The sequence below is a fragment of the Lathyrus oleraceus genome, chromosome 5, assembly GCF_024323335.1.
Source record: "Lathyrus oleraceus cultivar Zhongwan6 chromosome 5, CAAS_Psat_ZW6_1.0, whole genome shotgun sequence".
NCBI classification, from domain to species: Eukaryota; Viridiplantae; Streptophyta; class Magnoliopsida; order Fabales; family Fabaceae; genus Lathyrus; species Lathyrus oleraceus.
This window is the reverse complement of record NC_066583.1, coordinates 393,423,191-393,495,279: the sequence shown is the minus strand read 5'-3', so window position 1 is coordinate 393,495,279 and position 72,089 is coordinate 393,423,191. Positions and strand designations below refer to the sequence as shown.

Below are 72,089 nucleotides of genomic sequence, written 5' to 3'. Positions count from 1 at the left end.
CTAACCAGAGCGCTAATGGAAGCAAATGATGGAAGTGTTAATGATAATGAAGGAATAGCTTCATTCAACGAACTTGTTAAAGAGATGGTCTTAAAACAAGACCTCAAAGCTTTTGCTTTCAAGACCAAAGCAATGGTATATAAAAAATTTAATTTTGGTAGCTACTCTATATAATGATAATAATGTATATACATTTTTTTGTGACTCTATAGTCCTGTAATAAGTCATGCCATTTCTTTTGTAAATTTTCAGTTATTACAGATGGAGCACAAGGTGCAAAGAGCAAAACAGCAGGAGTCAGTTTATTGGCATCTTGCTTCACATGGTGTTCCCCAAAGTCTGCATTGTCTTTGTCTTAAGTTGGCTGAAGAATATGCCGTAAATGCCATCGCTCGATCTAGCCTACCTCCTCCTGAATTCGCTTCTCGCCTTTCTGACCCAACTCTGCATCACCTAGTTCTCCTAACTGATAATGTCCTTGCTGCCTCTGTTGTTGTAACTTCTACAGTTGAAAATTCAGCCAACCCTGAAAAATTAGTTTTTCATGTTGTTACCGACAAAAAGACCTACGCTTCAATGCATGCTTGGTTTGCTACCAATTCTATTCAGTCAGCTATTGTGGAAGTTAGGGGATTACACCAATATGATTGGTCTGAAGAAATGAATTCTGGTGTTAAAGAGATGCTGGAAACTAATCACTTAATTTGGAAGCACTACTACGATAAGGAAAAGAACATCGATTATAGTAATTTGAACGCTCTACGGCCCAGCAGCCTTTCCTTGATGAATCAACTTCGCATTTATATCCCCGAGGTAATTAGTTATTTTTGACAGATTTCTGATTGAGCAATAACACCTAATAAAAAGTCTGAATGCTTGGTAGTTGTTAACGATTGTTTCATGATGATATGATTTTTTGTGGACCATAACAGCTCTTTCCGGATCTTAAAAAGATAGTGTTCTTGGATGATGATGTTGTTGTACAGCATGACATATCTTCTTTATGGGACTTAGATCTTAACGGTAAAGTCAGTGGTTCCGTATTCAAGTCATGGTGTGAAGACGACTGCTGCCCTGGAAGTAAATACATGAACTACTTGAACTTTTCAGATCCTCTCATATCATCTAATTTTGATAATGAACAGTGTGGATGGCTTTACGGCATGAATGTATTTGATCTTGATGCTTGGCGAAGAACAAACATAACCGAGACCTACCGAAAATGGTTGAAACTTGTAAGTATATGTGTGATGGTACTGTTGTATTCAATATTAATTGCCATGATACATTAACAGTATGTAATGTATTATCTGATTTCACAGAACCTCGAGTCAGGGACAGCATTGTGGAATCCAGGAGTGCTTTCACCTGCATTGATTGCATTTGACGGTCAAGTGCATCCAATAGATCCATCAATGATTGTGACAGATTTAGGTTATCGTTATCGATCAGAAGAAATTAGCAAAGAGAGTCTAGAAGCTGCTTCTGTTATCCATTTCAGTGGTCCTGCAAAGCCATGGCTTGAAATTGGTTTCCCAGAATATAGAAGATTATGGAGTAGATATGTAAATTCCTCTAATAAGTTTATAAGGAGATGTAGAATTATAAGGTGAAGGAACAAAGTTCTCCCACCGCACCGCAAATATTTATTAAGATTGCATGATTGACACCGTGTTGGATTAGAGGGAAGAAGCTTCTGCCTTCAGTCTCCGATTCATACGTTCTGTATGATATTGATTATGCTATGTTGTTCATAATCATCATATACATATATGAAGCTGCCAAGAAATATCCTACTGGAAGCAGTATCTGCAGTTAAGAAAGATATAATGCATCGTTGATCTAGCCGTCATCTGACAATACTGTAAATTTGTTCTTGAAATGGAGAAATTGATTCGTATGTTTTGAAGTTTCATCGAGACGGTTCTGAAGTCTTGTTGCATAAAATCTAGATAATAACTTACAGGCAGGTTTAGATTTCATCATTTTGGTCTTGTAAGTACCATTGTTGGATTAGAGCCATCAAATTTAGTTTATATATCATTGTTGCTTTACTTACATTTGTTATTTTGCTATTTTTGTGTATTTGCTAAGAACACAAGAAACAGTGAAAAAGTAACATGTATACAGATGTAACTGATATAAAATCAAAAGTGATATTAATTGTATTTATTTTGGGAAGCTATCTCACGTTTGTTCTCCCTTAGTATTGATTCATTGAATCAATATAGAAATACTAGATTCTTTGCAAGAGCAATGACCAACTTATGACTGACTTGTAAAACAATAAACAATTACAAAGAAGAAACCATTGATGATGTGCATTCAAGAAAAGAAAATGGAATTCATTGTAATGGTTTCTTGTGAAAGGCTAAGGGGATCCAACGATATTGGGTTCACATTCAAGCTTGCAAAAGACCATTCCAACGGGATAATTTATATGTGGGACTTAGATAGGTTTGAGTCGTATATAATACTTTTTTATGGGGAAGTCATTTGTTGGTGTGGATGGTCTTTAGGGTCATCTGTAGGAGAAATTTCGGATGTTCTTGGATACTCAGTAGGAATAGGACGTGGTGTATGGCGTTCACTCTCTCGTCTTAGTTCGATTTTAGAAAATTTTATTTGATACCCCTTCAGTTCTGTATCCTATATTTTTTTAAAATATCAATTTTATCCTTATTTATTTTTAACTAATTTACCATTTCACTTTTAATCATTCAATTGAGATTTCCGAAAATTGTATTATTCACTCTCGTATCGGAATTCATTGGAAAAGATTTTTGGTATGTTCTTTTTCAAACCGGAAGACTTTGTGAAAGACATCTGATTTACTGCATAATGTATTCCGGAAGAGTTACTTGAAGAATTCCAGTTCAGTTTTGAAAAAAGAACGTTCAGGAACTATCATATGTGTTTTGATTAACAGAGTAACATATACCGGAAGTTTTTCCCAAAGACTTCCGATGTGTTATTTGTATGATTGGGAACTCTTTCTTGCAGTCTTTCGATTTGCATTTTAAAATTTTTCTTTTTACTTTTTTTTGCATATTTTTACTGTGCAGGCATGGAAATTCTTCCCCAAATATGTGTAGATACTTCTGATGTTTTTTTAACTATTCAAAGATTTGATACACAAGAAGAGGTGATCAGATGGATTAAAGAGGTTGGAATCCATAATAAAGTAACTGTTATTATCATCGTTCAGATACTGAAACAGGCAAGAGAGGGAGAAGTAACAAATTAATATTTGGTTGTGATGAAGGTGAGAAATACAAGGATACTGATATTGGAAGTGCGTCCAAAAAATGTGGATGCCCATTTAAAATCAGGTCGACTCCGGAGAAAGATGGGTCTGTTTGGAAGATTGATGTAAAATATGGGATCCATAATCATGGTTTACCACGAATGAGAAGCAACATGTCCCTGATTTGACAAAGAGACATGTACCACTTAGACACATATTGTTTTCCTTACAAGACTGAGATCCAGAGATGTCACTCGGATTATGCAAATATACAAGCATAAGAGTATGATAGAAAAAGATATAAGAGGTCCTAGAAGTGAGATGCAACATTTGTTTAAGCTTATTGAGGATGCAGACTATGTGTATTGGAGTAGAAAAAGGGATGACTCGGAAGTTGTGAGAAATATATTTTGAACTCATCCCGAGTCAGTTAAGTTGTTGAATATGTTTTCCTCTTGTGTTAGTTATGGATAGCACATACAAGACAAATAAATATAGACAACCTTTGTTTGAAATTGTTGGCATGACATCAACCGAGTTGACTTTTGCTGTCGCATTTGCGTATATGGAGTCTGAGCAGACATATAATTTTTGTTGGGTATTGAAGAAATTTAAAGAGTTATTTGTGAAGAAAGATTTGTGTCTGCAAGTGATTTTGACAGATAGAAATCTTGCTTGGGTGAAAGCAATTGAAATTGTGTTTCCTAGGTCGATTAATTTGCTATGTAGATTTCAAATTAACAAAAACGTAGGTGCAAAATGCAAGCAATATGTGGTGAATGACATGCAAAAGACGATAAACACATTATGGATGGAAGTTGTTTGGACTAGTGATGAGGTTGAGTATGATCAACGATTGCATCAACTTGAGCAGTCATGTGTTGATTATAGTGAATTTATTAATTATGTGAAAAACATATGGTTGACTCCATATAGATAGAGATTAAAAACCAAAGGAGGAGTGAAGAAGAAAGAAAAAAACCCAACAAGATATGATGTTTATAGGGACCCTTCGTATCATGAGTATGTTGATAAGGCATCTCAATCTTCACATAGGCAATCTCAACTGTCACAGACTTCAAAGAAGTTGAAATTATCAAAAAAGCAACCACAATCAAAGAAATATTTCACTCTTCAATTTCCTAATCATATTAGGCCATACATTGAAGATGTAGTTAATGTTGTATCAGATGGTAATTATGGATTTAGAGTCATTGCATCATTGCATGGATATGGTGAGGATGGTTGGTCAATAGTTTGCCGAGACTTGAAGTTAGAAATAATAGACAAGGAAATATCAAGTTTGTATGACAAGTTATTTTGTAATCAGTTATCAAAAGTGAAAGAATCTTTGATGATAGAATCCTTTGGTTCACATCCACCATAAAAATGGTTGACTCTACCAGATATGGGTTACTTGATAGAAAATTGCTATAATGTTGTACTTGTCTATTTAGGTCATATGTGCATGACTTTCTTTCCTATGACAAGTTCATATTCACCAAAAATCATTGGATTCAGGTACGTATTTTATTTTATATAACTTACTGTTTTAATTATTTTACTTAGTTAACTTTATTAAATATATATTTTAATTATTGTTATCATGTAAACATGAAAGAGGAGTTTCCGTTGCCACCGGTCAAATTAGATTGGAAGAAGTTTCGTTGTCCAGCAACAACATCTTAGATGTTAGGATTTGCAGGACGTCTACAATATTGACAATTACTTACGCCTATATTAGCATGAATATGTAATCAAAACATGAATATTATATTATGTCAGTTTTAATACATTCAGTTCTAAAAGTTAATACATAAATCAATGTGAACGAAAAATATGCAAAACTTCAACTAAATCAGCAAATTGCGGGTCTTCCTCTTCGACATTAACTTGTCTCAGATAACAATGAATCAATGTATAAGCAAAAGCCCAATTAGGATCATATGGGCATACTTCATAAACAAGATCTAGCACCTCTTTTGGTTCATCACGATGGGATGGGACAAACGAGGATAAGAAACACAATAATACCACTTCAGGTATCCATCTTCTATATCAGATGGAGTAGTGGCCAATGTTGTCGAACGGATCACAACAACAACACTCTGATGGTAACAAATCCAATCAACATCAATATCATTATCTATCATACAATCAGGAGGTGGGGATGAAACATATTGTTTGTACCCAAATTGACGTATACATTTGTCAGGCAAGTATGGAACAATTGTGTCACCCCACTTCATACACCTCATGTACAGGCATAACTCATCAAACTGACGCCATCCTCTATGATCCTCAAATGGATGCCATATGACGTCGGCAGGTGTCAGCTCGTCCAAAATAGGTCGCAAGTCATCCACCTTCAGGACTCCTTGCTTATAGAACCATCTCATCGCTCGAGGAAGACCAAAATTATCAGCTGGTTTCCAATTCTTTCCTCTTTTTCCAATAGTTGGAAAATACTCGTGAATCCAACATTATTACAATATAAAAACATAATAAATAAAATAAATTAAATTAACATACTTTATAAAATTAATTAACACATAATAAACAAAATTAAATTAAATACTTGTTGGAGAGTAGGATATCCACTGAGTTGCTTTCAACTGAACATGGACGTATCTCCAAGGTGTATATAATAACCAATGCAGCTGCTCCCCAACTGTATCCTGAACATCTGTCTAAGTCCGTAAACAGTAAGAGATATCGTGTCTCAACAAGCGTAAAGGTCTTGTCGATAAAGAATGTGGAACCCACCAACATCAACAAATATGCTCTAGTCGCATATGCCCGGCTAGAAGGAGCTTTATGTTGTACGAATAAATCGTATAACCACTCCAATTTATAATAAGAACCCATGCAGCTACGAACACGTGCATGTGCCTCACTCTGTGACACTCCTATGTAATCAACATAAAGTTCAACAACAACCTCTTCAGTGACATCTTGAGGACTCCAGAACACACCCCTGATGGGCAAGTGAAGCAGACAAGAGACGTCATCCAAAGTAATGCTCATCTCACCAAATGAAATGTGAAATGAAGATACGTCTAGATGTATCGTACGACCCTCCTAAATAGCCAGTTAGATCTGTTGTAGATATAGATGCGTCTTGTCCTAAACTACGGTTTGCAATCCTACCGCCAGCACCTCGTCTTCGAACCACTAAAAAAAATTATCAAAAAAAAATGCACTGAAACACTTCTAAAAAGAGTTCCGGTGTGATGAAAATTGAGTTTGACTTTCGGAACACTTTCCATAAGACTTCCGGTTAATTGAATGAAAACCAGAAGTCTTTTATGAAGAGTTCCGGTAAACAATTTTCAAAACCAGAAGTCTTTTAAGAAGACTTCCGGTAAACAGTCTAAAAACCGAAAGTATTTGGAGATGTTTGATTGGCTGCATTTTGTGTTAAAACACTAATTGTACTCTGATGTCTTGACTGATGTCATGACATGCTTTGTAGATGTTTGATTGGCTGTATTTTATGTTAAAACACTAACTGTACTCTGATGTCTTGATTGATGTCATGACATACTTGAGTAGTATGCTGCAGGTTTAGCTAATACAGGAGTTACTGAATGTCAAACTAGATGTTATGACATTCTTCCATGACAGCAAATACTGAACTATAGAATAGTTGGTTTTTCTGTTATAGCTCAGTATTGAGTTCAGTCTGTTTTTTCAGGAGAGTAGCAGACCTGGCACATAGCCTACTGTCTGAATGTCAAACTGAATGTTATGACATTCATCATTGACAGCATATACTGAATAATAGGCAGGTTGGTTTTCTGCTACAAGTCAGTATTTATTTCAGTCTGTTTTTCAGGAGAATAACAGACCTGGCATATGGCCCATTGTCTAAATGTCAAACTGGATGTTATGACATTTATCTCTGACAGCTGATACTGAAGTATAGACTGGTTGGTCTTTTACAGTTCAGCATTTAGTACAGTCTGTTTTCAGGAAAATAACAGACCTAGCATATGTTCTATGTTCTGGACGACAAACTGAATGTTATGACATTCATTCCTGACAGCATATGCTAAAGTGTAGGATGGTTAGTTTTTCTGTTTCAGTATTTTTCTCAGGCTATTTTTCAGGAATCCAATACCTGAGCTAAAATCCAGGAAACTAATAACTAAGCTACAATTAATGGACCTAACAAATAGCCTATTTGTTAGCACCCTAATATGTGGAAATTAGGTTAACTTGCTTAACCTTATTTTTAGGAAATACAAGTACAAGGCCCAAGTTCTGCAATATAAAAGGATGGTAATCCTGATTTCAGAAGTTAGGGGTTTTAAGCGTGAAGCATTCATTGTACCATCATACTTCACTGTTGTATTTTTATGTGTGTCTTGTATTAAGTGTAACTTGTGAGCCAAGCAATTATCACCTAGATGATTGCATTGGACTAGGGTGTTCATTGAGTTGTAAGTGTTGTGTCACTCTAAGCTTTTAAGCGTGAGTGTCGTGTTTCTTGATTAAAGCTGTTAAGCATAATCAAGAGTTGTTTGAAGTATTACTTCACCATTGACTTTAAACTTAATTAAAGGTTGTAATCATTGAGGTGATTGAGGGGGGGGGGGGTGAGTAGGAACTCTGGTCTTAGTTTAAGATTGAAATTGCATTGGGTAGGTATTAAGTGATAGGGTTAAACAGGTGGTTTAAGGCCTGAATTAATACTGCTAATAGTGGATTTCCTCCCTGGCTTGGTAGCCCCCAGACGTAGGTGTGTGTGACACCGAACTGGGTAAACAATTCCTTGTGTTATTTACTGCTCTTTACTTTTAAGTTCTGCATCATTCCTGTCTGCGCAAAATCAGATGTCATAACATCCTATGTGACATCGATAGTCTGTTAACTAGAATTTGAATTGGCATCAGAGCAGGCACCCTGCCTGTTAATTTCTGGGTGAGATCTAGGGACATTACTTTCTAGTACCATGGACAAGGATGTAGGATACTCAAATAGACCACCCATGCTGGATGGTTCTAACTATGATGACTGGAAACCTCGTATGATAGCCTTCTTGAGCTCTCTAGATAGCAAGGTCTGGAGAGCTGTCAACAAAGGATGGGAACATCCAACGAAGACAGGTAAAGATGGAATCATTTTGCAAATTCCTGAAGAAGAGTGGGACAAGGAGCAAGAGGCACTAGCCCTTGGAAACTCTAAGGCCTTGAATGCACTGTTCAATGGAATAAATAAGAACATTTTCAGACTGGTACATCACTGTGAACTGGATAAAGAGGTTTGGGATACTCTCAAAACAACTCATGAAGGTACCTCCAAGGTGAGGATGTCTAAACTTCAGATGCTGACCACTAAGTTTGAAAATCTGAGGATGAAAGAGGATGAGACTATTCATGACTTCCACATGAATATTCTTGAAATTGCCAACACTTCTGGTGGCTTAGGAGAGAATATGGCTGAAGAAAAACTTGTAAGAAAGATTCTTAGATCATTGCCAAAGAGATTTGCCATGAAGGTCACCGCTATAGAAGAGGCTCAAGATATCTGCAATATGAAGGTTGATGAGCTTATTGGTTCTCTCCAAACTTTTGAAATGGGCTTGTGTGAGAATGTTGAAAAGAAGAACAAAAGCATAGCTTTTGTATCAAATACTGAAGAGGATTCAGAAGAAGGAAGTACTGGAGGTGATGAAAGCATATCAGAAGCCATAGCCATGCTTGGGAGACAGTTCAACAAGTTCATAAAGAAGATTGATCAAAAAGGTAGACCAAATGTCAAGAACATTTCGTCTGACATCAGGAAAAGACCAACATCTGAAGAAAAGTTCAACCAAGGCAAGGGAATCCAGTGTCATGGATGTGAAGGTTTTGGACACGTTAGAGTTAAATGTCCTACTTACCTCAAGATGCAAAAGAAGGGACTATCTGTCACCTGGTCTGAAGGAGACTCTGAGAGTGAATCAGAAGGAGAATCTGCTAAACATGTCACTGCACTAACAAGTGTCTGTGCCTCTGATGATGAGTCAAGTGGAGATGATCTTACCTTTGATGAACTTGCTGCTTCATATAAAGAGTTATGTGTCAAAAGTGCAGAAGTGTGTATCCAAGGAGAAAAGCAGAAGAAACTCATCAAGGAGCTGGAAGCTGAGAAACAGAAGCATCTGACGGTCATAGATGGTCTAAATGGTGAGATATCATTGCTGACATCTAAGCTAGAACAAATGACTAAATCCATCAGAATGCTGAACAAAGGAACTGACACCTTGGAAGAGATTCTAAAGGTGGGACAGAAGTCAGGAACCATGTCTGGTTTAGGCTTTGTTAAGAAATCCTCAGCTGAACTCAAACGCTCAAAGGCTGAAGTTCAGAAACTCAAGAAGAAGTCACAACCAATGTCTCAACATCAGGGAACCAAAATGAGTAACCATCAGAAGAAGAAATTTCAGAGATGGAGATGTCACTACTATGGTAGATTTGGTCATATAAAAGCCTTCTGCTACAGGTTGCATGGTTATCCTAACCAAACCCCTCATGTCAGACCTAAGCATAAGGCATCTAAGCATAATGCCCCCATCAAGAAACGAAAATGGGTTGCTAGGTTAGCTCACACAGCTCTAAGGGCGTCTACCAGAGAAGACTGGTACTTTGATAGTGGCTGCTCAAGACATGTGACTGGTATGGAGAATTTATTGGTGGATATACAACCTCACACTACCAGTTATGTGACCTTTGGTGATGGTGCTAAAGGAAAAATCAAAGGTGTTGGTAAGCTGGACAACTCTGGAGTTCCAGAACTGAATAATGTGTTGTTAGTAAAAGGGCTAACTGCTAATCTCATCAGCATAAGCCAGTTGTGTGTCAAGGTTTTTATGTTCAGTTCACTAAGGAATTATGTGTTGTGACGGATGGAGATAATCAGGAAGTTATGAGAGGATCCAGATCCAAAGATAACTGCTATCTAGGGGAACCTAGAGTCTCAAACTACTCCTCAATTTGCTCCTCAGCCAAGGAAGAACAAGAGGTGAAGTTGTGGCATAGACGTCTTGGTCATCTTCATTTAAAGGGAATGAAAAAGATCATATCCAAGGAAGCAGTTAAAGGAATCCCAAAGCTGATTATTGATGAAGGAAGAGTCTGTGGAGAATTCCAGGTTGGCAAGCAAACCAAGATGTCACATCCTAAGCTGGGACATCCTACAACATCCAAAACTCTGGAACTTTTGCACATGGACTTAATGGGACCTATGCAGGTTGAAAGTCTGGGTGGAAAGAGATATGCCTATGTGGTTGTTGATGATCATTCCAGATACACATGGATAAGCTTCATTAGAGAAAAATCAGATGCATTTGATGTCTTCAAAGATCTGTGCATCAGACTTCAAAAGGAAAAGGATAGTTGTGTTGTCCGAATTAGGAGTGACCATGGGACGGAGTTTAAAATTTCCAAGTTTGATGAGTTTTGCTCATCTGAAGGGATAAGTCATGAGTTTTCCTCACCTATTACTCCTCAGCAAAATGGGATAGTTGAAAGGAAAAACATAACTATTCAAGAATCTACCAGAGCTATGATTCATGCAAAGAAGCTTCCTATGCACTTTTGGGCTGAAGCTATGAATACAGCTTGCTATGTTCACAATAGAGTTACCTTGAGAAAAGGAACTTCTTCCACTCTGTATGAAATATGGAAAGGCAGAAAACCCATTGTGAAGTACTTTCATATCTTTGGAAGCAAATGTTACATTCTTACAGATCGTGAACAGAGAAGGAAAATGGACCCCAAAAGTGATGAGGGTATATTCCTAGGATACTCAACTAACAGCAGAGCCTACAGAGTGTTCAACTCCAGAACCAATGTCTTGATGGAATCCATAAATGTGATTGTGGATGATAAAGAGGAATGAGCTAATGCCCTAGAGGATGTTGGAACATTCCTTGAGACTTCAACAGACATACCAGTCAAGACTGAAGAGGTATAGGAAACTCCTCCTGAATGTGAGGTAGATGCATCCAACAAGGTGCCTTCTATCAGAGTTCAGAAAGACCACCCTAAGGATCTTATCATAGGGGATCCCAATAGTGGTGTGACTACCAGATCAAGGGAGAATAGCTCAAATTCCTGTTTTGTATCCAAGGTTGAACCAAAAAATGTGAAAGAAGCCCTGACTGATGAATATTGGATCAATGCCATGCAAGATGAACTGGAGCAGTTTAAAAGGAATGAAGTTTGGGAGTTAGTTCCACAACCTGAAGGGACTAACATCATTGGTACCAAGTGGATCTACAAGAACAAGTCTGATGAGAAAGGAGTAATCACTAGAAATAAAGCAAGACTAGTGGCACAAGGATATACTCAAGTTGAAGGGGTTGATTTTGATGAGACTTTTGCACCAGTTGCAAGGCTTGAATCAATAAGATTGCTGTTAGGTGTTGCCTGCATTCTGAAGTTCAAATTGTTCCAAATGGATGTGAAGAGTGCCTTTTTAAATTGCTACTTGAATGAAGAAGTCTATGTGGAACAACCTAAAGGGTTCTGTGATCCTAACCTGCCAAAACATGTGTACAAGTTGAGGAAAGCTTTGTATGGGTTGAAGCAAGCTCCTAGAGCTTGGTATGAAAGGTTGACTGAATTTCTGACCTCTAATGGGTACAGAAAAGGAGGGATAGATAAGACCTTGTTTGTGAAGGATGAAGATGGAAAAATCATGATTGCCCAAATTTATGTGGATGATATTGTCTTTGGTGGAATGTCAGAGAAAATGGTGAAACATTTTGTTCACCAGATGCAATCTGAGTTTGAAATGAGTCTGGTTGGGGAATTTACTTATTTTCTTGGACTGCAAGTTAACCAAATGGAGGATTTTATGTTTCTCTCCCAAAGCAAATATGCCAAGAACATAGTTAAGAAGTTTGGTATGGATAATGCTAGTCACAAAAGAACTCCTGCACCTACTCATTTAAAATTAACCAAAGATGAAGGAGGTCCCAATGTTGATCAATACTTGTATAGAAGCATGATTGGTAGTCTACTATATCTAACTGCCAGTAGACCTGATATTGCCTATGCAGTTGGTGTGTGTGCTAGATACCAAGCAGAACCCAAAGTGAGTCACTTAAATCAAGTCAAGAGAATTCTCAAGTATATCAATGGGACTTGTGACTATGGTATGCTATACTCTCATGGCTCTGAGCCGGTCTTATCTGGGTATTGTGATGCTGATTGGGCTGAGAGTGCTGATGATAGAAAAAGCACATCAGGAGGATGTTTCTTTTTGGGAAACAATCTCATATCATGGTTCAGCAAGAAACAGAACTGTGTATCACTGTCCACTGCAGAGGCTGAATACATAGCAGCTGGAAGCAGTTGTTCCCAACTGGTATGGATGAAACAGATGCTGACTGAGTACAATGTCTCTCAAAATGTCATGACATTATTCTGTGACAATCTCAGTGCCATCAATATTTCAAAGAATCCCATCCAGCACAGCAGAACCAAACATATTGACATTAGACATCACTTCATCAGAGATCTGGTGGAAGACAAAGTGATTACCTTGGAACATGTAGCTACTGAACTACAACTTGCTGACATATTCACAAAGGCTTTGGATGCTACTCAGTTTGAAAATTTAAGGGGCAACTTGGGAATATTCCTTTCTGAGGATTTATAGCAACCAAGGATGTTATTAAACAATTGAAAGTATGCTCTGATTGGTCAACAGATCATAGCTATTTCACTTGCAGCAAGTGTGTTAACAAGATGTTAAGGGGATATCCTAACATGAGACAGCCTATGTACCTGCTGAAGGTCAAGAACATGTTCATTGATTGGCTATGTACCTGCTGAAACACTTCTAAAAAGAGTTCCGGTGTGATGAAAATTGAGTTTGACTTTCGGAACACTTTCCATAAGACTTCCGGTTAATTGAATGAAAACCAGAAGTCTTTTATGAAGAGTTCCGGTAAACAATTTTCAAAACCAGAAGTCTTTTAAGAAGACTTCCGGTAAACAATCTAAAAACCGAAAGTATTTGTAGATGTTTGATTGGCTGCATTTTGTGTTAAAACACTAACTATACTCTGATGTCTTGACTGATGTCATGACATACTTGAGTAGTATGCTGCAAGTTTAGCTAATACAGGAGTTACTGAATGTCAAACTAGATGTTATGACATTCTTCCATGACAACAAATACTGAACTATAGAATAGTTGGTTTTTCTGTTATAGCTCAGTATTGAGTTCATTCTATTTTTTCAGGAGAGTAGCAGACCTGGCACATAGCCTACTGTCTGAATGTCAAACTGAATGTTATGACATTCATCATTGACAGCATATACTGAATAATAGGCAGGTTGGTTTTCTGCTACAGTTCAGTATTTATTTCAGTCTATTTTTCAGGAGAATAACAGACCTGACATATGGCCCATTGTCTAAATGTCAAACTGGATGTTATGACATTTATCTCTGACAGCTGATACTGAAGTATAGACTGGTTGGTCTTTTACAGTTCAACATTTAGTACATTTAAAGTGTAGGATGGTTAGTTTTTCTGTTTCAGTATTTTTCTCAGGCTATTTTTCAGGAATCCAACAACTGAGCTAAAATTCAGGAAACTAACAACTAAGCTACAATTAATGGACCTAACAAATAGCCTATTTGTTAGCACCCTAATATGTGGAAATTAGGTTAACTTGCTTAACCTTATTTTTAGGAAATACAAGTACAAGGCCCAAGTGCTGCAATATAAAAGGATGGCAATCCTGATTTAAGAAGTTAGGGGTTTTAAGCATGAAGCATTCATTGTACCATCATACTTCACTGCTGTATTTTTATGTGTGTCTTGTATTAAGTGTAACTTGTGAGCCAAGCAATTATCACCTAGATGATTGCATTGGACTAGGGTGTTCATTGAGTTGTAAGTGTTGTGTCACTCTAAGCTTTTAAGCGTGAGTGTTGTGTTTCTTGATTAAAGCTGTTAAGCACAATCAAGAGTTGTTTGAAGTATTACTTCACCATTGACTTTAAACTTAATTAAAGGTTGTAATCACTGAGGTGATTGAGGGGGAGTGAGTAGGAACTCTGCTCTTAGTTTAAGATTGAAATTGCATTGGGTAGGTATTAAGTGATAGGGTTAAACAGGTGGTTTAAGGCCTGAATTAATACTGCTAATAGTGGATTTCCTCCCTGGCTTGGTAGCCCCCAGACGTAGGTGTGCGTGACACCGAACTGGGTAAACACTTCCTTGTGTTATTTACTGCTCTTTACTTTTAAGTTCTGCATCATTCCTGTCTGCTCAGAATCGGATGTCATAACATCCTGTGTGACATCGATAGTCTGTTAACTAGAATTTCAGTATTTTTAAAAGTGTTCTGATTCAACATCTCAAATCTGGAGCGAACCGGAAGTCTTGTACAAAGAGTTTCGGTATGTTGTTTGTGAACCGAAAGACTTACTCTGTGAGTTTCGGTTTACAATGGCAAAAATGCTGTTTCGGAATTCTTGAAGCGAAAATGAAGTAAAAACAATTTTTTTTTCAGAAATATAACCTATTTATATGAGGGAATTTTGGTCCAAAAAATTCTATCGTAGGGGTATGAGTATAATTGGTGGGGTATGAGGTAAAATTTTCTCGATTTTATGGGGGAGCAGGAGTTGGTTTCGGTGTTGGATCTTGTTATAGGACGTGGGGGACTCACATTTGTGGGGAGAATTTTGGGTTCAAGTGTGAGTGGTTAAAGTGCCACATTGCTTATGAATTGGTGGAACGTTAAATTTATAAGAGATAAGACCTACTTACCTAACACCTTAAGGTTTTGGATTGAGATGTGGTATCTCCCTCTCTTGTGGTCTTAGAGTATTGGTCCCATTGATGATTTAGATTCTCCCAAACTCCCCAACCCATGATAGGATATTTCAACTAAGTCAGAAATGAGTAGGAATGAAAAGGATTAGGTTCATACCATTGTAATAGTGAAACGAAGTTGTTTGTTACATTCATTTGTGGTAGTCGGCCTACCATTAATTTGTAGGAGGGTCACATCTTATAGATAAGTAGGCTCGTCAATGAGTTGATTGGATATGATATTAATTTTGGGGTTACTCTTCATTACAATAAGAAAGTGTCTCACACCTTTGAAAACTCGAAAATACGTTAGTGTGTATGGAGATATATCTCCAGGCGCACTTAAAATCACTCCAACAAAGACGTTGCAAGTGAAACACTCTATATTTTATCCAAAAAAATTGTTTGAAAATGCATCTCCGAATTCCGATTTATCTATAAAATGTTGTCACTTTTACAAATCTGCAATAATTTACGGAAGTGCATAAATCCACTGTTGATTTTAAGTGTTGGCAACAATTTTGCTAAAACAAAGAGTGTTCACAAGATGTTATGTGTGATGTCTTAACATGAGATATCCTATGTACCTGCTGGAGCTTAAGAAACATAATCATGCAGGATTGTTTCAGAATGTCATACACAAGGTCATGGCATCTGATATGTGTGTACCTGCTGGAGTTTAAATGAAAGACATGTTCATGCAGGATTGTTTCAAGATGTCATACACAAGGTCATGGCATCTGATATGGTTGTACCTGCTGGAAGCTATAAAAGGAAATATGGAATTATGCAGGATTTTTCCAGGATGTCAGACCCGATGTCATGACATCCTGTACACAAAACTATCAGTGTGAATGTCTGGTGTTTTGTGATTGCACAATTAATGGCAATCTATGTATGATGGAAGATCTGATTTGCAGGCGCATTCAATCATGGATTACAACCTGATTTACTTATTTTCCAAAGAGATCTAACCAGCTGTCATAAAAAGATTTAATTGGAAAATAGATTTAGGGTTTCCAAGATGTCCAAGCCCAGCTAAAAGCTTCTATAAAAAGGGACTTAGAAAACCTGTTTTATAACACAACCAATACTGAACGAAATAGAGAGAGGGAGCTAGGGTTTGTGTCTGTTTAGTCGTGAGACTTGTAAGCCATTCAAGTCATCTTTTGATGATTGAATTGGACTGATTTGTGGTTGTAATTTGTCACTCTAAAGTTGTTAAGCAAGAGTGTGTGTCTACTTGATCAAAGTTGTGAAGCAAGATCAAGAGTGTGTCTTCTTGATTGAAACTGTGAAGTAAAATCAAGAGTGTGTTATTGAAAAGTGTTTTCTTTTCTCAAGGGATTGTTGTTTAAGATCACAGGTGTGATTGTAGGGAAGTGAGTGGGTTCTCATATCTAAGAGTGCTTATGTAGAAATTGCACTGGTAGAGATTAGGTGAGAAAGACTGTAACTTGTTGAAGTGTACGGAGAGTCTTTGAACTGATTCTATTTTAGTGAATTTCCTTCCTGGCTTGGTAGCCCCCAAATGTAGGTGAGTTAGACCGAACTGGGTTAACAATTGCTTGTGTATCTTGCATTACTATTCTCTATCTTTACTGTGTTTGCATTACTCAGATATTAGTGTCGTGATATTACCTTCGACATCTCATATCTGATACCAGAATTTCAATTGGTATCAGAGCAGGCATCCTGCTCTGGTTCTGGGTGAGATCTAGGGGCAATACTTTCTGGTACAATGGAGAGAGATGGAGGATCTGTTCACAGGCCACCAATTTTGGATGGTTCTAACTACGGCTATTGGAAACCTCGAATGGTAGCCTTTCTAAAATCTCTTGATAACAAGGCTTGGAAGGCTGTGTTGACAGGCTGGGTGCACCCATTAGTTACTAAAGAAGGAGAAGCCACTGCTGAGAAAAAGCCTGAAGAACAATGGTCCAAGGAGGAGGATGACCTAGCCCTTGGAAATTCTAAAGCATTGAATGCCATCTTCAATGGAGTAGACAAGAACATCTTCAGATTAGTAAACAACTGTGAAGTAGCTAAAGATGCTTGGGACATTCTCAGAACCACTCATGAAGGCACCTCTAGAGTGAAAATGTCTAGACTACAGCTGCTCACCACCAAGTTTGAAAACTTAAGGATGAAAGAAGATGAGAATATTCATGAATTTTACATGAGTATGCTTGAAATTGCCAATGCCTTTGGAGCTTTGGGAGAGAAGATGTCAGATGAAAAATTAGTAAGAAAAATACTCAGATCACTCCCCAAGAGATTTGCTATGAAAGTGACAGCCATAGAAGAATCTCAAGACATCTCAAATATGAGAGTTGATGAGCTAATTGGATCCCTCCAAACATTTGAGATGGGAATATATGATGGAGCTGAGAAGAAAGCCAAGAGCATAGCATTCATGTCAAACACTGAAGAGGAAGATGAGGAAGGTGGTCAAGATATTGATGAAGATCTGGCAAATGAGATAGCAATGTTGGGAAGACAATTCAACAGACTGATGAAAATGGTAGATGTGAGAGCAAAGGGCAATGTCAAGAACATCGCATCTGACATCAGTAAATCCAACAGCTTTGGTAAGAAAACAAAGTCTGAAGAAAAGCCCAAAGAAGTTCAGTGCTATGAGTGTAATGGGTATGGTCATATTAAAACTGAATGTGGGACCTACCTCAAGAAACAAAAGAGGAGTCTTGTTGCCTCTTGGTCTGATGGAAGTGAAACAGAAGAAGCTACAAACCATGTGACTGCATTGACAGAAAGATGAGGGTCTGAGGAAGAGTCAATTGATGATGAAAGAACCTTTGAAGAGCTGGCCACTACCTACAAAGAGTTGTGCCACAAAATGTTGGTGTAAGCCCTAGAGGCCAATACTTTTGGTACTTATATCGAATTATTTATTAATAATAAAAGGCATTTTCTTTATTATGGTTGATTAATAAAGTCCCTGGAATAGATAGTCTGTTTAATGTATTAAGTGTGACTTAATCATGAGAACACATTAAACATAAGGACACTATTCTTAAAGTATCTGTAGTCGAGCTTTAGTGTGAAGTGGGATAACATTAAAGCATTAAGACTATTATATTTGTAGATTGATGATCACATCTCATGGATCATGGATAAAGAGTTATCAAGTCTTAAACATAGGTAAGAATATTAGGAGTAATATTTAATACCGGATTGACCCGCTTTGAGAATACTATATAGAAAGTTATGCAAAGTGTCATAAGTTATTCTCATGGTGATAATAGTGTATACCACTCTTCGACCTGAAACCACTATGGATCCTAGATGTAGAGTCGAGTGCTTTATTGTTGATCCAACGTTGTCCGTAACTGGATAACCATAAAGACAGTTGATGGGTACTCCACGAAGCATGCTGAGGGACATGAGTGTCCTAGATGGAATTTGTCAATCCTGCGTAACAGGATAAATGTCTATGGGCCCAATATTGAACTGGACAAGGGTGACACGGTCTATACCTTGTGTTCAATATAGACATAAGGGCAAAGGGGTAATTATACACATAATTATTATCACAGGAGGTTTTGTCAGATCACATGACATTTTCGTGACTTGGGTAGCAGTGATGTGTTACTAGATACCGCTCACTGTTTATTATGTTAAATGCGTGATTTAATATAATTGCCAACGTCGCGAAAACCTATAGGGTCACACACAAAGGACGGATTGATGAGAGATAGAGTAACTAAGGAACACCGTAAGGTACGGCGCACTTAAGTGGGAGACGAAATATGGTAAGGTACCAAATACTTAAGTGATTTTGGGCATATTATAAGATATGGGCCAAAATACACTTAAGTGGGCTTTTTGGTTTGAAGCCCACACAAGTGGTTCTATAAATAGAACCCCTTGGGTAGAAGCATTGTCACTCCAATCCACTCAGACAGAAATTCAAGTAGAGACTTGGAATTTTGTTTCCCTCTTTCTCTCACTCAAAGCCTTCATTCATAACAGCTAGCACTGCGATTGAAGGAATCCGTTCGTGTGGACTGAGTAGAGACGTTGTCATCGTTCAACGTTCGTGATCGCCCCGTGGATCTATATCAAAGGTTTTGATCATTATCAGAGATCTGCACCAAAGGTTTGAATCGCCACAAGAGGTAACGATTCTATCACTGATCATGCCCATTTGTAAGGATCACTAAATGGAGAAATTTTTAAATTCCGCTGCGCCTTGGATGGCTATTCTCCTTCAGTGGTATCAGAGCCACTTATGAAACCATGAATCTGATAACTGTTTTTGTTCTGTAATAATATGATTAAAGACAGAATGAATCAAAGGTTAAATTGAGATCGATCAAGTTAAATATATGTGATATATGTAATCCTGATGCAAAATACATTATATATGATATAGTGTTCTTGTTTCGTTCATTCAAACCCTCAATGATTGTTTTCCTTTGAGCGATCAATGGTCGTTTGCTTCTTGATCCGACATTAGTATGGTGAAGCAATGACGTGTTGATCAATCATACTGAATTAACAACCGAGATGTGTTTGACGGTCTGAAATTGGTGCATCAGGGTTAGTGACGGCACAAGGGTTGTGTTGTTAGAGAGTTATGCGATTGGGGTTTGGCTGCACAAGAGTTGTGCTTTCTAAACACTTTTTGGAACAGTGTTAACCGGTTAACGCATATGGTTAACCGGTTAACGCAATGCAAAATTAAATTTTTTTAAGTTTTCAAACAGTGTTAACCGGTTAACGCATATGGTTAACCGGTTAACGCAACGCGGAAAACAGTTTTCCAAGACATTTTCAAACAGTGTTAACCGGTTAACGCATTTGGTTAACCGGTTAACGCAAGGCAGAAAACTTTTTTTTTTAGATTTCAAACAGTGTTAACCGGTTAACGCATATGGTTAACCGGTTAACGCAAGGAAATTTTCACTCGTTCAGCTAACTCAGTGCTTTAAAAGTGTCAAGTGTTGATACGAAAAGAGACATCGATTTTAAATGAATTGTTCATTAAAATGTGATGATCGGTCGTCGAAATTTAATTTGATTTTAATTAATTAAAGGAATTAATAATAATAATAATAAAGTGTTTATTATTGTCTTGTGGTGATCGGTTATGGCCTTAGTTTTTCCTTTGTTTTGTTTTGGGTTTTTTAAAATACGACCTGCGTGTCGTGCCTCTCTCTTAATCTCCCAAATGTAACTTCTTTTCTCATCTCACTCCCTCGTATGTAAAACGAGTTTCTTTCATGTAATGTAATGATATGAAGAAAGCAAAGAAGTCAGTGCCAAAGGAGGACAACCTTGAAGATCTTGCTTGGAGAAGCTTAGATCGTCGTAGGTTAGCTTAGGTTCTCTCATTGGCTTGGGAGAACAATTGCGCTAGGGGCCATAACTGTTTCATTTTGTATGTTGATGCATGTGAATGTATGTTGATGCATGTGAGAGACGGTTTATATGATAAACAAGCCGGTGAGATCAGAAAAATTACAATTCCCTCAAAATAAATATTAAGTTTATGCTTTCCAAGTTTTAACACTCATCAAGACTAGTAATGGATAATGTAGGTTTCGCCTACGCGAGGTGCATGATCTATATATTAGTAAGGTGCGATGGGATAATTGTAATATCCAACTGTTAAAACAATGGGTCAAACTTAACTAAACAAATTATAATAAGATTATATATATGTTTAGAAGCAAGAGTTGGGAATAATCCATATGATGGATTAGAATAAGGAGTTATTCACCCAACTGAAATTTTCGAGAGTTGTATGAGATACAATTGGAAGGAGTTCCTACCTAAAATAACCTAGTTTTGTGTAATCCGCCTACGCGGACTTAGAACGAAGTGAAATATGGATCTCGACCCACTAGAAAATCTTCCAACGGGATTTTCCGAATCAAATGATGAGGGTCATTTGTTTTGAATGAAATAGTGGGAGCATGTTTAATTAAAGGCCTAATTAAATATGTCAATGATACTTATATTTTCATTAATCCTAGTGTAGATTACCATGACAACAAACACCTCTAACAACATATTGCGATCAAACCTTGACAAGGAAAAATTGTCTAGGACAAATTTTCTGGATTGGTACCGAGACGTGAGGATTGTCCTCAAACATGATAAAGGGAAAGGCAAGGAAGTTGCCAAACCCAAACCCACTAGTGCTGCTTTGAAGCCTAGTGGAAGCATAGAAAAGGAAGGCACCTGCTTCCATTGCGGTAAGACCGCACACTGGAAGAGGAACTGCCCAAAGTACCTGGAAGATAGGAAGAATGGAGTAGAGACTCCAACTTCAGGTATTTTTGTTATTGAAATTAATTTATCTACTTCTGCATCATGGGTATTAGATACTGGATGCGGTTCTCACATTTGTACAAATGTGCAAGAGCTAAAAAGGAGTAGAAAATTGGCAAAAGGTGAAGTCGACCTACGAGTTGGTAATGGAGCAAAGGTTGCTGCCTTAGCCGTAGGAACTTATGAATTGACTTTACCCAGTGGTTTAATAATTCAGTTAGAGAACTGTTATTATGTACCAGCAATTAGCAAGAATATTATTTCCGTTTCTTGTTTGGACAAGTTCGGTTTTTCATTCATAATAAAGAACAATTGTTGTTCAATTTATTTGAATGATATATTCTATGCAACTGCACAAATGAACAATGGACTATATGTCATTGATCTTGAAATGCCTATTTATAACATTAATACTAAAAGGATGAAACCTAATGAGTTAAATCCAACTTACCTTTGGCATTGTCGATTAGGCCACATAAATGAGAAACGCATTTCCAAACTCCATAAAGATGGACTGTTGGACTCTTTTGATTATGAATCATATGAGACATGCAGATCTTGTTTAATTGGAAAGATGACAAAGTCTCCATTCACAGGAAAAGGTGAAAGAGCTAATGATCTTTTGGCCCTCATACATACTGATGTATGTGGTCCACTGAACATATCAGCCAGAGGAGGTTTTCAGTACTTCATCACATTCACTGATGATTTCAGTAGATATGGTTATGTGTATTTAATGAAACACAAATCAGAGTCCTTTGAAAAGTTTAAAGAATTCAAGAATGAAGTACAAAACCAACTAGGTAAGAATATTAACGCTCTTCAATCAGATCGAGGTGGTGAATATTTAAGCCTAGAGTTTGATGACCATCTGAAAGAGTGTGGGATCCTATCCCAACTCACTCCTCCTGGAACACCCCAATGGAATGGTGTGTCTGAGAGAAGAAATCGAACCCTGTTGGACATGGTCCGATCCATGATGAGTCAAGCCGATCTTCCAAACTCCTTTTGGGGACATGCGCTGTTGACCGCAACTTACACACTTAACCGTGTTCCATCCAAAAAGGTTGATAAGACACCATATGAGATATGGAGTGGTAAGAGACCACATATGTCTTACATGAAGATTTGGGGTTGCGAAGTTTATGTGAAACGACAAATTTCAACTAAGCTTGAGCCCAAATCTGACCAATGCTTATTTGTGGGATATCCTAAAGAAACAAGAGGATATTACTTCTACAATCCTTCTGAGGGCAAAGTGTTTGTCGCTCGAACTGGAGTTTTCCTAGAAAAGGATTTTATTTCCAAAGGAACCAGTGGGAGGAAAGTAGAGCTTGAAGAAGTTCAAGAATCACAAAGCATCGATACACCTATAAAGGAATTGGAGCAGGAAACACAAATGGTTGTGCAAGAGCAACCTGCTCAAGTAGAACAAAACCAGTGTAGGTCAGGCAGGATACGTCACCTACCTGAGAGATATGGATATCTCATAACAGATCAAGGTGATGTATTACTCATGGATCAAGATGAGCCTGTGACCTACCAAGAGGCCATAACTGGTCCCGAGTCTGAGAAGTGGCTAGAGGCCATGAAATCCGAAATAGATTCCATGTACATGAACCAAGTTTGGAACTTGGTAGAGCCTCCTGTAGGAGTTAATCCTATAGGATGCAAGTGGGTCTTCAAAAAGAAGACTGACATGGATGGTAAGGTACATACCTATAAGGCAAGACTGGTTGCAAAAGGATATAAAAAAATTCATGGTGTTGACTATGATGAAACCTTTTCACCAGTTGTAATGCTTAAATCTGTTCGGATTTTACTTGCTATCGCTGCATATCATGATTATGAAATATGGCAGATGGATGTCAAAACTGCTTTCCTTAATGGGAATCTTCTTGAGGATGTGTACATGACACAGCCTGAAGGATTTGACATACCAGAAGAAGCCCATAAGATATGTAAGCTACAAAGATCAATCTATGGATTGAAGCAAGCTTCCAGAAGCTGGAATCTTCGTTTTGACGAAACGGTAAAACAATATGGATTCATCAAGAACGAAGATGAGCCTTGTGTCTACAAGAAGGTTAGTGGGAGCATGATCGTGTTCCTGGTGTTATATGTAGATGACATATTACACATTGGAAACGATGTCCCTACCCTGCAACAAGTAAAGACTTGGTTGGGGAAATGTTTTTCTATGAAGGACCTAGGTGAAGCAGCCTATATATTAGGAATCAAAATCTATAGAGATAGATCACAAAAACTGCTTGGCCTAAGTCAGAGTACATACATAGACAAAGTGCTGAGACGCTTTAATATGCATGATTCCAAGAAAGGATTCATACCTATGCAACATGGCCCGTGTCTATCAAAAACACAATCCCCTTCAACTAAGGAAGAAAGGGAACGCATGAATAAGATTCCATATGCATCTACAATAGGATCTATCATGTATGCCATGTTATGTACTCGACCAGATGTCTCGTATGCTTTAAGTGCAACGAGTAGGTACTAATCTGATCCTGGTGATGCCCATTGGGTAGCTGTTAAGAATATCCTTAAGTACTTGAAAGGACTAAGGAATCATTCTTCATATATGGAGGTCAGGAAGAGTTGGCTGTAATTGGTTACACTGATGCTAGCTTCCAGACAGATAAGGATGACTTTAGATTGCAATCTGGTTATGTGTTTTGCTTGAACGGTGGCGCTGTGAGCTGGAAAAGTTCGAAGCAAGATACAGTTGCTGATTCTACAACTGAGGCCGAGTATATTGCTGCCTCAAGTGCAGCAAAGGAAGTTGTTTGGATCAGGAAGTTCATTAGTGAACTTGGCATAGTCCCTAGCGTTGTAGATCCCATTGGTCTCTATTGTGATAAGAATGGTGCTATCGCACAAGCTAAGGAGCCTAGATCTCACCAACGATCCAAACACATACTTAGGCGTTATCATCTCATTCGAGAGATAATAGATAGAGGAGATGTGAAAATATGTAAAGTACCTACACTTGACAATATAGCTGACCCACTGACAAAGCCTCTTGCGCAGCAGAAGCATGATGGCCATACTAGATCAATGGGCATACGGGGTATGCCTGATTGGCTCTAGTGCTAGTGGGAGATTGTTGGTGTAAGCCCTAGAGGCCAATACTTTTGGTACTTGTATCGAATTATTTATTAATAATAAAAGGCATTTTCTTTATTATGGTTGATTAATAAAGTCCCTGGAATAGATAGTCCGTTTAATGTATTAAGTGTGACTTAATCATGAGAACACATTAAACATAAGGACACTATTCTTAAAGTATCCGTAGTCGAGCTTTAGTGTGAAGTGGGATAACATTAAAGCATTAAGACTACTATGTTTGTAGATTGATGATCACATCTCATGGATCATGGATAAAGAGTTATCAAGTCTTAAACATAGGTATGAATATTAGGAGTAATATTTATACCGGATTGACCCGCTATGAGAATACTATATAGAAAGTTATGCAAAGTGTCATAAGTTATTCCCATGGTGATAATAGTGTATACCACTCTTCGACCTGAAACCACTATGGATCCTAGATGTAGAGTCGAGTGCTTTATTGCTGATCCAACGTTGTCCGTAACTGGATAACCATAAAGACAGTTGATGGGTACTCCACGAAGCATGCTGAGGGACATGAGTGTCCTAGATGGAATTTGTCAATCCTGCGTAACAGGATAAATGTCTATGGGCCCAATATTGAACTGGACAAGGGTGACACGGTCTATACCTTGTGTTCAATATAGACATAAGGGCAAAGGGGTAATTATACACATAATTATTATCACAGGAGGTTTTGTCAGATCACATGACATTTTCGTGACTTGGGTAGCAGTGATGTGTTGCTAGATACCGCTCACTGTTTATTATGTTAAATGCGTGATTTAATATAATTGCCAACGCCGCGAAAACCTATAGGGTCACACGCAAAGGACGGATTGATGAGAGATAGAGTAACTAAGGAACACCGTAAGGTACGGTGCACTTAAGTGGGAGACGAAATATGGTAAGGTACCAAATACTTAAGTGATTTTGGGCATATTATAAGATATGGGCCAAAATACACTTAAGTGGGCTTTTTGGCTTGAAGCCCACACAAGTGGTTCTATAAATAGAACCCCTTGGGTAGAAGCATTGTCACTCCAATCCACTCAGACAGAAATTCAAGTAGAGACTTGGAATTTTGTTTCCCTCTTTCTCTCACTCAAAGCCTTCATTCATAGCAGCTAGCACTGCGATTGAAGGAATTCGTTCGTGTGGACTGAGTAGAGACGTTGTCATCGTTCAACGTTCGTGATCGCCCCGTGGATCTATATCAAAGGTTTTGATCATTATCAGAGATCTGCACCAAAGGTTTGAATCGCCACAAGAGGTAACGATTCTATCACTGATCATGCCCATTCGTAAGGATCACTAAATGGAGAAATTTTTAAATTCCGCTGCGCCTTGGATGGCTATTCTCCTTCACAAAAGTGCAGGAGTGTGCAGACAAGTTGAAAGCCAGAAGAAAGTGATAGCTCAGCTGGAAAATGAAAAGGATGAGTATGTGGAAACCATCTCAAAATTGAAGACTGGAACTGTATTCTTGAATTCCAAACTAGATGAGATGACTAAGTATGTAAGAATGCTTAACAATGGATCTTCCATCTTAGATAAGATTCTCTAGACTGGCTAAATAACAGGAAACAAATCTGGCATTGGATTCAAGGCTGAGTGCAGTTACACTGGTTGCAAACCAAAATCCAAACCTAAGTGCAGCCATGTTAAAAGCAAACCTGAGATGTCACATCAGATGTCACAACAGCAGAAAGGGAAACATCAAAGATGGATATGCCAATACTGTGGAAAATTTGGCCACCTGAAGCCCTTCTGCTATAAGCTCTATGGTTATCCTGGCCTTGTTCAGTCTCAATATCAATCAAGATCCAAGCATCACAGGACTGTCAACAAAAAGCAATGGGTTCCTAAGACAAAGGTTACAAGTCTAATAGCTCAGACTTCCCTCAGAGTCTCAGCCAAAGAAGACTGGTATTTTGACAGCGGTTGCTCCAGACATATGACTGGGAACAAAAATCTGCTAACTGAACTTCACCCTCATGCCATGAGTTATGTTACCTTTGGTGATAGTGCAAAGGGCGAAATCAAGGGAATGGGTAGGTTGGATTGCCCTGGAGTTCCTGACCTTGACGATGTCCTACTTGTTAAGCGATTAACTGCTAATCTTATAAGCATCAGTCAACTGTGTGATCAAGGTCTGAATGTAAACTTCACCAGAACTGAATGTCTGATTACCAACAAGGAAAATGAAGTAATCATGAAGGGAGTTAGGTCCAAAGACAACTGCTACATGTGGAGCTCTCAAGAAACTGGATACTCCTCAATGTGTACCTTAGCCAAAGAGGAAGAAGTAAAGATATGGCATCAAAGATTGGGCCACCTGCACCTTAAAGGTATGAAGAGGATCATATCAGTTGAAGCTGTTAGAGGAATTCCCAACTTAAAGATTGATGAGGGAAAAATCTGTGGAGAATGTCAGATTGGAAAACAAACAAGGATGTCGCACTAGAAGCTCAGACATGACACCACTACCAAAGTCTTGGAACTCCTTCATATGGACTTGATGGGACCCATGCAAGTAGAAAGCCTTGGTGGGAAGAAGTATGCATATATGGTGGTGGATGATTTCTCCAGATACACCTGGATCAATTTTATAAGAGAAAAATCTGATGTATTTGAAGTCTTTAAGGAGCTTTGTCTGAAACTTCAAAGAGAAAAAGAAAGTCCTGTTATCAAAATTAGAAGTGATCATGGGAAGGAGTTTGAGAACAACAAATTTGCTGAATTCTACTCTTCAGAAGGAATTCATCATGAGTTCTCATCTCCCATCACTCCCCAGCAAAATGGTGTGGTAGAAAGAAAAAATAGGACTCTTCAAGAATCAGCCAGAGCTATGATTCATGCTAAGAAATTGCCCTACCATTTTTGGGCTGAAGCCATGAACACAGCCTGCTATGTTCACAACAGAGTGACATTAAAGAAAGGGACTCCCACAACCCTATATGAAGTCTGGAAAGGAAGAAAACCTACAGTAAAATACTTCCATGTATTTGGTAGCAAATGTTATATCTTGGCTGATCGTGAGCAAAGAAGGAAGATGGATCCCAAAAGTGATAAGGGAATATTTCTGGGCTATTCAACAAACAGCAGAGCTTACAGGGTCTTTAATTCCAGAACTAATGTATTGATGGAATCCATTAATGTTGTGGTGGATGACCAACAGACTGATGTCACAGACGATGTCGAGACATCTCTGAATGATTCTCCAGCTGACGTCTCAGACAAAAATAAGGAAGGAGAACCTCCTCAAGCTGAACCTGAAGATGACAAAATCAACAAGGGACCCTCTATCAGAATTCAGAAGGATCATCCCAAAGATCTTATCATAGGAGATCTAGATAAAGGAGTCACTACTAGATCAAGGGAAGTGATCTCACATGGCTGTTTTGTGTCAAAGATTGAACCCAGAAATGTCAAGGAAGCCTCGACTGATGAGTTATGGATCAATGCCATGCAAGAGGAGTTTGGCCAATTCAAGAGGAATGAAGTATGGGAATTAGTTCCTAGACCTGAAGGAATAAATGTCATAGGTACAAAGTGGGTATATAAGAATAAATCTGATGAACAAGGGGTTGTTACTAAAAACAAAGCTAGATTAGTAGCTCAAGGATATACTCAAGTTGAAGGAGTAGACTTTGATGAAACATTTGCTCATGTAGCTCTCCTTGAGTCCATTAGATTATTGCTTGGGGTGGCATGTATTCTGAAATTCAAACTGTTTCAAATGGATGTAAAAAGTGTCTTCCTGAATGGCTACTTAAATGAAGAAGTATATGTTGAACAGCCTAAAGGATTCACAAATCCAAATCTTCCACAACATGTGTACAGATTGAAGAAATCCCTCTATGGGTTGAAGCAAGCTCCCAGGGCTTGGTATGAGAGACTCACAGTGTTCCTCACTGACAATGGATACAGGAAATGAGGTATTGACAAAACTATGTTTGTGAAGAATGAAGGAGGGAAGCTCATGGTGGCACAAATATATGTAGATGACATTGTATTTGGTGGGATGTCAAAGCAGATGGTTGAACATTTTGTTAGGAAAATGCAATCTGAGTTTGAGATGAGCCTTGTTGGAGAGCTGACCTACTTTCTTGGACTACAAGTCAAACAGATGGAAGACTCTATCTTTCTATCTCAAAGCAAGTATGCCAAGAACATTGTGAAGAAGTTTGGCATGGAAAATGCAAGCCATAAAAGGACACCTGCTCCTACTCATGTTAAAATCTCCAAATATGAAAATGGCGTCAGTGTAGATCAGAGTCTATACAGAAGCATGATAGGTAGTCTGCTATATCTCACAGCAAGCAGGCCTGACATTGCATTTGCTGTAGGTGTTTATGCTAGGTATCAAGCTGAACCAAAAGTCAGTCACATAAACCAAGTGAAGAGAATATTGAAATATGTCAATGGCACCAATGACTATGGGATGTTGTATACTCATGGATCTGGATCCATGCTGACTGGTTACTGTGATGCTGACTGGGCTGGAAGTGCTGATGATAGGAAAAGCACATCTGGAGGATGCTTCTTTTTGGGGAACAATCTGATTTCATGGTTCAGCAAGAAACAAAACTGTGTATCTCTATCCACGGCTGAAGCTGAATACATAGCAGCTGGGAGTAGCTGTTCTCAACTGGTCTGGATGAAGCAAATGTTGTCTGAATACAATGTCACACAAGAAGTCATGACATTATACTGTGATAACCTAAGTGCTATAAATATTTCCAAAAATCCTATTCAACATAGTAGGACAAAGCACATTGACATTCGTCATCACTTCATTAGAGAACTGGTGGAAGAAAAAATCATAACTCTGGAGCATGTTACTACTGAAAAGCAATTAGCAGACATTTTCACTAAAGCTTTGGATGCCAATCAATTTGAATGTTTAAGGGGGAAGTTGGGGATCTGTGTTCATGAGAACCTATAGCAAGCAAAGGAGAGGATAGTTCTGACTTGGTGAAGTGTGATGTGGCGAAGACTGGTCTAGTGTGGCTGAAGATGCGTTGCTGATATTTGGATGCTGAAGTTTTTACTGCTTTTTGTGGCAGTCCTCATTGATGCCTGTTTGTAATATTTTGGGCTCTTAATGAGTTCCATGGATTTGTTCATTATCTCATTTATCACAGTTGTGTATGATGATGGTTTGTATCTCCTGAACAATTATGTTTTAACATTTTTAATGTTATAACATCTGTGCTGACATTCTCTGTTAGGCTAATTGACATTTGTTTTGTCTAATTGGTCACCTTTGGTCAATTTTGACTAAAAAGGGGGAGAAGTGTTTATGTGGAGCTGGAGCTGTGAGGAGATGTATGAGGCTGAACAGCTATTATTGGAGGAAGTGCACAGGTATTAAAACAGAATGTGGGATGACTGATATGGTGCACAGGTGTTGATGTTGAAGCAGATGTCAGAATGACATTCTGATTGTTACAGGTGTTATGGTTACAGGTGCAGAATGCACAGATTTAGGGGGAGAAGTAGTACCCTTGTGCGTTTGTGTGTCTTACTAGTTGCATCCATAACTAGTAATTCTGTTTTTGTTGCATAGACTTAGGGGGAGGAGAAGTACCCTTGTGCATGTGTGTATTACTAGTATCTATTTCTAGTAATTATGTTTGCTTCTGCTGCTGTTTAAACGGTTGTTTAACTGCTGATAGTTTTCTTGTGAACAAAAAGGACAGATATATGTTTTAGCCAAAATTTGCCAAAGGGGGAGTTTGTTGATTCTAAGTGTTGGCAGCAATCTTGGTAAAACAAAGAGTGTTCACAAGATGTTATGTGTGATGTCTTAACATGAGATATCCTATGTACCTGCTGGAGCTTAAGAAACATAATCATGCAGGATTGTTTCAGAATGTCATACACAAGGTCATGGCATCTAATATGTGTGTACCTGCTGGAGTTTAAATGAAAGACATGTTCATGCAAGATTGTTTCAAGATGTCATACACAAGGTCATGGCATCTGATATGGTTGTACCTGCTGGAAGCTATAAAATGAATTATGGAATTATGCAGGATTTTTCCAGGATGTCAGACCCGATGTCATGACATCCTGTACACAGAACATTTAGTGTGAATGTATGGTGTTTTGTGATGGCACAATTAATGGCAATCTATGTATGATTGAAGATCTAATTTTCAGGCGCATTCAATCATGGATTACAACCTGATTTACTTATTTTCCAAAGAGATCTAACCAGCTGTCATAAAAAGATTTAATTGGAAAATAGATTTAGGGTTTTCAAGATGTCCAAGCCCAGCTGAAAGCTTATATAAAAAGGGACTTAGAAAACCTATTTTATAACACAACCAATACTGAGCGAAATAGAGAGAGAGAGAGCTAGGGTTTGTGTCTGTTTAGTCGTGAGACTTGTAAGCCATTCAAGTCATCTTTTGATGATTGAATTGGACTGATTTGTGGTTGTAATTTGTCACTCTAAAGCTGTTAAGCAAGAGTGTGTGTCTACTTGATCAAAGCTGTGAAGCAAGATCAAGAGTGTGTCTTCTTGATTGAAACTGTGAAGTAAAATCAAGAGTGTGTTATAGAAAAGTGTTTTCTTTTCTCAAGGGATTGTTGTTTAAGATCACAGGTGTGATTGTAGGGAAGTGAGTGGGTTCTCATATCCAAGAGTGCTTAGGTAGAAATTGCACGGATAGAGATTAGGTGAGAAAGACTGTAACTTGTTGAACTGTACGGAGAGTCTTTGAACTGTTTCTATTTTAGTGAATTTCCTTCCTGGCTTAGTAGCCCCCAGATGTAGGTGAGTTGGACCGAACTGGGTTAACAATTGCTTGTGTATCTTACATTACTATTCTCTATCTTTACTGTGTTTGCATTACTCAGATATTAGTGTCGTGACATTACCTTTGACATCTCATATCTGATACCAGAATTTCATCCACTTTGATTTTTCTCTTACAATTTTAAATACACGAAATGCAGAATTCAAATAAAAACATGATTAAGGAGTGTTAATTTGTATAGTGTTTATAAAAAAAACTAACTATAATTTAAGTTTAGGAGATAAATAATATTGTAGAAGCAAAAAGTCAATAAATCCAAAAGGAACTAAGGTTAAAAGTGATCAATGTCAAAGATCAAACTCAGCAAAACTAACATATGTAATGAAAAAATCTAATGCATTGAAAGTTGAAACCATTTGATTTGATTAGATTTAAACATCGCAAAAACAAATAGAAAATAAACATTAACACTTAAAGGAAGTATATTTTCGAATTCTGAAGATACATTTTCGAACATTTTTTATAGATAAAATATGGGTGTCTCATTTAGGAAGTGTTAAAATATGTGTATAAAAGATGTGAAATTCTGGTATCAGATATGAGATGTCGAAAGTAATGTCACGACACTAATATCTGAGTAATGCAAACAAGATAAAGATAGAGAATAGTAATGCAAGAGACACAAGCAATTGTTAACCCAGCTCGGTCTAACTCACCTACATCTGGGGGCTACCAAGCCAGAAAGGAAATTCACTAAAATAGAATCAGTTCAAAGACTCTCCGTACACTTCAACAAGTTACAGTCTTTCTCACCTAATCTCTACCTGTGAAATTTCTACCTAAGCACTCTTAGATATGAGAACCCACTCACTTCCCTACAATCACACCTGTGATTTTAAACAACAATCCCTTGTGAAAAGAAAACACTTTTCAATAACACACACTTGATTTTACTTCACAGTTTCAATCAAGTAGACACACTCTTGATCTTCCTTAACAACTTTGATCAAGAAGACACACACTTGATCTTGCTTAAGAGCTTTGATCAAGTAGACACACACTCTTGCTTAAAAGCTTTGAGTGACAAATTACAACCACAAATCAGACCAGTTCAATCATTTATGGATGACTTGAATGGCTTACAAGTCTCACGACTAAACAAGACACAAACCCTTATATTCTCTCAATATTTCACTAAGTATTGGTTGTGTGTTGAATCAGGTTTTCCAAGTTCCTTTTTATAGAAGCTTTCAGCTGGGCTTGGACATCTTGAAAACCCTAAATCTATTTTCCAATTAAATCTTCTCATGACAGCTGGTTAGATCTCCTTGGAAAATAAATAAATCAGGTTGTAATCAACGATTGAATGCGCCTGCAAATCAGATCTTCAATCTTACATAGATTGCCATTAAATGCGCAATCACAAAACACCAGACATTCATACTGAATGTTCTGTGTACAGGATGTCATGACATCGGGTCTGACATCCTAGAACAATCATGCATAATTCCATAATTCCATTTCTAATTTCCAGCAGGTACAAACATATCAGATGCCATGACATTGTGTATGACATCCTGAAACAATCCTGCATAATTATGTTTTCCATTTAAACTCCAGCAGGTACACAATATCAGATGCCATGACATGGTGTATGACATACTGAAACAATCCTGCATAATTATGTTTTCCATTTAAACTCCAGCATGTACACAGGATATCTTATGTTAAGACATCACACACAACATCTTGTGAACGCTCTTTGTTTTACCAAAATTGTTGCCAACACTTAGAACCAACAAACTCCCCCTTTGGCAAATTTTGGCAAAAACATATATATGTCCTTTTTGTTCACAAGAAAACTATCAGCAGTTAAACAGCAGTTTAAGCAGCAACAGAAGCAGACACAATGACTAGCTATAGCTACTACTAATACACGCAAGCACAAGGGTACTTCTTCTCCCTCTAAATCTGTGCTACACATACAGAATTACTAGTTATATATGCAACTAGTAAGACATACAAATGCACAAGGGTACTTCTTCTCCCCCTAAATCTGTGCATCACAAACATCTCCTTTGGTAATAACAACACCTGTAACAATCAGAATCATTCTGACATCTGCTTCAACATCACCTGTGCACCACATCAGACATCCCCTTTGACATCTATAAACTGAACAACATTCTGTCTTATAACAAACACATCTCCCTCAATAATAGTTGTTCATCTGTTCAGCTACACCAGCACATACATCTCCACACAGCTCCAGCTTCACATAAAGCTCCACATAACACTTCTCCCCCTTTTTAGTCAAAATTGACCAAAGGTGACCAATTAGACAAAATAAATGTCAATCAGCCTAGCAGAGAATGTCAGATCAGATGTTATAACATTAAAAATGTTAAAACATAATTGTCAAGAGATACAAACCATCATCATACACAGCTATGATAGCTGAGATAATGAACAAATCCATGGAACTCATTAAGAGCCCAAAATATTACATAAAAGCATCAGTAAGGACTGCCACAAATTACACACATTTCAAAAAAACAATAAATATTTCAGCATCCAAACACAGCAGGGGGACCAGCTTCCATAACAACACACATAACAGCCACACCAGAATAGTCTTCATCATAGCACACACCACACACAGTCTTCAACACAGGAAAAACTTCACTTAATCTGAGGAAGAGGCATCATCTTCACTTTCAGAATCAGAGTTGCCACTAGATTGAGTATTGGACCTCTGACTTGAGGTATTGGCATCTGAATTCTTGTTCTCACCAGCCTTCTCCATTTCTTCCTTCTCTAAGCTACCAATAAGAACCTCCAAAGCCTCTTTTCTTGCCTTGGCAACCCTTATACCCACTACGCCAAAAACTGGAATAGACAGCGCACCTTAGAGGGCGCTTTATTACAAAAGCGCACTCTAAAGTGAAGCGAAAAAATAAGGAGCGAACAACTGGAATAGACAGCGCACTTTAGAGGGTGCTTTTGTAATAAAGCGCCCTCTAAGGTGAAGCGAAAAAATAAGGAGGAGATAGAAAAAGCGCCCTCTAAGGTTACCCTTAGAGGGCGCTTTTAAAAAAGCGCTCTATAAGTCCATGTGCATTTCCAGTTTATAAAGCGCTTTTGGAAAGCCTTAGAGAGCGCTTTCATAAGCGCCCTCTTAGGCCCCCTTTAGAGGGCGCTTTTTTTCCACAAGCGCCCTCTAAGGTCCCCTTTAGTAAACATTAAAATTATAACATACTGCGCATTTTGTTATTTCACTCTCTGTTATTTTTGTTCTTTTTCACGTTAGGGTTCTCACTGCTACGATTTTCGCTACTTCTAAGGCGTTCTCCTTTCACCTCTGTTAGATCTACGACGTTTCCTCCTTCTATTAATTCGTTGTTAGCTGTTCGATTTTGACACCATAGGTATTTTTCTAATCTTCATATTACTTGGTTTCTCTTCTGACGTTCGCTATTGTTCATTTTTGGTTTCATTTTTCTTGGTTCATACATTTATTGAGTATTCTCAACAATAATTATTGTGTCGCAATGCTAGCAATGGAGACTAGGCATTATGGGTTAAATTTCACCAACTGTTCCATTTGTTTCTCGATATAGAAAAAGGAGGCAGCAATATCTAAAACACCTTCTACCAATCAAAGGTACACTATGCAGCTTATGAGTGTATTTATTCTAGCATACATAGCGTAGCTAGTAACTTAAGAAGTTTAGGTATGGATGTTATTTGATAGAGTAAATTAGAGTCGACTATTCTTCTGTTAGCTTTCAGTTAGACCATTATACAATTCTACATATATATTTTCTAGTCAATGTTTATCTTTTGTAAAAACTATATGATGAATTTTCAGTTAGACCATACAATTCTACATATATATTCTCTATTTACATTTTTCGTATCTATTTACTTTTGAACCACAGTTATTGTTCTAACAGTAACTAACTTTACATCGGCCCTGTTCAGCTTCGAGCAATTTTGTATCAATTTGACAAATGAGAAGTTACAACAGCATTTCAACCAGGTTTGATTTTTCTACTATCTCCTGGTAAACAATTTCTATAGACTCAAATAACACTTCATTATTTCATTATGCAGCATGTCTTCAAAATGGAGCAAGAGGAATATACAAAGGAAGAAATTGATTGGAGTTATATAGAGTTCGTTGATAATCAAGATGTTCTCGATCTTATTGAGAAGGTGCAACTCACCCTTGCATTTTTGTCATTTTAGAAAAGTTCTATCAGTTTGTCATCTCATTCTTGTTTATAACTTCAGAAACCTGGCGGCGTTATTGCTCTTCTGGACGAGGCCTGGTATGTATTAAATGACAATAGTTCAAATATTTGTATTATAGTTAATGGTTTGTTTATGTCATTTTACATAATGTAAAGTGGCGTTAGCGCATACAAATATATATACTTTGAGCAATAACTATGTTTTATAGTCATTCTTTTATATATTGTCCTACTTATTCTTTGTAGTATGTTTCCAAGATCAACGCACGAAACATTTGCTGAAAAGCTATATCAAACACTTAAGGACAATAAGTGATTCAGCAAACCGAAGTTGTCACGAACTGACTTCACCATCAATCACTATGCTGGTGATGTGAGTAAAATAAATTTTGGTCTACGCAGTTATATCAACCATGAAATAAAAAGTTAAAAGCTTAGTATATATGTCGAACTTTGATTTCAGGTCACGTATCAAACTGATCTTTTCCTTGATAAAAACAAAGACTACGTTGTTCCGGAACACGCTGCGCTGCTCTGTGCTTCCAAGTGCTCCTTTGTTTCAGGACTTTTCCCACCTTTACACGAGGAAAGTACTAAATCAACAAAGTTTTCTTCTATAGCCACTCAGTTTAAGGTCGGTTTTCTTTAAACATGCATATGCTTGAAAATTATAAGTCTTTTGTATATAACTATTGATCATTGTTATTCTTATTGCTTATGGAATGAAGCAACAACTGCAATCTTTGCTTGAAACATTGAGTGCGACTGAGCCACACTACATTCATTGTGTAAAGCCAAATAATCTTCTTAAGCCGGGGATATTTGAGAACAACGATGTGTTACAGCAGCTTCGATATGGGGTGAGTTCAACCCCCATATTAGCCTTGTTCTTTATTATGACATGAATATTTTTGTTTCAAGTTACTTCAAACTCTGTGGATGCCTTTTACAGGGTGTAATGGAGGCAATTAGGATAAGTTGCGCTGGATATCCAACTCGAAAGAACTTTGATGAATTTGTTCAGCGGTTTAGTATAATGGAACCTAAGGTTCTAAAATCATGGTATTTACTTCTCCTTTTTTCCGTGTTTTCTTTTTCTGATCATACAGATGAATGTGATTGTACTGAACATAATTAACCACCTAGATTGTTGTCACGAAATTTTTCCGGTTTTAGATGTTCAAATAACACAACTATATCTGAAATAACTAATAATAAATATATATCTGCAGTCCTCATGAGATGACGGCTTGCAAGAGACTTCTAGATAAAGCAAACCTTAAAGATTATCAGGTAGTAGTTCTTATCTTAATCTCAGTTATAGCATTTTTATTTGCTCGCAGGTTACATTGAATCATAGATGATGATGCTAAAAAATTTCGAACACGCTATGTATGATAATATGGATTAGAATAAAATGTTGTTTGGGTTTCTTTGCAGATAGGAAAGACAAAAGTTTTCCTGAGAGCAGGTCAAATGGCAGAACTAGATGCATGTCGTGCCGAGGTTCTAGGAAGATCCGCAATCGTTATTAAGAAAAAAGCTCGCACATATATTTGTGAGAAACAGTACAAGTTATTGTGATTTTCTGCCATAGAACTACAAAGGGCTATTAAAGGTATCAATTATTTGAATCCTTTTTGATACTATGTATGAATAATCTTGTTATCCATTTTCTAAGTCATTTAGTTTTACGTATCCTATGAACTTAACATAGGACAACTTGCAAGACGTCGGTATGAATGCATGAGAAGGGAGGCCGCATCTTTGATAATCCAGAAACAAATCCGCATGTATCTTTCGAGAAGTGCTTATAAAACTACCTATTCCAAAGCTGTTTGTATTCAAACCGGCATGCGAGGAATGACTGCTAGAAATGAACTTCGATTCAGGAAGCGGACCCTAAGAAGACTGCGGCTAGCAAAAAAAACATACATCTCAGAGATGCTTTTGCTACTTAGTTTTATTTCTTTTTAAGTTATGAATTGGTTGTATATTTAGAATCTTTAGAAGTTAAACGATTATATATCAGTGGATTGTTATATATGTATGGATTGTTGTATATAAGGCTTGTTGAATGCAATGTGTGAAAAAGGGCTTCAAATTATACAGTTTTAGGTGTACTGCTTCAATATACAGGTTGTCTAAAATAAATAAAAAAATATAGCGCTTTTAAAAAAAAAAAATTTAAATAACCACCCACTTTAGAGGGCGCTTTCCAAAATAAGCGCCCTTTAAACCCTTTAAATTTCCACTTTAGAGGGCGCTTTCCAGTAAAAGCGCAATCTAAACCCTTAAAAGTTTCCACTTTAGAGGGCGCTTTCCAGTAAAAGCGTCCTCTAAACCCTTAAAAGTTTCCACTTTAGAGGGCGCTTTCTTTAAAAAGCGCCCTCTAAAGTGGCCTTTAAAGGGCTTAAAGAGCCACTTTAGAGAGCGCTTTCACCAGGAAAAAAAGCGATGTCTTTACCTATGCCAGCGCCAGATTAGAGGGCGCTTTAAAGCACTGTTATAGGCCAAAAAAAGCGCCCTCTTTTCCCTTATTTGGCGTAGTGACCATTATCCAGTTCCTTGCAGGTTTCCTTTAACTGATCAATCAAGCTACCTTGAGATGCAGGCTCCTTTTTGGCAGATGTCATGACAACATCATTGACATGACTTCCCTCAAACAGCTTGTAGTGAATGGATAGAGGAGACTTTCTTCTGCTTGGAATGTCACTTTTGTTGAGAATGCCTGGTTCCTGGCTCTAGATGATTCCACAGATGATAGATGGGAAGGCAATGGGTAGCTTCACAGCATTAGTGGATGCATGTCTGACAATTTGATCAAACATAAACCTTCCAAAGTCAAAGTTTATCCTGGTTCCTATAGCATAGATGATTCTTCCAAGACCAGTGGAGATTGTAGAGATATGATTAGTAGGCACCCAGTTGGCTGAACCAATCTTGTGTAAGATGGCATACTTGACAGTTAGCTTGCCAGCTAATAGGTGATTCCTACTAGGCCATTCCTTAACCTGGCCAGCTGTAATAGTCCTACAGACCTCATTGTCTGTAGCCTCTAAGTCCACTCCTCCATCAGTTTTTCTCCCTAGGAACTTGTTGATTATGGTTGGGGAGAATCTCACACATCTACCTCTTACAAAAACTTTGCAAAATTCCCTGCTACTCTTTTCAGAAATATCCTAAGGGATATTCACAACAAACTCTTTTACTAATCCCTCATAGCATTGGGGCAGAGCAACCACAGTCTTCATCAGTCCAGCAACTTTAATCAATTCCATGACCTTCTTCACCTCAACAACCTCCTTTCCCAGCTCCCTTTCAACAGCAACCCTCCTTTGAATGACAAACTTCCATCTGGCAGCACCATCTTCTAAGTGAAAAGAGATGTTATCTAAGTGCACAACTGCAGCTTTCCCTGGAGACTTCTTAATAGCCTGCTTTTTAGCAGGGGAGATGTCTGGGACGTCGTCTTCGACATCCTCATCAGAGTCAGAACTCTCTCTTTGTTTCCTCTTCTTAACCTCAACCTTACTCCAAGATTTGGAGGGTCCTAAACCAACAACCTTCTTCACTCTTCTTGTTGTCCTCATTTCAGCCACAATCTTCCCTTTTTTGGTCCTCAGTTTCTTTTCTACACTTGGTTTCACTAGATGAACCAAAGTGTCATCTTCTTCCTTAGAACTTTCTTCCTCCAGATCAATAATATCCTCAGCAATTTCATGAGACATACTTGCTGGTTTCTTGCTAGGTAAGTTTTTACCTAGAGAACATAACCCCTCAGCAGCCACTTCCTTTTCTGATCTAGATGAGTCATCATCTTTCTCAGCTTGGGGTTCCACCTCAGGACAGGGGTCCCTTCTGGATAGAGGTAGAGACACCCTTGACTGCATGCCCTTCATTCAGAATCCTAGTAACTAGGTTCCTAATGGTACGATCAACATAGTGCATGTTTTCTTGATGAGGAGATTTATCAGAAATGTTACCTTGCTTACTTCCAGCCATGGAAGAAGGTCCTGGGGCGTCACCTGGTATCACACAGAGAGGAGTAACATCCAACACATCTTAATCTAGAAACTCCATGGAGGGAGTCCTTGCATGATGAGTGGGTTTTGATCCTGAGGATGATGGATGTTGAGACATGTTGTTGAACTTTTGAAAGAAATTTCTTTGCCCTAGCAGAGGTTCTCTGAGAAGTTGGATGGAGATGGAAATGACTGTGTTTAGGTAGCGTGTGCAAATGGCATAGATACTATTTCCAATGTTAGGGAATGATTCATCATTAATGTGGCTCTTTCTTTTAATTGGGCAGACAATATTTTTATTACCTTTTCCACTCCACATTAATTTCCATAATTTCTCAAGAATCCAAATCCCTAATTTCCCTCTTACATATTCAAATTGATTATCATTCAAATCCCTTGCAAACTTGTCAGCTAATTGCATTTCATGCTTTAGAGCTATGAATTTGTCTTCCACAAATTTTCTAATGGAGTGATGACAGCAAATAATATGATTGGTCCAACTGTGCTGAATAGAATTTTTGGGCATAGTTGTAGCATTCAAGTTGTCATAATACAATGTTATGACATCGTGTGTGACATTGTATGCAATCATCAGTAGTTTCAACCAACCCTGTTGAGAACAGCTGCTTCCATCTGCTATATCTTCAGCATAAGCACCATTTTCATCTCTCAAATGTGTAGGAGCAGGTGTCCTTTCACTCTCCATCTCAATCTTTTCAACATTGCTCTTGGCACTTTTTCTTTGAGATAGACACATAGGCACTTCTATCTGCTTGACTGGTAGCCCAAGTCCAACAAAGCTCTTTCCAACTTCAAAATGTGTATGACTATCAACATGTTCAACCATATGATCCAACTTCCTATCCATTTGAGCCATCATGAGCTTTTCTCCTTTGGAAGTGATGTTAAGTCTGAGTTTCTGGTGTGACATCCTTGTCTGACATTTCCCACAGTCTTTCAATTTGGGAGTTTCTCTAGCAGATATAATCATCTTCATCCCTTTCTCCTTGACTGAAGTACATTTTAAGGAGTAACTAATTTGAGACTTCCACATGTAACAGTTGTCTTTGGTCCTGAATCCTTTCATAATCACTTCATTGTCTTTGTTAGTAATCAGACATTCAATTTTGGTGAAGTTAACATTCAGACCTTGATCACATAGTTGACTGATGCTTATTAGATTTGCAGTCAAACCCTTAACCAGTAGGACCTTGTCAAGTTTAGGAACTCCAGGATAATCAAGCTTGCTTATCCCCTTGATTTCACCCTTTGCTCCATCACCAAAGGTTACATAGCTTATGGCATGAGGATGAAGTCCAGTTATCAGGTCTTTGTTTCCAGTCATGTGTCTGGAACATCCACTATCAAAATACCACTCTTCTTTGGCTGAGACTCTGTGGGGAATGTGAGCTATTATACTTGTAACATTATTCTTAGGAATCCATTGCTTCTTGTTAACAAGCCTGTGCTGTTTGGGTTTGGGTTGATAGTGAGACTGATGATGAACAGGGCTAGGATAACCATATAGCTTATAGCATAAGGGCTTCAGGTGACCAAATTTCCCACAGTAATGGCATCTCCATCTTTGGTGTTTCCCTTTCTGCTGTCTTCTCTTCTGATGTTGTGACATATGAGGTGACATCACAAGTTTGCTTTTACTATGGATGCATTTAGGTTTGGCTTGAGGTTTGCAACCAGTGTAACTGCACTCAGGCTTAGATTCATTATACCCAATGCCAGATTTGTCTCCTGTTATTTTTCCAGTTTGGAGAATCTTGTCTAGGGAGTCAGATCCATTGTTTAACATTCTTACATACTTGGTCATCTCTTCTAGTTTAGAATTCAAGAACATAGCTTCAGTTTTTAACTTGGAGATGGTTTCCACATGGTCTGCCTTCTCATTCTCCAGTTGTACTATCTTTTGGCTTTCAACTTGTTGACTTTCATCTAGCTTGGCATTCAGAACCACTGCTTCTGTTTTTAATTTGGAGATGGTTTCCAAGTGTTCTGCCTTTTTATTCTCAAGTTGAGTTATTTCCTTCTTCTGGCTTTCAACCTGTTTACACAACTCTACACTTATGTGACATAACTTTCTTTCGGTAGTGGCCAACTCTTCAAAGGTCACTTCATCATCACTTGAGTCTTCATCAGATCCCCATCTTCCAGTCAAGGCAGTTACTAGATTTGCAGATTCTTCTGTTTCACTCTCATCAGACCAAGTGGCAGCAAGACTCGTCTTCTGCTTTTTGAGGTAGGTTCCACATTCAGTCCTAATGTGTCCATACCCATCACATTAATAGCACTGAACTTCTTTTCCTTCTTTGGGCTTCTCATCTGACCTTGCTCTTCTTCCAGCATTGTTGGACTTACTGATGTCAGATGAGATGTTCTTGACATTAGCCTTAGATCTTACATCCATCTTTTTCAATAGTCTATTCAACTGTCTTCCCAACATTGCTACTTCATTGGCCAAATCTTCATCACCATCCTGACTATTTTCCTCTTCTGTGTTTGACATGAAGGCCATGCTTTTGGTTTTCTTTTCAGAACCATCATTCAATCCCATCTCAAATGTTTGGAGGGAACCAATTAGCTCATCAACCCTCATGTTGGAGATGTCTTGAGACTCTTCAATAGCAGTCACCTTCATAGCAAATCTCTTAGGGAGTGACCTGAGTATTTTTCTCACCAATTTTTCATCTGACATCTTCTCTCCCAGGGCTCCTGAGGCATTAGCAATTTCAAGGATACTCATATGAAATTCATAAATATTTTCATCTTCTTTCATCCTTAAATTTTCAAACTTGGAGGTGAGCAGTTGTAGTCTAGACATCTTTACTCTAGAGGTGCCTTCATGAATGGTCTTGAGAATGTCCCAAGCATCTTTAGCCACTTCACAGTTGTTTACCAACCTGAAAATATTCTTGTCTACTCCATTGAGTATTGCATTCAATGCTTTAGAATTTCCAAGGGCTAGATGATCCTCCTCCTTGGACCATTTTTCTTCAGGTTTCTTATCAGTTGTGGCCTCTCCTTCTTTAGTAATTACAGGATGTACCCAGCCTGCTAACATAGCCTTCCAAGCCTTGTTATCAAGAGATTTTAGGAAAGCAACCATTCGAGGTTTCCAATAGTCATAGTTAGATCCATCCAAAATTGGTGGCCTGTAAACAGATCCTCCATCTCTCTCCATTGAACCATAAAGTATTGTCCCTAGATCTCACCCAGAACCAGAGCAGGATGCCTGCTCTGATACCAATTGAAATTCTGGTATCAGATATGAGATGTCGAAAGTAATGTCACGACACTAATATCTGAGTAATGCAAACAAGATAAAGATAGAGAATAGTAATGCAAGAGACACAAGCAATTGTTAACCCAGTTCGGTCCAACTCACCTACATTTGGGGGCTACTAGGCCAGGAAGAAAATTCACTAAAATAGAATCAGTTCAAAGACTCTTCGTACACTTCAACAAGTTACAGTCTTTCTCACCTAATCTTTACCCATGCAATTTCTACCTAAGCACTCTTAGATATGAGAACCCACTCACTTCCCTACAATCACACCTGTGATTTTAAACAACAATCCCTTGTGAAAAGAAAACACTTTTCAATAACACACACTTGATTTTACTTCACAGTTTCAATCAAGTAGACACACTCTTGATCTTGCTTAACAACTTTGCTAAAAAAGAACACACTTGATCTTGCTTAACAACTTTGATCAACTAGACACACACTCTTGCTTAAAAGCTTTGAGTGACAAATTAAAACCATAAATCAGACCAATTCAATCATCTATGGATGACTTGAATGGCTTACAAGTCTCACGACTAAACAAGACACAAACCCTTATATTCTCTCAATATTTCGCTCAGTATTGGTTGTGTGTTGAATCAGGTTTTCCAAGTTCCTTTTTATAAAAGCTTTCAGCTGGGCTTGGACATCTTGAGAACCCTAAATCTATTTTCCAATTAAATCTTCTCATGACAGCTGGTTAGACCTCCTTGGAAAATAAGTAAATCAGGTTGTAATCAATGATTGAACGCGCATGCAAATCAGATCTTCAATCATACATAGATTGCCATTAAATGCGCAATCACAAAACACCAGACATTCATACTGAATGTTCTGTGTACAGGATGTCATGAAATCGGGTCTGACATCCTGGAACAATTCTGCATAATTCCATAATTTCATTTATAATTTCCAGCAGGTACAAACATATCAGATGCCATGACATTGTGTATATCCTGAAACAATCTTGCATAATTATATTTTCCATTTAAACTCCAGCAGGTACACAATATCAGATGCCATGACATGGTGTATGACATACTGAAACAATCCTGCATAATTATGTTTTCCATTTAAACTCCAGCAGGTACACAGGATATCTTATGTTAAGACATCACACACAACATCTTGTGAACACTCTTTGTTTTACCAAAATTGCTGCCAACACTTATAACCAACAAGATGCATCCAAAAATGCATTTCCAAATTCTAAAAACAATTGTGACTTTTCACTATATGGAGAACACCCATAAAAGTGGGAAACTCAAAGATGCATCTCCGAAATCTTCGATGCATGTTTCTTGGGCAAAAAAAAAATTTGAAGGTGAGAAAATTACAAGAAAGGGGTTGAATTGTGTTGACTTTTTCTTTCTTTTTAAAAACTATTGGTCTGATTCTAAACACAAGGTTATAGAATCTGATTCAGTCAGAGGTAGGCAACAAATATAATATGTAAGAAAGAAGAATAACACACAGAGTTATCCTGGTTTCTCTCATAACTTGAGAGTAATCCTGTCTCCTTGTAATTACAAGAGATTTTAACTACAATCACACTTACAATTCGCTCAAGCACAAAAGTAAGAGACTTCAAATTCTCAAACACTAAAGCAAGAGATTTCTTTGCTCAGAAACACAAGCAAGATAGTTTCAATGCTCAAACACACAAGCAAGAGACTTCTATGCTCAAGCACAAAAGCAAGAGACTTCAAATGCTCCAACACTTAGTAAGAGACTTCTAAAATTCTAACTAATAGATAAATGATTGAGAAAATACACTTGATATATAATTAGAGGTGTATAAAGAATACAACGCAAATAGAATCTTTAAAACTTAGGTATTTCTAAGATTTACAAGGATAAGAAATCCTAAGTTCAGATTGTGTTTTTGCTTTAGCGGAGTAACTTCTCTTTTAGTGTCAAATAATATATTTTTATTCCGATCTTTAGCTCCTTAAATAGAGAAGAAAAGAGACGTTGAAGATGTAGCACAATACATCCATTTGAGAAACTTCAAAAGAGACGCTGAGATATTTCACCAAATGGTCAAGTTAGGTGAATGCTAGTTTGAAATCTCTTGCTACAAAAGGAATTAGCAGTTGTATCCTAGTATACTCTATGAAAAAAATAGAGATTAGGTCTTCACGTGACAGACTAGACTCCGAGGTTGATAGGAACCTATAAGAGTTGTAATGCCCCAGACAACTTTCGGAATTACTGACTGACCCCACAAATCACATGCTTTCCAGAAAACTTCCCAGAAGGCCACCCATCCAAATACTACTCAAAGTCAAGCACGCTTAACTATGGAGTTCTTATTTTTTAGGCTACCGAAAAGAAGATGCATCTTGTTTTCGGTAGCCCGTTCCATAAGAACTCCACAGTTAAGCGTGTTTGACTTGGAGCAATCTTGGGATGGGTGTCCTTCTGGGAATTTTTTTGGAAAGCGTGTGAGTGAGGACAAAGCATGCTGAAAGACCTGTGTTGGTTTGTGGGGTCAGTCGGTAATCCTGAAACCAGTATGGAGCGTTACAAATGGTATCAGAGCCAAACCTCTTCCAGTATGATGTGGTTCGGGGACGAACCAAGAAGAAGCTGGAGGGCATGTAACACCAGAAAGTCCAAAGAGTAGTGTCATACCCCAAAATTCACCTCACCCTTCACAAAGTTCATCTAGGTCACTAACCGTAATCATATGCATAATGCTATAGACATTTCATTTCATTTGCATAATCATGGTCTAATACAAGAGGACAAGTATCTTAAATTCTGAGCTTTGTGCATTTAGTGGAAGCTAAGGTTTCTCTGCAACTACAGGTGGCTCAATCACTATCCAACCCTAATTGGAGGTAGCTCTTGATGCTTGTGTATCGTGCTCATCATTGATGATTCAATTGTGACTTCTTGGTGGAGCAAAACCCAACTTTGGGGATTCCTACTTGATGAGGGCTCCATAATCCTAGTTTCATCCGACCCACTTGCATTCCATCGATGTCGGATCCTCTTGTTGGTTAATCTTCATGCTATAACTTGGTGATCATGGCTAATTTGGTTGGTTCCTTGGTGTTGATCCCACCTGTGCATCACACGTTTGTATCTTTTGGTTTGTGCCTATTGCTATGTCACCTAGTTGCCCTCACACTTAGCCATAATCATTGATTTGCTTAGCCTCTTTGTATTGGGTGATTATTCATTTCACCTATTGTTATACCCTGGTTTTGGGTCCATGCTTGGTCATGCTTGTCGTTGATCTTTTCAGTCATTTTTATGTACTTTGGTTTACTTCTAATGGTTCATTCATGGATCCCTACATCGATTCTAATCCCTCACAAACTTTGGTTCAATTCATTTTTAAGTCATATTCAATTCTTATCAAGTTGGTTCCATCTTTTGATTCCATTCATGCTTGATTCATGTTCATTATAAGTCATTCCGAGTATGCATTCTTATTCGAAAAATAACACGAGTCATTCATTCGATCCATGCCAATTTTATTCCATTCAAAAGTAGAAAATTCCATTACAAGTCATGAAAATATCCATTACACGAAAAAATACAAAAAAAAAAGAATGGAACTTTGACCAAATGTTGACTTTGGTCAACAGTTAACTTTTTGGTCAACTTTGACCAAAGTCAAACCCAAATTATCCAAACCCTAATTTCCCTATTCATAATCCTAATTTTATCCCTAATCTTTCCATGATCCATGTTGACCCTTGAGTGATCAATGACATATTGTTGCTCATGGTTTCCGAACTTGATGCCATATTGAACCACTATGATGCATGAACCAAGCCATCACATGGACATCAACTTGCAACAACATGTTAAACCTGCAATTATAGCACAGAAACCAAGTCAACATGCACATACACTAGCATAAACATGACCTGCAACCTTGCTGCAGAAAGATCTCAAGGCTTGTAAATTTGCAGCAACATTGGGCTCACAATCCATCTGCTAAACCGTATGACCCTGCTACAAACCAACATCATGCAGTGGCAGCCAAACCTATGAAACTCTTGCATCAAGCCAAGCCATATCAATGAACCAACCAGAGACTTGAACAGACCCTACAAAATAAGCTGCAGCGTGAACTCAGAAGCCGGTACACACAAAACGCGGATGAAATACATTCCAAACGCTGCAGTACATAGCAGTAAAACAGCAATAAAATGCAGCAGCTGCAGGGCTTAACCCAAAAGCATCTCCAAATGGAAACGCCGGCGACGAGTAACACCAAAGCCGCTAGCCAAACGCTGTGGAAGAAAACCAAAGAACACCCAAGCCAATTACCAACATAACTACAAAACGCAAATGAAAGCGAGTAAGCCAACGACATCAGCCACAAGAAAATGAAGGATGAAAGCGTAGGTGAAATACCAAACACAAATCCATTCCCCGACACGCGAAGCAGTTGAATCAAAAGATAAGAATCGAAATGGAGAAGAAATCACCATTACCGTTGGACAACGCCATTGTGAACAAGAAGAAAGGAGCTAGAATTTCTTGGCAAAAAGCTGGGAAACTCCTTTAAGCCCTCAAGAACAATAACAAGAAATCTGATTCAAGCAATTTAAATTTTGCATCTGAACATTCAAAACCAAATCGCGAGGCTAAAAGTGCTGCATTATCCTCTAGTGAATCCTATCTTGAAACTGCAGCAGATGAGAATGAGCCTGTGCAGAAACGAATGTTATCTGAGGCAGCTTTTACCATATTGAAGGAATCATGAACTGGACTTCACTGCAAGTCTATGCAAGATTTGATAGACTTATCTCAGAAATATTACATGGATATTGCTATCCCAAGACTGGTGGTAGATTTTGGCTCGAGGGAACTTTCTCCAGTTGATGGTCGAATTAACTGGTTTCATGCATACTAGGGGTCTGCGAATGCGATCTCTTGGACATGTTGTCAAGCCTTCTGAAAAACTTTCACCTGTGCAAACACTTTGCATTCATGAGATGATGGTTTGAGCTTTCAAGCACATCCTTAGGGCAGTTATTTCTGCAGTTGTTGACAAGGAGAAACGGCTTCATCAATAGCCGACGCATTGAAGTTGCTGCTTCGTGTTCCTGAAAATAGAAAAAACAGAAGATTATATTCCAAGAGACATCAATACAGATAGCATAACTCAACTATAGCCTAACCATGCCTTAATAAAAATCCGCCTAAGTCTTTGCTTCCACCTTTGGAATCTGCTGAAATGCGTACTATAGCAGAGAGCTTAAGTAGGGATATTATTCGTGGGAATCCAAATGTGAAGTGGGAAATCATCAAAGGGTCAGAGAATGCCAAGCGTTTTCTGAAAGAAGTTGTAGTGATGCCAATTAAATATCCTAAGTACTTTACTGGTTTGTTATCACCATCGAATGACATTCTTCTTTTTGGCCCCCAGGGACAGGAAAGACAATGCTTGCTAAGGCAGTTGCAACAGAGTGCAATACTACATTTTTCAATATTTATGCATCGTCTGTTGTCAGCAAATGGCGAGGTGATTCGGAGAAGTTAGTGTTGAATAAACTTTAATGTTAGAATTAATAGGTTTTATTAATAAGTTAAATGGAGAGATTTGGAAGGTCAAGAGACAGTAGACAAGTTAATAGTATTTACAATTATGTTTCCTAGAATATCAAAAGTTTCTGAATATGTATAAAGACCAAAATTGTACTCAATAAAAATACAGACGTTGCAATTGATTTGTCTTCTCTTATCACAAATTGGCATCAGAGCTAATGGCAAACATGATGAATCAAATGTCGTTGCCACGGCTAACGAAGTTAAATTACGAAAACTGGAGTATCCAAATGAAAGTTCTTCTCGGATCTCTAGACGCGTGGGAGGTGACCAAAGATGGGTTTGAAGAACCAACAGATGTTGAGGGATATACGGCATCTCAAAACAAGGCGTTGAAAGAGACGCGATCGAAGGATAAAACGGCACTGTACATGCTGTTTAGGGCTGTTGATGAATCAGGCTTCGAAAAGATTGCCAGTTCGACTACGTCGAAAGAGGCGTGGGACACGCTAGAGAAAGTGTTCAAAGGAGCAGATCGAGTAAAGCAAGTTCGACTCCAAACTCTTCGTGGCGAATTGGAGAGGATGCAGATGAAGGAGTCAGAAAATGTATCTGACTACATCACGCGTGTACAAAAGGTGGTGAACCAACTCACCAGAAATGGCGAAACAGTAACTGATGCACGAGTTGTCGAAAAGATTTTGAGATCTTTAACAGATAAATTTGAGAATATTGTGTGTGCAATAGAAGAGTCGAATGACCTTTCGACGCTTGCAGTCGAAGAGCTCGCTGGTTCCCTCGAAGCACACGAACAACGAAAGATGAAAAAGAAGGAAGAAGGAGTAGAGGACGCAAATCAAACCAAGGAGCAAATCAAAGACGAAAATGTATTTTTTTCTCAAAACTTTCGAGGAAGAGGACGTGGTCGTGGAGGACGTGACAATGGTCGAAGTGGTAGAGGCAGCAACTTCGAGAGAGGACAGTCGATCCAGCAAAATTGGCGTGGCAGAGGACGTGGTCAAAGAGGTGGTAGGTCGAACCATTCCAACTTTGAATGCTACAAGTGTGGGAAGTATGGTCATTATGCGAAGCATTGTAACTCATTCAAATGCTATAACTGTGATAAAGTGGGACATCTTGCAAAAGATTGTCGAATCGAAAAGAAGGTAGAAGAAACAACCAACCTAACTTTGGAAGCTGAAGCAAATGAAGGTTTTCTCTTGATGACTCAAAATGAGATCAACACAAATGACAACGTTTGGTATCTTGACTTAGGAGCAAGTAACCATATGTGTGGTCACAAACACTTGTTCAAAGAAATGAGAAAGATTGAAGATGACAATGTGTCTTTCGGAGATGCATCAAAAGTGAAGGTCGAAGGCAAAGGAACGATCCGTTACCTACAGAAGGATGGGTTGATTGGATCAATTCAAGATGTTTATTATGTACCAAATCTTAAGACCAACATCTTGAGTTTGGGACAACTTACAGAAAAAGGTTATTCGATACTTATGAAAGAACGGATACTGTATTTGAAGGACAAGCTGGGACATCTGATTGCTCGTGTCGAAATGGAGAGAAATCGAATGTACAAACTGAATCTGATAAACGTTCGAGAAAAATGTTTACAAGTAAATGTCGAAGACAAAGCGTCACTATGGCATCTATGCTTTGGTCATCTACATCATGCTGGTTTAAAAAGGTTGGCGAAAAGGAACATGGTGCATGGACTACCAGATATGGATTATGAAGGAAAGTTCTGTGAAGAATGTGTGCTGAGCAAACAAACAAGAACTTCATTTAAAAAGAAGGCAGAATATAAAGCTAAGCATATCCTTGATTTGATTCACACCGATATATGTGGGCCAATCACGCCAGAATCCTTCAGTAGCAAAAGGTACTTTATTTCCTTTATCGACGATTACTCACGGAAGACATGGGTTTATTTCTTGAAAGAAAAGTCTGAAGCATTCGAGGTGTTCAAAAGGTTCAGAGTAATGGTGGAGAAGGAAACCGACAGACACATTAAAGCAGTTCGATCAGATAGAGGTGGTGAGTATACTTCGACAGCCTTTATGAAGTATTGTGAAGAGCAGGGTATAAGGAGATTTCTAACTGCAGCATACTCACCTCAACAAAATGGGGTGGCTGAAAGGAAGAATCGAACAATCCTTGACATGGTTCGTTCAATGCTTAAAAGCAAGAACATGCCAAAGGAATTTTGGGCAGAAGCTGTAAAATGTGCCATTTATGTTCAGAATCGATGTCCACATTCGAAGTTAGAAGATCAAACACCACAAGAAGCATGGAGCGGACAGAAGCCAACAGTCTCTCATATCAAAGTATTTGGAAGTGTTGCTTATGCACACGTACCAGATCAACGAAGAACGAAACTTGAAGACAAAAGTCAGAAATACATACTCATTGGGTATGATGAGAAAACAAAAGGGTACAAGCTATTTGATCCCATACGAAAGAAGGTGATAGTGAGTAGAGACGTTCGAATAAACGAAGCAAGTAAGTGGGACTGTAACAGTTCGACAGAAGCTATTGTTGAAGTTGAAGAATCATCTGTCGCTGTACCACCAAACATTTTGACAGCACTCGAAGATTCTGACAATGAAGATGAACCTACACAACCCAGAATGCGAAGTTTGCAAGATCTGTATGATTCGACAAGTGAAGTGCACCTTGTATGTCTCTTGGCAGATGCTGAAAACATCATTTTTGAAGAAGCAGTACGAGACAAGAAGTGGAAAAGTGCCATGGACGAAGAGATGAGGGCGATTATCCACAACAACACTTGGGAGCTTGTTGAATTGCCAAAAGGTAGTCAACCCATTGGTGTAAAGTGGATAATCAAGAAAAAGATGAACGCTCAAGGAGAAATAGAACGATACAAAGCGAGACTTGTTGCGAAGGGATACAAACAGAAAGCAGAAGTTGATTATGACGAAGTATTTGCACCTGTTGCAAGAATGGAGACAATTCGATTACTCATATCTCAAGCTGCTCAATTCAAATGGCCAATATTTCAAATGGATGTCAAAACAGCTTTTCTGAATGGTGTACTAGAAGAAGAAGTCTATGTCGAACAACCACCCGGGTACATGAAAGCTGGAGAAGAGAAGAAGGTACTGAAATTGAAGAAAGCGCTATATGGGCTGAAGCAAGCACCGCGGGCATGGAACACACGTATCGACACATATTTCAAGGAGAACGGGTTCGAGCAATGCCCGTACGAACATGCCCTCTATGTGAAGAAAAATGGAAGGAATGTATTACTTGTTGCTCTCTATGTTGATGATCTTATTTTTCTGGGCAGTAATGATCAGATGATAGAAGAATTCAAAAGCACAATGACACGTGAATTCGAGATGACAGATTTAGGCCTGATGAGATTCTTTCTTGGTCTGGAAGTTCGACAAGAAGAAACAGGAATCTTCATCTCACAAGAAAAATATGCAAAAGAAATCTTGAAAAAATATAAGATGGAAAGCTGTAATCCGGCTTCGACGCCAATGGAACCAGGAAAAAAATTGTCGAAATTTGATGGAGGAGAACGTGTCGAAGCAGGCAAATATCGAAGTTTGGTAGGAAGTCTTCGCTATCTCACATGTACAAGACCAGATATCTCATTAAGTGTAGGCATTGTAAGTCGATTCATGGAGGAACCAGTTTACACACATTGGAAGGCATTGAAGCGAATTCTGAGGTAATCCAAGGAACAGTGTCACTTGGGATGTTTTACTCGAATTCAGAGAAATACAAGTTGGTTGGTTACTCTGACAGTGATTGGTGCAGAGACATAGATGATCGAAAAAGCACTTCTGGATATGTGTTTTTCATGGGAAATACTGCATTTACTTGGCTTTCTAAAAAGCAACCAATAGTAACACTTTCGACATGTGAAGCAGAATATGTAGCAGCATCCTGGTGCGTTTGTCATGCAATATGGCTCAGAAGATTGATGAGTAAAATGGAGCTAGAACAGAAAGATGCAACAATAATACAAGTTGACAACAGGTCAGCAATTGAGTTAGCAAAGAATCCAGTAAACCATGAAAGGAGCAAACACATTGACGTTTGTTTCCACTTCATTCGAGAACACGTGAAGGAAGGAAATGTCGAATTGAAGCATGTAGCAAGTAAGGACCAAGCAGCAGACATTTTCACAAAACCATTATCAAAAGAAATCTTCGACAGAGGCAAGAAATTGATAGGGATGATGAATAGAAGAAACATTTAAGTTTACAGAGGAGTTTTGTTGAATAAACTTTAATGTTAGAATTAATAGGTTTTATTAATAAGTTAAATGGAGAGATTTGGAAGGTCAAGACAGTAGACAAGTTAATAGTATTTACAATTATGTTTCCTAGAATATCAAAAGTTTCTGAATATGTATAAAGACCAAAATTGTACTCAATAAAAATATAGACGTTGCAATTGATTTGTCTTCTCTTATCACAGTTAGTTAAGGTGTTATTTGAGCTTGCAAGGTACCGTGCGCCCGCAACAATATTTCGTGACGAAATTGATGCAATCATTAGTCAGCATGGTGAGGCACGCAGTGAACACGAAGCAAGTAGACGGTTAAAAACTGAACTACTCATTCAGATGGATGGTTTAACACGAACATATGAACTCGTCTTTGTTTTGGCGGCAACTGATCTTTCCTAGGAATTTGATGCAACCATGATTAGATGTCTTGAGAAGCGAACCCTTGTACCGTTTCCAGAACCAAAAGCTGAAGATAGCAGAACGTCTGAAGCAGATACATCCATTGACAGACTATTTAAATATAGAAAGTCACGTGGCTAGATCTTCCACCCAAAGACACTCTTTTAAGAGATCAATAAGCCAAACAACATCAGCAAATCTTCGACACTCTCGGTCACATAGAGGCTTATCTAGAGAAATAAAGGAAGCATATATTAAACAAGGTCCATTTGATAATAAGGAAAAACCCAAAAGGGTACCTCTAATGCGTTTGGCTAAGTTGAACAAGCCTGAGGTTCCTGTCATACTGCTTGGGAGCCTTGCTGCAATAATACACGGTGTCGTGTTCCCTGTATTTGGCCTCTTGTTTTCATCAGCCGTTGATACGTTTTTTAAACCTCCAGAACGGCAGAGGAAAGAGTCCAGGCTATGGTCACTTCTATATGTAGGTCTGGGTTTGGTAACTCTAGTGGTTTTACCACTTCAGAATTACTTCTTTGCGATTGCTGTTGGAAAACTTATTGAAAGAGTTCGTTCATCGACACTTGAAAAGATTGTGCACCAAGAAATTAGATGGTTTGACGATCCTGCAAATTCAAGAGGTGCAGTAGGTGTAAGGTTATCTACTGATGCTTCAACTGTGAAAAGTCTTGTTGGCGAAACGTTGGCCCTCGTTGTTCAAAATATATGAACAATCACAGTTGATTTTCTTATATCATTCACTGCTAATTGGATTCTTGCTTTTATAGTTTTGGCTGTCTTTCCCATGGTTCTTATGCAAGGAGTCGTTCAGATCAAGTTTATTAGAGGTTTTAGTGCTGGTGCCAAGGTGATGTATGAAGAGGCAAGTCAAGTGGAAATTGATGTTGTTAGTAGCATAAGAACTGTTGCGTCATTTTGCGCAGAATCAAAAGTGATGGACATGTACCGAAAAAAGTGTTTAAGGCCAGAGATTCCACAGTTTCAATATTTGAAATTCTTGACAACAAACCTGATATTGATTCCAGCAGCAAGGAGGGTGTAATACAAGGAAGTAGCCTTGGCTCATCCTGGGACAATCTCCAAGCAGGGGTAACACCCCGAATTTAATTAATTAATTAATTTGAATTATTTAAATTTTAATATGATTAATGAGTGTTTTGAATTAATTATGTATGATTGTGGGGATAGGTATCTTTGAAATAGAAGTATAGAGGGAGTAAGAGATTGGTATACTTGATGATAATTAATTAGAATTTTAACTAGTGATTAAAATAAATAGTGTTTTATTCGAATTAATTAAATAAATAAATAAAATAACTATAATATGAGTATCTTAATTAAATAATGAAATTTAATTATTTTACTTATTTAATGTGGATAATGAGAATTTTTAGTAATTAGCCTATAACTATTTTATTTAATTGGTTGAAATAAAATAGAATAGTAGAAATAGTATGGAGAAAAAGAAGAATATTATTAGTATTATTTTATTAAAAGAAAATTAGAGTCAAGAGGGGTATGATGATAAATAAGATGATAAGTGAGGGCAATGGTGGAAGTTCCTAATTGAGGGAGAATTAGGTTAATGATAAAAAGGTTAGTAAGAGAGTTTGGAGGGTTTTACGTAAAATAGAATTTTGTGGTGAATAGAGGCAAGAGTTAGGTTTAAAGGAAAACTCCATTGTTAAAGCTTTAAGTATGCATCTTGTTGGAAAATCTAAGGTAATGGTGAGAACTTGTTCCAATAGTAAATGATATAATAGAAGGATACAATGGAGGAACTCTTAACCTCCTTAAGGTTGAATGTTTTGATTCATAATTTTGAATTTGGATGCTATGGTGATTATTATATGATGATAATATGATGAATTTCATGTGTCTTACATGTGTGTAGTTTTCTGTTTTGATGATTAAACTTATATTCACCATTGTTGCAATTTCAAAGGTTTTAGACATAATCTTAAAGTTGTGATTAAATTATTTAATTGTGTTAAAACTGTAAATTAACTTTATATAATTACAGTATTACATGGGTTGTAATTTTCTAAGCGTTTTTCTTTTTATGAAATCGAAATCGGAGGTCCGAAAGGCCTCCAACGATGAAAAACGCAGAAAATTATGTATTCTATCCGTCGCAATCGTGAGCATTTTTTTTGTTTTTTGGTCGAAATCATTTTGGTCATAATTTTTGATCCGTAAGTCCAAATCGAGTGTCGTTTGAAGTGTTAGATATCTGAAACAGAGGGTTATAACTTTGTTTCATGAATAAAATAATTTTGGAGTTTATTTCATGGACATTTTTGGGGTTGAAGAAGATGAAAATTATGTTGGAAAATTTAGAAAACAACAACTTTTTAGTAACGCCTTAGTGCAAGGTTTTGATCATAACTTTCAACTCGTGAATCGTTTTGGGTTGGGGTTTAAAGCATTATAAAGGTGACTCTAAGATATATAATATGATAGTGATAAGTGAATTCATTGAGTATTATTCCTCTGCCTACTGTGTTGTTGAAATTTTTGTTCTTACGTTCGGTTAATGAATTGTTGACACATCCCGACGATTTTAGTCATAACTTTCATTTTGTAAGTCCGATTTTAATGATGTTTGAAGTGTTAGAAAGATAACGCTCATACCTAAAACATGGTTGTGATCGTTGTTATGTTTTAATAATATTCACATTCCTACTGTATTAATAAATATATCGGTTTATACGTTGGTTGATGAATCATTGCATTATTGTAATATCATTGTGTGCTAATTATGTTGTTATGTTGATGATGTTAATATGGTGATAAGTTGTTGTTGTTTGTTGATATTATTCATGTAGTAACATGAATTGGTTGTTGCATGATGAATGGTGTGATGCATAAATGATGAGATATATGTGGGGATCCTTTAGGTGAACCTTATTGTGTTAATGCATGTTATTTGAGAGTCATGCATCTTGGTGTACGGGCTTCAGTCCAATTTTGGTGAGCCTCGATTCTATGGTGATGGATCGGGTGCGAGTAGCTAATTCTTATTATGAGAGATTAGTGAAGCGTTACATATGTTGATGGTAACAATTTTTGGTGAGCCTCGATCCCATGGTGATGGATCGGGTGCGAGTAGCTAATTTCTATTATGGGGGGATTAATGAAGTGTTACCTATGGTGATGATAGCAATTTTGGTGTGCTTTGGTTCCAAGAGGGAATCGATCCTATGATGGGGATCATGGAGTGAGATGAACTTGAGTGTTCATTTTGGTACCATGTGCATGTTGAGTCGGTGTTGAGTACATTGCATAAGTGTTGCATTTTTATTGGTTGTTATTGATGTGTTGTTGGATGAGATGTTGTTGCATATGATGTTAATGATAAATGAGATGTGGTTTTGTATGATGTTGATGATAATTGAGAAGTTGTCATATATGATGTTGATTATGTTTTGGATGTTAAAATGTGATATATTGTTGTGCATGATTGTGTAGATGTTGTATTCTATTCTTCATTCTATATCACTATTATTGAAATGAATTATCACCCCTTCTGTTTGAATGTTGCCTTTACATGGGCATCATGCAGATACTCAAGAGTAGTATTGCTGAAGTAAGTGGAAGGTAGCTCTTGGATTACTTCTTTATTTTATCGCTTTTACTAGTGGTACCTTGCTTTGATCATGTAACATCGGGTTGGGTTAAACGCTTACTTTATTCCTTATGTTTGATCATGTTGAAGTCATAAGACTAATTTTGTTGTTAAGAATTCTTAAGATGTCGAGTTGATTGATTAGAACTCTCTTATTTTGTTATTGCAATTGAAGTTGAGACTAGATGTTATTACTTGCTTTATCTTCCATAATTGTGATGATAATTCCGTTGCGATGATACTTTAAAATGGAAGTGAGCATGCAGTGACAAGTTATGAATGTCTTATTTTGTGAATATATAATACCAATTAGATGAGAAGGATATCGTGTAAACATTTCAGATATGATTCAGATAAGTAGGATGTCATGTAAACATCCTTATTACAAATGTGTGTATTGAAATTTACTGTTGAAACCCGTGTTACGGAGCAGGTCATGTGTGTTATGAATGTGTGACACCCTACGTGGTTTTATTTTATATTTAACTTATGCGATAAATTATGTGTGGGGTTTAGGGTGTTACATTAGTGGTATCAGAGCAGGTCAATCCGTTTGGCCAGGTTGTTTAATTATGTTTCTTCCATAGTATGTGACATGTGTGTGAGAACATTGTCGATGCTTGTTTCGTTTTCCATTTGCAGGTTTGGATGAAACAAGTGGGGGAAAAGTGTCTAATTCTCTTAGATGTTCCAACGGTATAGAGCTTGGATATCATGTTGCTGCATACAAGAGTGCAGTGTTGGCTAGTTAACTTGTTTTGAGAATGTTATGCTTTTCTTAAACCTCAAGAGAGGTCAGATTCGAGGATGGTGTCGGTTAGCAAAATGGTGTGTTCCTTGAGGGAATACGGTCAGGTGTTCTTGTTGGTCGCTTCCTTGTGTGGGGGAAGGCGATGTTTTGGCCAGAGATAAGCCAGTGGTGTGTTAAGTATTGTGACGTGTTCCCTGAGGATGTGTATGGTTTGTATTTTGTTGGAATAAGTTGATGTTATTCTTGGAATAAATTGGTTGGAGTTAAAGCAAATGTTTACCAATTGTTTTGATAAGTTGGTGCAGTGTGTCGCTGATTGCAAGAGCTCAGGCGATGTTAAAGTTGTGTTGTTTCTAACATTGAAGATGCCATGGATTCGAGATTCCTGTCTGCCGGTCAAGTTAGGAAGTCTTTAGGGAAAACGACCAGGTATGGTTAGTGTTTGTTCTCGGAGAGTAGAGAGAAGTGTGACGACTAGTGTTATGCCAGTGGTGTGTGATTCTTGATGTTTTCCTAAAGATATCTGCAACTTGCCTCTAGAGCGTGAATTTGAAAATCGATGAAGGTGAAGAGTTGACGTTTGTATCAGTTTAGCAAGTGAGAGAATCCGTGAAGGATATGGAACAAATGTTTGTGATGTTAGCTTCGTTGGAAGCTAGAGGACAAGGAGTTGTTCGTGATCTTCCTGGAGTATGTGAATTTCCTAAAGTGTTTCCTGAAGAGATCAGTGATTTGCCTCCAGAGCGCGAAGTGGATTTTTCTATAGACTTAGTACCTGGTACTAGTCCGGTGTCAATGACTTCTTATAGGGTGTTTGCTTCAGAGTTGGGGAAATTGAAGAAACAACTAAAAGATTTTCTTGAGAAGGAGTATGTTCAACCAAGTGTTTCTTCGTGGGGTGTGTCAGTGCTGTTAGTGAAGAAGAGGGACACTAGTATGAGGTTATGAGTGATCTATGAATTGTATTGTAGGCATTGAAAGAGAAATATTTGTACGCAAAGTTTTTCCAAGTGCAAGTTATGGTTAAAGAAAGTGAGTTTTCTTGGTTATGTGATTCTAGTGGTGGTATAGTTGTGGATCTATCGAAGATAGATGATGTGTTACAATGGGAGACTCTGAAGTCTGCCACTGAGATTAGAAGTTTTTCTTGGATTGACTGGTTACTATAAGAAGTTCATTAAAGGTTTTTCAAATTCACCATTATCGTTAACTCAGTTCACTCGAAAGGGTTAAGCCTAGGTTGGGATGTGCATCGTGAAAAGAGTTTCCAAGAACTCAAGAGGAAGTTGATGGCTGCTCCAATTTTGATTTCGACGAGTCCAAGTGAGTCATTTGTTGTATATTGTGATGCTTCGAAGATGGGTCTAGGAGGTGTGTTGATGCAAAATGGTTAAGTTGTGGCTTATGCTTAGAGACAATTGAGATTTCATGAAAGGAATTACCCTTCGCATGATCTTGAGTTGACAACAGTGGTATTCATGTGGAAGATTTGGAGGCACTACCTATTTGGATCCAAATTCAAAGTATTCAGTGATCACAAGTGTTTGAAATATTTATTTGATGAGAGGAGTCGAATATGAGGCAAGGGAGATGGCTTGAACTTTTGAAGGGTTATGATTTTAATTTGAGTTACCATTCGGGTAAAGCTAATATTACAGTTGATGCAATGAGTAAGAAGTTTTTACACAGGTTGATGCTTATGGCTCGAGAGTTAGAACTGATTGAGCAATTCAAAGATATGAGTTAGTGGGTGGAGAAACTCCTAACAGTGTGAAGTGGGGTTTGTTGAAGTTGATGAGTGGTATCCTTAAAGAGATCGGAGAAGGTCAGAGATCTGATTTGAGTTTGATAGATCGTCTCACATTAATCGACCAAGGTAATTGATGTGATTTTCGAGTTGATGAAAATGGTGTGGTGATGTTTAGAGATAGAATTTGTGTTTCTAATGTACCCAAATTTAATAGGAGTATTCTGGAGGAGGGTCACATAAGTGGATTGAGTATTTATCCTGATTCTAATATGTATCAAGATTTGAAGAAGATGTTTTGATGGCCAAGAATGAAGAAATAGGATGCCAAATTTGTGTATGCTTGTTTGACCTATTAGAAGTCAAAGATCGAGCATCAGAATTCGTTGGGTCTGATGAAACCATTGAATATTCCATAGTGGAAATGGGATAGTATTTTCAAGGATTTTGTAACAGATTTACCGAAGACTTCAAAGGGATGCGATTTAATTTGGGTGATTATGGATATATTGACCAAATCGACTTATTTTGTACCGATGAGGATCAATTATCCTTTACAGAAGCTGAATAAATTGTATATTGATGATATTGTGAAGCTGAATGGTAATCCATCAAGTATTGTGTCAGATAGAGATCTGAGATTTACATCGAGGTTTTAGGAGAGTCTGTAAGCTACTTTTGGTACTACGCTGAAGTTGAGTTCTTCTTATCTTACGTAGACGGACGGTCAAATCGAGATGACTATCCAGTCTTTGAAGGACTTGTTAAGAGCTTGTGTGTTAGAACAAAGAGGTACTTGGGATAACTACTTGTCGTTGATTGAGTTTACCCACAACAATAGTTTCTATTCTAGTATCAGAGTGAACAATATAAGGTGTTGTACGGTAGAAGGTGTGGAACTTATTTGTATTGGTATTAGTCAGGAGAGAGTGTTGTGCTCGGACCTGAGATTGTTCACTAGACGACTGAAAAGATCAAGATAATCCAAGAAATGATGAAAGCGTCGCAGAGTCATCATAAAAGTTACCATGACAAGAGGAGGAAAGCACTTGAGTTCTAGGAGGGAGATCACATGTTTTTGAGAGTTACGCATGTAACTGGTCTTGGTCGAGCTTTGAAGTCTCAAAAGCTTACGCCACGTTTTGTTGGCTCGTACCAGATTTTATAGAGGATAAGAGAGGTGACCTATAGGATTGTTTTGTTGTCGCTGCTTGCTAATCTTCATGATGTCTTTCACATTTCTCAGTTGAGGAGATATATTTCGGATCCATCTCATGTGATCCAAGTGGATGATGTGTAGGTGGGAGATAATCTGATTGTTGATGTATCACCTGTGCAGATAGAGGATCGGGAAGTGAAACCGTTTCATGGTAAAGAGGTTGCCTTAGTGAAGGTAGTTTGGGGTGGACCAGCTGGTGGGAGCATGACTTGAGAACGTGAGAAGCAGATGAAGGATTCGTATCAGACTCTATTTTCCTCAAGTAATTTTCGAGGGCGAAAATTTCTTAAGTGGGGGAGAGTTGTAATATCCCGAATTTAATTAATTATTAATTTGAATTATTTGAATTTTTATATGATTAATGGGTGTTTTAAATTAATTGTGTATGATTGTGGGGACATGTATCCTTGAAATAGAAGTATGGAGGGAGTAAGAGTTTGATATAGTTGTTGATAATTAATTAGAATTTTAACCAGTGATTGAAATAAATAGTGTTTTATTCGAATTAATTAAATAAATAAATAAAATAACTATAATATGAGCATCTTAATTAAATAATGAAATTTAGTTATTTTACTTATTTAATAGGGATAATGAGAATTTTTAATAATTAGCCTATAACTATTTTATTTAATTGGTTGGAATAAAATAGAAGAGTAGAAATAGTATGGAGAAAAAGAAGAATATTATTAGTATTATTTTATTAAAAGAAAATTAGAGCCAAGAGGGATATGGTGGTAAATAAGATGATAAATGAGGGCAATGGTGGAAGTTCCTAATTGAGGGGGAATTAGGTTAATGATAAAAATGTTAGTAAGAGAATTTAGAGGGTTTTACGTAAAATAGAATTTTATGGTGAGAAGAGGCCAAGGCTAAGGCTAAAGGAAAACTCCATTGTTAAAGCTTGAAGTATGCATCTTGTTGGAAAATCTAAGGTAAGGGTGAGAACTTGTTCCAATAGTAAATGATATGATAAAAGGATAGAATGGAGGAACCCTTAACCTCCTTAGGGTTGAGTGTTTTGATTCATAATTTTGAATTTGGATGCTATGGTGATTATTATATGATGATGATATGATGAATTTCATGTGTCTTACATGTGTGTAGTTTTCTATTTTGATGATTAAACTTATATTCACCATTGTTGCAATTTCGAAGGCTTTAGGCATAATCTTAAAGTTGTGATTAAATTATTTAATTGTGTTAAAACTGTAAATTAACTTTATATAATTATAGTATTACATGGGTTGTAATTTTCTAAGCGTTTGGCTTTTTATGGAATCAAAATCGGAGGTTCGAAAGGCCTCCAACGATGACAAACGCAGAAAATTTTGCATTATGTCCGTCGCAATCGCGAGCCTTTTTTTTGTTTTTCGGTAGAAATCGTTTTGGTCATAACTGTAGATCCGTAAGTTCAAATCGAGTGCCTTTTAAAGCGTTGGATATCTGAAACAGAGGGTTATAACTTTGTTTCAGGAATAAAATAATTTTGGAGATTATTTCATGGACGTTTTTGGGGTTGAAGAAGATGAAAATTATGTTGGAAAATTTAGAAAACAACAACTTTTTAGTAACGCCTTCGAGCACGATTTTGGTCATAACTTTCAACTCGTGAATCATTTTGGGTTGGGGTTTAAAGCATTATAAAGGTGACTCTAAGATATATAATATGATGTTGATAAGTGAGTTCATTGAGTATTATTCCTCTGCCTGTTGTGTTGGTGAAGTTTTTATTCTTACGTTCGGTTAATGAATTGTTGACACATCCCGACGATTTTGGTCATAACTTTCATTTTGTAAGTCCGATTTTGATGGCGTTTGAAGTGTTAGAAAACTAACTCTCATACCAAAAACATGGTTGTGATTGTTGATATGTTTTAATAATACTCACATTCCTACTGTATTAATACATATATTGGTTTCTATGTTGGTTGATAAATCGTTGCATTATTGTAATATCATTGTGTGCTAATTATGTTGTTATGTCGATGATGTTAATATGGTGATAAGTTGCAGTTGTTTGTTGATATTATTCATGTGGTAACATGAATTGGTTGTTGCATGATGAATGGTGTGATTCATAAATGATGAGATATGTGTGGGGATCCTTTAGGTGAACCTTATTGTGTTAATGCATGTTATTTGAGAGTCATGCATCTTGGTGTACGGGCTTCAGTCCAATTTTGGTGAGCCTCGATTCTATGGTGATGGATCGGGTGCGAGTAGCTTATTCTTATTATGAGGGATTAGTGAAGCGTTACATATGTTGATGGTAACGATTTTTGGGGAGCCTCGATCCCATGGTGATGGATCGGGTGCGAGTAGCTAATTCCTATTATGGGGGGATTAGTGAAGCGTTACCTATGGTGATGGTAGTGATTTTGGTGTGCTCCGGTTCCAAGAGGGAATCGATCCTATGGTGGGGATTATGGAGTGAGGTGAACCTGAGTGTTCATTTTGGTACCATGTGCATGTTGAGTCGGTGTTGAGTACACTGCATAAGTGTTGCATTTGTATTGGTTGTTATTGATGTGTTCTTGGATGAGATGTTGTTGCATATGATGTTAATGATAAATGAGATTTGGTTTTGTATGATATTGATGATAATTGAGAAGTTGTCATGTCTGATGTTGATTATGTTTTGGATGTAAAAATATGATATATTATTGTGCATGATTGTGTAGATGTTGTATTCTATTCTTCATTCTATATCGTTATTATTGAAATGAATTCTCATCCCTTCTGTTTGAATGTTGCCTTTACACGGGCATCGTGCAGATACTCAAGAGTAGTATTGTTGAAGTAAGTGGAAGGTAGCTCTTGAGTTACTTCTTTATTTTGTCGCTTTTACTAGTGGTACCTTGCTCTGATCATGTAACATCGGGTTGGGTTAAACGTTTACTTTATTCCTTATGTTTGATCATGTTGAAGTCATAAGACTAATTTTGTTGTTGAGAATTCTTAAGATGTTGAGTTGATTGATTAGAACTCTCTTATTTTGTTATTGCAATTGAAGTTGAGACTAGATGTTATTACTTGCTTTATCTTCCATAATTGTGATGATAATTCCGTTGCGATGATACTTTAAAATGGAAGTGAGCATGTAGTGACAAGTTATGAATGTCTTATTTTGTGAATATATAATACCGATCAGATGACAAGGATGTCGTGTAAACATCCCATGTATGATTCAGATAAGTAGGATGTCGTGTAAACATCCTTATTATAAATATGTGCATTGAAATTTATTGTTGAGACCCGTGTTACGGAGCAGGTCATATGTGTTATGAATGTGTGACACCCTACGTGGTTTTATTTTATATTTAACTTATGCGATAAATTATGTGTGGGGTTTAGGGTGTTACATCATGTCTATAATCCTCAAAGTGAGACTTCTGTTTGTCGCGAATAGGATGTTGGAAAGCACGAAGAGGAAGATGTTAAAGTTCAGAGAAACATCAATCCAACCCCAAAAGAAGAAAAGAGCGTGTTGAAAGAGAAGTCTGATGATGCTTTATCTGATTCTATAGAAGAATACACGTTGTTCACCGCCACTCTGGAATGGCCATAGTAGGATTAGCCGCAGACGGCAATGAGATCGTTGTCGGGGCCAAACCTGAAGCGAATAACTATGACAGTATGTACAGTGATCCAATTCCTGTTCAGGAGCTTGCCGATCGCATGGCTAGCTATGTGCACCTTTGTACATTATATGGGTGGCTCAGACATTTTGGTTGTGGTGTTATACTAGGTGGTTATGACAGAGATGGGCCACAACTGTACATGGTTGAACTTTTTGGTGTCTCTAATAGATACTCTGGTGCTGTAATTGGAAAGGGCAGATAGGCTACAAAACAGAGATTGAGAAGTTGAGATTGAAAAGTTGAAGCTCTCAGATTAGACCTGCCGACAGGGAGTTATTTAAGTAGCTAAGATTATATAGTAAGTTCGTGATGAGGCCGAGGATAAAGATTTTGAACTCAAAATGAGCTGGGTGTGTTAGGAATCAAATCCTCGACATGTAAAAGCCCCGTAAGAGCTTCTAGAAGAAGCCAAGACAAACTCCAAAGAAGAAAGCGTAACAGAATCTCTGCAACCTTCAAAAGCAAGAACAACTCCCTCTACACCTCACGGCGCAACTGAGCCGGCGATACAAGACCTTCCTTCACCGACGAGATAACTTCCGACTTCCAAAATATCAACCTGTAAACGAACACAAAAACTCAGAACAGAAACTCACAAGAAAACCAACCTTTAACTTTTCTCCACAATTCATAATGGACAAAAATTTCTCAACAGAAAAACCTATCAGTCTCACTCCAACTTCTAAACATAACTTACAACTAACTTGAAAAATAACGGTATCAAAAATTAGTTCCAAAACTCATCAATCCCTAAGCTGCCCTTAGCTGACCTAAACTGCCCCATTCAGTTGCAACCAATTCCAACTTCTATAAAGCTCCAACGAGTTCCCAATCATTTTTTCGGGTTTTCACTATCATCTTCATCACCCTCAAGAATCATAGAACTTTCACGCTCTCTCAACTCAACCCTCACCTTCATCCTTCACAATCATCGATCACATCTCGGTTCGTCAACTGAAGAAGAAGAAGATCGAAGAGAGAAGAATATGGAGATAGAGTCACTACCTGGAAGTAGAGATTTCACCGTCGCAGTCGTCGTCTCCGGCAGAGTGTGTTTCAAATTCTTTTCTCTTTCAGTTTTTCGTTGCCGTGACGTAGAGGAGATGTAGGCAGATCAGAGCTCTGATCCCTCAGGCTCCGATTCTAGGAGAGTGGTGACGGGTGTAGGTCTTTTCCGTTAGGATTCCTAAATATCTCTTGCCGATTTGAGAAACTATGGAAGGAAGTAGAGATTTCGCCTTCATATTCGTGATTGACGCCTTGAGTCGATTAGCACGTTAGGATTCCATTGAGTTTAATCCGTCGTCGCTACCGAGGACCGCCTCCGGTACGTCGGAGCGTATAACGAAAGGTGACCGGAGCTGCGTTTGTGAGAGGAAAGGGACACGGTGGCACCTGAAGCTGTGTATTTTCTTTAGTGTCCATTATTTAGCAATAGTTTCATTGGTTGCTCATGACTGTTTACATGGAATTAGCATTACCGCAGTGTCTTAATGCATGATTCGAGAAACGTGCATTCCACATCACCATGGCCATGTGTTGTTACTTACAGTAACATGATCCATGACCACTTCTATCTTCTCCATTTGTTTACTATGCTGAATCTCGACTGGGCTTAGTGGTTGGGCCTTAGGCCATTCTTGCTGAAACATCACCATGTCCCCACCAGTTAACCCCCTATTGTTAGGCCCATGTTCATAGTTTTCTTCTTGATTTTTGTTAATCCATGATTAGAGTTTATTAATCTTATTTTTTTCTTTGATTAATTTTGATACTGTTTGTTAATCTTAATAGAAATATTAGAATTAATTCTTAATTTTTAATTAGGATTTAACATAATCTTAGGGATAACTAGCTTAATCTATGTTTAATTAGGTAATTAGAAGAAATTAGGCTTAATCATTTTTACATATTATATTTAATTTCTTAATTTTCCAGAGTTAATTTTCATGTGATTAATCATGCTAGGTTTAGAATTTCATCTGATTTGCCATGTTAAGTTCCATGTACATGATTAATCTCATTTTGATTGGGTTACATTTTGTTTGTGGTTAATGGCTAAATTGAAAATTCCTTTTCAATTTAATTTGGTATATGTTTGTTCATCATGATCACTATGTCACATCATACTATCATCATACCATCTCATCCACTTGAATTAGCATTTTAATTCCATTTTATTAATGCATATTAACCACTTGTTGTTTTTTGTGGTGACATGTGAATGAGAGATCCAAACATCCTCCAAGTTATTCCTTTTATTTTTGTTCAATAGTTTGTAAAGTGTATTTTCCTTTCATGTCCTTATGTTGTATTGTATGGGTCCATCCCCCTATTGTGGGTTAAATGTTCCCCCTCCCCTTAGTCATGTAATAGCTTAGATTTATTGCTTCCTAGTTAGTTTAATATGCATGTTAATAACCAAGATAAAATACAAAGCGAAAAATAAAGCATTTCAAAAGAAACAAAAGGTACTTGATTCAACGTCAAGTTGTTTTCTGAATAAAACTAACACCATTGCAACGTGAATGCTTGATCTAACGTCAAGCATTCTTCCTCCACTCCAAGATCCATTATTCACATCTCTTCCCCAAATACTTTGATTGTTAGGACTCCATTATCCTCTCGATTCCCAAGTACTTTGATTGTTGATTATACTTAGTCAAGGGTTAGAGACTTGTCTCCCTCTAAGTTCCAACGATTATACTTTCCAAACTTCTTTCACAATTCAAATCTCTTTTTTTGGATGAAAAAGAATGGTTAGGATAACTTGTCCTCTCAACTCCCAAGATATTGGACCCTTGACTGTATCTAGCCAAGGGTTTAATGCTTGTCTCCATGCATAAAATCAACCCCAACAAATCAAATCCTCTTTTGTCTTAGGGCTTTCTGTATTCAAAACCTTTCAATAAGAACGTATTACTTTCGTTCTACCGTGAACGAAGCTTAAGCCTCCATGTGCGAGCAAGTAATGTTTAACTGCTAGAGTGAGAACTAAGCGTATCTATTTTACCGCAAATAAGCAAATACTTTCCGCCCCCATGATAAAGTATACAAGCGAGTAAACAGTAGCACACAAACATCAATACTGTTCAGTAAAAACAACCAAATAAATACTCCATTTTTTAGCCGAACTACGAAGCTCGGATTTTCTTATTGCACGTATGAGGATACGTAGGCACAAGGGCCCAAATCCTTGGCGAGCACACTAACTTAAAACTTATTTTTCTCCCACCTTATTCTTTCATCTCACTCCTGATAGCAAGCAACTTACAAATATGCATGTAATAACTTAGATTTATTGCTTCCTAGTTAGTTTAATATGCAGGTTAATAACCAAGATAAAATACAAAGCGAAAAACAAAGCATTTCAAAAGAAACAAAAGGTACTTGATTCAACGTCAAGTTGTTTTTCGAATAAAACTCACACCATTGCAACGTGAATGCTTGATCTAACGTCAAGCATTCTCCCTCCACTCCAAGATCCATTATTCACATCTCTTCCCCATTCTCTTTTCAACCTTATTCTATCTCACCTCCATTCTTCACTCATACTTTTCATAATAAATTCAAATGCTTGATCCAACATCAAGTTCCTTTTTCAAAACAATTTCATAACAAATTGGAATGCCATATATGGGGTGTACGTGTTTGTACACAACATTCAAGTAATTGGGTTGTCGGTTGTACCTAGCCTGAGGACCTGACACTTGACTTTACCCTCTTTAAACATCTAATCATAATTAACAAGTTAGATCTAGGTGCTATGAGGAAGAAAAATAATAGTTAGGACTCCATTATCCTCTCGATTCTTAAGTACTTTGATTGTTGACTATACTTAGTCAAGGGTTAGAGACTTGTCTCCCTCTATGTTCCAACGATTATACTTTCCAAAATTCTTTCACAATTCAAATCTCTTTTTTTGGATGAAAAAGAGTGGTTAGGATAACTTGTCCTCTCAACTCCCGAGATATTGGACCGTTGACTGTATCTAGCAAAGGGTTTAGTGCTTGTCTCCATGAATAAAATCAACCCCAACAAATCAAATCCTCTTTTGTATTAGGGCTTTCTCTATTAAAAACCTTTCAATAAGGACGTATTACTTTCATTCTACCGTGAACGAAGCTTAAGCCTCCATGTGCGAGCAAGTAATGTTTAACTGCTAGAGTGAGAACCAAGCGTATCCATTTTACCGCAAACAAGCAAATACTTTTTGCCCCCGTGATAAAGTATACAAGCGAGTAAAAAGTAGCACACAAACATAAATACTGTTCAGTAAAAATAACCAAACAAACGCTCCATTTTTTAGCCGAACTACGAAGCTCGGACTTCCTTATTGCACGTATGAGGATACGTAGGCACAAGGGCCCAAATCCTTGGCGAGCACACTGACTTAAAACTTATTTTTTCTCCCACCTTATTCTTTCATCTCACTCCTGATAGCAAGCAACTTACAGATAAATAAACATCCATACGCATTTGATACGAGCAAGTGGTTCCCATGGAGTACCATGGATGTGAGGGTGCTAATACCTTCCCCTTGCATAACCGACTCCCGAATTCACTCTTTGTTGCGAGACCGTCTCTCTCACTTGGGGTTTTATCGCTATTTTCCCTTTCCTTTGGAATAAATAAAATCCGGTGGCGACTCTGTATTTTTCGCGACGCTTCAAGTAGTTACATGTTACACCTGAGGGTGAGGGAGTGGTTGTTGGTGCACGAGGCATGACAATGAGACACTCCTAACAACCTTCTAGGGGAAAAACTGAATTCACATCGGAATAAGAGGGATCCTAAGGATGTGCAGGTATGGAACTGCATGGTTGATACCATTTGTAACGCTCCATACTGGTTTCAAGATTACCGACTGACCCCACAAACCAACACATGTCTTTTCAACATGCTTTGTCCTCACTGACACACTTTCCGGGAAACTTCCCAGAAGGTCACCCATCCCAAGATTGCTCCAAGTCAAGCATGCTTAACTGTGGAGTTCTTATGGAACGGGCTACCGAAAAGAAGATGCATCTTGTTAGTATAGGTAGTACCAATTAATCCTTATAAGCATTCCTTCAACCATGCAGTCCCATACTTGCACAACCTCTAGATCCCTCTCATTCTGATGTGAATTCGGGTTATCGCCTAGAAGCTGCTAGGAGTGTCTCATTGTCATGCCTCGTGCACCGACCACTACTCCCTCACCCTTAGGTGTAACACGTAACCACTCTTTGTCCTCTCCAGCCTCAGATGTTACATGCCCATCAGCTTCCGCTTGGTTCAACCCTGAACCATATCGTACTAGGAGAGGTCTGACTCTGATATCATTTGTAATGCCTCGTACTACTTTTAGGATTACCGACTAACCCCACAAACCAACACGAGTCTTTTCAACATGTTTAATCCTTATTCACACGCTTTCCGAAAAACTTCCCAGAAGGTCACCCATCCCAAAATTGCTCCAAGTCAAGCACGCTTAACTATGAAGTTCTTATTGAATGAGCTACCGAAAAGAAGATGCATCTACTTTTCGGTAGCCCAACAGATAAGAACTCCACAGTTAAGTGTGCTTGACTTGGAGTAGTATTTGGATGGGTGACCTTCTGGGAAGTTTCCCGAAAAACGTGTGAGTGAGGACAAAGCATACTGAAAAGACCCGTGTTGGTTTGTGGGGTCAGTCGGTAATCCTGAAAGCAGTCTTGGGCGTTACAAATTGTAATGCCTCGTACTACTTCCAGGATTACCGACTAACCTCACAAGCCAACACGAGTCTTTTCAGCCTGTTTTATCCTCACTCACACGCTTTTCGAGAAACTTCCCAGAAGATCACCCATCCCAAAATTGCTCCAAGTTAAGCACGCTTAACTATGAAGTTCTTATGAAATGGGCTACCGAAAAGAAGATCGGTAGCCTAACAAATAAGAACTCCATAGTTAAGCGTGCTTGACTTGGTGTAGTATTTTGATGAGTGACCTTACGGGAAGTTTCCCGGAAAGTGTGTGAATCAGGACAAATCATGCTGAAAAGACATGTGTTGGTTTGTGGGGCCAGTCGATACTCCTGAAAGTAGTCTGGGGCGTTACAAGAGTCACCTTGGTCCTTGCGCTTTGACTAGCTCAAGTTCTAATCACCAGAAGCAGACTTCTTCAGAGGTTGTCTCCTTCAGACTCTGACCTTCAAAAGTTGACTTATTTAGAGTCCGGTCTTCAGCTTCTGATCTGTCATATTTTGGTCTTTAAGCTTCTCATTGAATATTCATAGTCATAACCAATACTTGGATTCTACATGAAATTTTAGTCTATAATCCTACACATAAACATTAGTATACCCAATTATTTTTTAGATACTTCTTATCATCAAAACCTAAGGGATATAGGACAAATCGATTTTATTCCAATAATATTCCCCTTTTTGATGATCACAAACATAAATATTTAAGAGTAATGGTTGGAAATTTAATTAACTAGTTGACTTCAGGTCTGAGGTTTGTAAGCTCCCCGTGAGTTTAATAGTCCATAGGGTGAAGTTTGTAAGCTCCCCCTAAGTCCTATCTAGCTTAATTAAATTTGAACATTTAAAGCACAATAATAATTTTTTAGAATTTAAGCAAAGATAATAACTGTCATATTTCAGGTGCTTAAATACTTCTATATCTATTCTCCCTTTTGTCATCAACAAAAAAGTAAGGAAATAGAAAAGACACTAAAGAAAAATTTCATTTAACCAAATAAGAGAGTCAAATGACAGAAAAAAATTTGAAAAGACAAAATAGAAGGGTTTGCTAAATCCCAAAGCCTAAGGTTTTTTCTTCAGAAACTCCATAATTGCCTTCAGATCCGAACCCATTTGGTTCTTCATACGACCGAGTTCCAATCTTTGGGAACTTCGAACCCCTTATCTGATCTCCAAGCCGCCTCTATGAGTTTGGGATAAGCCATTAATCCCCTCTCTGAACTAGCAAACATGCCTCTTGACACAACTCTTGTGATGCATGAGCATATCATTAAATCAATGCGTTAAGACCACTCTTTGATCCTAACATAATGAACTGACAACTCTAGTAATCCCCTCTCTGGATTACATCACACCAAAATAATAAAATGCATATTATCAATCAATAGTGCAACACAAGCATACAATCATTCTCCTCAGTCGGATTATTACTCATACATGCAACAACACAATAGTCATAAATATCACCTCAAACGTAATGACATCATCACACTCTTATTTCACACGAAAACATAATTCATCATACTCAACAATAAATCCATGTCACGACATCACTAAACAAAAACAAACAACAGTAATTCAACAAATATAAATTCATAAGCATTTATTCATGTTACTCCACCAAAACAACAACATATCATCGTATAACCATAATGGTTCTCTAACTGATCACACAAGTCAGCACAAACATTTCAAAAGTAGGTACATGATTTATATTCATATATTTCACCAAGAACTACTATGATTTAACTCTGAGTGTTAGCTATCTAACGCTTCAAACGACTCGTTATTTAGAATTACAAATCAAAAGTTACGGCAAAACTTGTCGGGGGATAAAACACATTTCAAGTTCAAAATTTCTTTAAAATATTCAGAGCATAAAAAAATTAATCATAATCAACCTATGAAACTATTACCAAGCAATATTAACTCACGTTAACTTTCTAACACTTTGAACCACGTCTCGTTCCGAGTTACGGAACTCAAGTTATGCTATAAAATATCTCACTTGGTACAAAATCCAGGGATCTGTTACGGCAGCCTGTAGCACGCACTACGGCCCATAGCGCTTCCCAAAACAAAATCCTTTTGGCTTTTCTCTGAGCGATAAACCAGAGGGCTTCTTCAGCCGCCCGGACCACGTGCTACAGCCCATAGCAGAGCCCAGAAAACCCCATTTTCTCGCGATTTTGTGCGATCCCTCTTGTTTTTCAGCCGTCCATTCGACCCCAAACCCCAAGTTTTGATCTCTAACAGTCCCAAAACATACCCTACATCATCGTACATGAAAATATATG

The 72,089-nt window shown here is 37.8% G+C and overlaps 1 protein-coding gene, 1 long non-coding RNA gene and 2 pseudogenes across 3 annotated transcripts in view; all 4 read left to right on the top strand.

Annotated features, from left to right (window-relative positions):
* Positions 1 to 2,185, top strand: part of LOC127085033 (probable galacturonosyltransferase 15) — a 7,248-nt gene extending 5,063 nt beyond the window's left edge. The window contains exons 3-6 of one of the 2 annotated variants that reach the window (XM_051025603.1): positions 1 to 135; positions 253 to 813; positions 1,146 to 1,235; positions 1,323 to 2,185. The exon at positions 1 to 135 is cut by the window's left edge and continues 15 nt beyond it. In XM_051025603.1, the coding sequence (XP_050881560.1) occupies positions 1 to 135; positions 253 to 813; positions 1,146 to 1,235; positions 1,323 to 1,613 (1,077 nt within the window). In that variant the 3' untranslated portion in view covers positions 1,614 to 2,185. Of the gene's footprint in view, positions 136 to 252; positions 814 to 932; positions 1,236 to 1,322 lie in introns of both variants that reach the window. The other variant, XM_051025602.1, reaches the window with a different exon arrangement.
* A 33,204-nt stretch (positions 2,186 to 35,389) lies between these two features.
* Positions 35,390 to 35,845, top strand: LOC127080291 (uncharacterized). The gene is made up of 3 exons (XR_007788012.1): positions 35,390 to 35,494; positions 35,573 to 35,610; positions 35,779 to 35,845. It is a non-coding gene; the product is annotated as an uncharacterized LOC127080291 (long non-coding RNA).
* A 12,171-nt stretch (positions 35,846 to 48,016) lies between these two features.
* LOC127080952 (uncharacterized) lies at positions 48,017 to 57,453 on the top strand (annotated as a pseudogene).
* Positions 57,454 to 58,070: 617 nt separating this feature from the next.
* On the top strand, positions 58,071 to 64,598 carry LOC127080951 (proteasome subunit alpha type-3-like; annotated as a pseudogene).
* The last annotated feature ends 7,491 nt before the right edge of the window (positions 64,599 to 72,089 follow it).